The sequence below is a fragment of the Artemia sp. Qi Xiang Cuo genome, chromosome 9 (genome assembly GCF_049724085.1).
Source record: "Artemia sp. Qi Xiang Cuo chromosome 9, ASM4972408v1, whole genome shotgun sequence".
Taxonomy (NCBI): Eukaryota; Metazoa; Arthropoda; class Branchiopoda; order Anostraca; family Artemiidae; genus Artemia; species Artemia sp. Qi Xiang Cuo.
In genome coordinates, this window is record NC_142802.1 from 62,406,076 (window position 1) to 62,478,164 (window position 72,089).

General features: G+C 34.6%; 1 protein-coding gene across 1 annotated transcript; it reads right to left on the reverse strand.

Annotated features, from left to right (window-relative positions):
- Positions 1-26,712: 26,712 nt before the first annotated feature.
- On the reverse strand, positions 26,713-36,801 carry LOC148948912 (uncharacterized). The gene is made up of 2 exons (XM_089094827.1): positions 36,696-36,801; positions 26,713-27,801 (listed from the first exon to the last, which is right to left on the reverse strand). The coding sequence occupies exons 1-2, from the start codon at positions 36,714-36,716 to the stop codon at positions 26,893-26,895; spliced, it is 930 nt and encodes a 309-aa protein (XP_088950953.1). The 5' UTR covers positions 36,717-36,801; the 3' UTR covers positions 26,713-26,892.
- Positions 36,802-72,089: the final 35,288 nt, after the last annotated feature.

Here is a 72,089-nt window from a genome sequence, read left to right on the forward strand (position 1 = left end):
GTAGAAGCAGTAGCATTTGGAGGCAAGTATTTTCTTTTGGTTAGTGTAACATTCCCGACAACAAGCCCTGTTAGTTTCAACTTTACACACCAAACTGTTCCTAATATATTGCTGTTGCGGCCTTTTGAAAACCTTCTTACAGACGGCGTGTTGACATTCAGTTTACCTTTCCCCTAAAAAATCCTTGAAAATTTCACCTTCATTCCATTAGGCACTAGTATAGCAGTAGTAGTATTAAGGTATTGCCTTTTGGTCGCTTGAACATCCCTCTCATCAAGTTCTGAAAGTTTCAACTTAAGATAATTAACCAACGCTATAACATTCCCGATTTGTCCCTTTGATAACCTGTACGTTCAACAACTTTTTGAAATTTTCATCTTAATATTCTTAGCCTTAAAAGTAGTTGCAATAGGAGTAGTAGTAGTTGCAGTAGTAGTCAATGTAGCGGTGATCGTAGCATTAGTAGTAGCGTGCATATATTGCCTTTTGGTCAGTTGATCTTTCCCTTTAAGCATTCTCTGAAAGTTCCAACTTAATACCCAATTCAAGTCTTGAGATATGTGCTTGTGACAATGTACCTGCACATAGCGTCTTTTGATTTAGTTTGAATTTCCTCTTAATGTTATAAATGGAGTAATGTTTAGTAGCAGTAGTAGTGGTGGCAATCGTAGCAGTAGTGGTAGCACGCAATTATCGATTGTTTGATCATCTTCCTTAACATTTCCTGAAAGTTCCAAATTAATATACTCAGTCATTCCTGAGTTACGGCCTTTTGACAATCCGTATACACATAACGTGTTTTGATTTAGTTCAGCGCTCCCCTCAATATTCTCTTAACGGCTCACCTGAATGCCCTTCGTCTTTTTGGAAAGTGACGTTCAAACATGAATACCTTTGACAATGTACTTGCTAAAATATATATATATGTAAACAAATATATATGTACACTATACTATACACTATATGTTTACATATACTACATGTAAACAATGAACAAATTTCCTAACTTACAGCCCTTTCCCTGAGAACTGTGGGGAGGTTGGCATCGCCAAAGACATAATTACGGGACCTTTCAAGAATGCTGAACAAAATAGCCCTCTTAAATTTTGATCAAATATGTTTTGGGGAAGTAAGACTTTGAGGGGGTGGTTGCCCTCCATTCATTTTTGACTCTTAAAAAGGGCCCTAAAACTTCTGACTTCTAATCAAATGAGCCCCATCCAATCGAAAGTTTATATGACCACCCGTTCCATAAAAACCTTATGTGCCCCATAACTTCTATGGACATAACTTACAGCCATTGCCCCCGCGCTCTGTGGGGGTGTTGTCCACCCTGAAGGCATTGTTATGTGTTGTTTGGCCTATTGCGAACAAAATGGCTATTTTATCGAAAAAAAAATGGCTATTTAAAAATGGCTGTTAATATTGGGTAACTAGTACAACTTATAACCCTTGCCTAGAGTGCTGTTGGGAGTTGTCATCCCCCACACTGGACCTTTCAACTGCGCTGAACAAAGTGACTATATCAAAATTTTGATTCGGTATGTTAGGAGAAATGATGGACGTATGGGGAGGGGCTGGTTACTCTCCAATCACTTTTGACTATTAAAAAACACTCATTAAGACTATTATAAGCACACACAAAGCCAATCACTTTTGAGCAATGTGAGCAACACATTGTACTCACATTGTTCTTAACTTAGATTAAATTAAAAAAAAAATTCACAAAATAAGTTTTTCAAAGAAAAGTAAAGAACTCCATTAAACCAAAAATGAGCAAAAAATAAAATCAAATAATCTACCAAGCGTGAAACTACCACAAATCAGCATCGATAAATAAATGAAACCCAAAACGAACAGAAATTATAACAAATAACCGTGTCAAACTCAAAACAAGCAGAAATTAACATAAGTTGGGCGCAAAACCCCCATGCCTTCCCAAGGCCAGAACAAAATTTGCACTTTCCTGAAAAAAAATATAAATGTTTTTACTTTTATAACTTTAATAAATCAAATAATATTAACATTTTGATTACTAAATATCAGTATATGTATATTAAACTGACAATGACATTCATTTGTATTTTTTTTCAGTAAAGTGCAAATTATGTTCTGGCCTTGCGAAGGCATAGGGGTTTTGAGCCCTACTCATGTTAATTTCTGCTCGTTTTGAGTTTGACTCTGTTAGTTATTGTAATTTCTGTTCGTTTTGGGTTTAATTTATTTATCGATGCTGATTTGTTGTAGGTTCACGCTTGGTAGATTATTTGATTTTATTTTTGCTCATTTTTGGTTAGATGGAGTTCTTTACTTTTCTTTGAAAAACTTATTTTGCGGGAAAAGTTTTATTTAATTAATTTCTGTTCGTTTTATATTGACATAGTCTTTTCAGGGAAAAAGAAAATAATACTTTAAATATTTTCTTTTTTTAAGACTTCACAGATTGGCTTAGTATTTGCATCCTGGAGACAAATTTTCAGCAATTTTTAACAACATACACATACATCCTCTTAAAATTCTTGATACAAATATTAGTGTTTAATTTAGTATCATTCATCCTCTTGTTGACTTTAAATGCAAAACTTGACACCATTTGCAAAAAAATCTCTTTACTTTCTTTTATATCTTGGAGACACTTACAGTATTTTGATTTGGTTAAATTTTAAGAGCAGAAGTAGCCCCGAAAGTTTGAACATATCGTTCTTAGGATACTGCTGAGATGCCTTATTGGGAATTAGTATTAACACAGTGCATTTTGATTTAATCTTAAGGCGACATTTAGTTTTTAAACAAAATGGGCACATGGGAGGGTAGGCGTGGGAGGGGGACTAGTTGCCCTCCAATCATTTTCGACTATTACAAAGGGCATTAGTTCTTTCTATTTTCAATCGAATTAGCCCTTTTCGAAGTTTCTACGACAAATCCTTCGATACGAAGTGCCCTAGTCTAAACAAAAACAAAAAAATAATAATACATTGTACCCAGATCGATCTTTACTATAATTAAATAAAAAAAACAAGTTTTTTTGAACTGAAAGTAGGGACTGACGTTAAAACTTAAAACGAACAGAAATTATTCCGTATATGAAAGGGGCTGTCCCCTCCTCAACGCCTCGCTCTTTACGCTAAAGTTTTTTATTGTTTAAAAAAATAGAGTGGGAAAGTCAAATTTTAGAATAAAGAGCGAGGAGTTGAGGAGGGGAGAGCCCCTTTCATAAACGGAATAATTTCTGTTCGTTTCAAGTTTTAAGGTCGGTCCTTACTTTCAGTTAAAAAAACTTGTTTTTTTATTTAATATTTGAACATTTTTGAATAAATGTAGGTTTTGATTTTGGCTCACCGCACATGAATAATCAACACCAAATTTGCATGTTAATTTTACTTTTATTTGGTTAAATGGCTTTCTCGAACGTTGTTTAATTTTATTTACGTATGTTTATTCGTAATAAACATACGTAACTTACGGATCAACTTACGTAACGAATTTCTATATTCATATATTTTTAATACGTATATTGGGGGGTTCGCCCCCTAGTCAATACCTCGCGCTTTACTCTAAAGTTCGAATTTTGTATCAATTCTTTAAAAATGACCTCTTAATCACAAAGGCCGTTAATTATAAAAAATAGCTCTTATTAAAGTACTAAAAAATCTTTGGCTTAAAGAGCGAGTTATTGACTAGGGGGCGAACCCAATCTTATACGTAATATTTTTTGTTCATTTTAAGTTTTGATGTTGCTCCTTACTTTCAGTTTAAAAACTTGTTTTTTTTATATAATTTCTGATCTTTTTTTAAATAATGCTGGGAAATTCGGCACCCCCTTCATAGCGGTGTCCCTTCCCCCATGAAAACTTCCTCCATGTAAAGATACTCCCCAAAAACCCCTGACGCATCCCCGCCCCCCAATACCAGAAAAAAATCCCCCTGAAAATGTCTGTATACTTCCCAATAACCAATACTAGGAGTAGATACCTATATCGAACTCGTGCCTACCGCGCGTGGTTTTTGGTTTTCTCAGTGAAAATGAAAAAAAATGAATTTTTTTCAATTGGAAAAACATGAACTTTCTCATCGTTATGGTTGTTTTAATTGATGGGTGTGTGTGTTGATCGATTTATTGATGTTTTTCTCGGATGTCAACATCAAATTATGGATGTTTTATGGTTTTTGTCAGTGAGAATTTGAAAAACAGGAACTTTGTCACATTTATGTCTGTTTTTATGGATGGTTATGGATGATTTATGGTTTTTGTCAGTGAGAATGAAAAAACAGGAATTTTGTCACATTTATGTCTGTTTTTATGGTTTTTGTCAGTGAGAATTTGAAAAACAGGAACTTTCTCACATTTTTGTATGTTTTTATGGTTTTTGTCATTAATAATTTGAAAAAACAGGAACTTTCTCACTGAAAAAACCATAAACCACGTGGTGCTGTCACGAGTCAGGACACCTGTGCTGTCGACCTCAATTCTCCTATCGTGAATCAATAATTCCCCTTAGAAACAACAAATTAATTCCCCTTTCTTGATAGATCAATCAACCAATGACATCATCTGTCAGACTTTAAAAATTTTCGCCTAGAAACGATTCTCCAGGAATAGATCCAAGTCATTAATGTCTTTGCCTCGGAAACAGTTCTACTGGTCGAACTCCAAAAGATATTAATAAACATTGCCATGGAAACAATTCTCCAAGAAACATCTTAGCGATGAATTGTTTTAGCGCGGGAATCAGGTTTCTTATTAATTTGAAATGCCTCAGTGCAGAGATACCAAAAACAAAAGGAACACGCTGAATTTACGTTTAGGGATTATTTGGGCGAAACCGTTTTAGCCATTTTATGGAATTATTTCGGCGAAACAGTTAGAGACATTTTAAAAGATGATTTTAGAAGAGGTTTTGAGTGTGGTCGTTATAATACACAAGCTCCATTTGAACAGTGTTGTGAGGTCCTCTACCCAACCCCAAAGGTTTCCAATCCTCCTACCCCAACCCCGAAGGAAGCCCCCGGTCCTCAAAGGCCCCCCAAGCTCCCAAAGGGCCACCGGCGCCTCCAAAGGCCCACCCCTGTGCCCCAAAGGCCCCCCCGGCCCCCAAAGGTCCCACGGGCTCCCAAAGGACCAATCGGTCCTCAAGTGCCCCCCAGACCCCCAAAGGCCCTCCCTGTGCCCCAAAGGCCCTCCCCCAGCCCCCAAAGGCCCCCTGGGCCAGAGAAGCGCCGCCGGGATGCGCCGTGGGCCAGGAAAGCGCCGCAGGATGTGCCGCAGGGATGCGCCGCGGGTCAGGAAAGCGCCGCAGGGGATGCGCCGCAGGGAGGTACTGCAGGAAAGCGCCGCAGGATGCGCCGCAGGGATGCGTCGCAAAAAAAAGTAAACTAAAAAGTAAAAATTTCGAAATGTTATCCCCCAAACGCCCTCCTCAGACCCCCAAAGGCCCTCCCCTGGTCCTCAAAGGTCCCCCGGGCTCCCAAAGGGCCAACCGGACCCCCACAGGCCCTCCCCCGGCCCCCCAAGGTCCACCGGGCTCCCAGAGGACCAATCGGTCCGCAAGTGCCCCCCAGACCCCCAAAGGCACGCCCAGTGCCCCAAAGGCCCTCCCCCGGTCCCCAAAGGTCCCCCGGGCCAGAGAAGCGCTGCCGGGATGCACCGTGGGCCAGGAAAGTGCCGCAGGATGTGCCGCAGGGATGCGCCGCGGGTCAGGAAAGCGCCGCAGGGGATGCGCCGCAGGTTTTTTGTGTGTGTAAGGTTTTTGTGTGTATGTAAGTTTATGTGTGTATGTAAGTTTTTGTGTGTGTGTTAGTTTTTATGTGTGTGTAAGTTTTTATTTGTGTGTAAGTTTTTGTGTGTGTGTAAGTGTGTGTCTAATAATTTTTTGTGTGTGTGTTTTTTTTTGTGTGTGTTTAATTTTTTGTGTGTGTAAGTTTTTGTGTGTGTGTAAGTTTTTTTGTGCGTGTTTAAGTTTTTGTGTGTGTATGTAAGTTTTTTGTGTGTGTAAGGTTTTTGAGTGTATGTAAGTTTTTGTGTCTATGTAGTGTGTGTTTAAGTTATTGTGTGTGTAAGTTTTTGTGTGTGTGTAAGTTTTTTGTGCATGTGTAAGTTTTTGTGTTTGTGTTAGTTTTATGTTTGTTTGTTTGTTTTTTTTGTGTGTTAGTTTTTTGTGTGTATTTAAATTTTTTTTTGTATGTAATTTCTTTTGTGTGTTTTTTTTTTTGTTTGTGTGTTTTATTTTTTTTTTTAGTTAGTTTTTTTTTTGTGTGTGTAATTTTGTTTGTTTGTAAGTTTTTGTGTGTGTGTGTAATTTTTTTTGTGTGTGTTTAAGTTTTTGTGTGTGTGTAAGTTTTTGTGTGTGTGTAAGTTTTTGTGTGTGTGTAAGTTTTAGTGTGTGTGTGTTTGTTTTTGTGTGTGTGTATGTTTTTTTGTGTGTGTTTTTTTTTGTGTGTGTGTGTGTTAGTTTTTCTGTGTGTGTGTTAGTTTTTGTGTGTGTGTGTGTGTAAGTTTTTGTGTGTGTGTAAGTTTCTGTGTGTGTTTGTAAGTTTATGTGTGTGTCTGTGTGTGTGTGTCATTGTGTGTGTGTGTTATGTGTGTGTAGTTCTGGTGTGTGTAGTTTTTGTGTGTGTGTGTTTTGTGTGTGTAAGTTTTGTGTGTGTGTGTTTTTGTGTGTGTGTAGTTTTTGTGTGTGTAAGTTTTTGTGTGTGTGTGTTTTGTGTGTGTAAGTTTTTGTGTGTGTAAGTTTTTGTGTGTGTGTATTTTTTTGTGTGTGTGTAAGTTTTTTGTGTGTGTGTAAGATCTTGTGTGTGTGTAATATTGTGTGTGTGTGTAAGTTTTTGTGTGTATAAGTTTTTTTGTGTGTGTAATATTTTTTTTTTGTTTAATTTTGTTTTTGTGTTTATGTTTTTGTGTGTGTTTTAGTTTTTTTGTGTGTGTGTTTGTTTTTGTGTGTGTGTTAGTTTGTGTGTGTGTGTTATTTTGTTTGTGTGTGTCTTTAATATTTTTTGTGTGTGTGTAAGTTTTTGTGTGTGTGTTATTTTATGTGTGTGGGTTAGCTTTTGTGTGTGTTTACATTTTTGTGTGTGGGTTTAATTGTTTGTTTTTGTGTTATTGTTTGGGTGGGTGTGTAATTTTTTGTGTGTTTGTTTTTTTTTGTTTTTGTTTTTGTTTTTGTTTGTGTTTAAGTTTTATTTGTGTGTGTATTTTTTTTTTGTTTTTGTATTTTTTTTTTGTTTTTTATTTTTTTTTTTATTTTTATTTTTTGTTTTTTTTTTTAATTTTATTTGTTTGTGCACGTTTGTGTGTGTGTTTAAGTATGTGTGTGAGTGTAAGTTTTTGTGTGTGTGTAAGTTTTTGTGTGTATGTAAGTTTTTTTTTGTGTGTGTAAGTTTTTGTGTGTAAGCTTTTGTGTGTGTGTGAGTTTTTTTGTGTGTACCCATATCAATTCTATTTTCCTAAAATAATATAAAAATTTCCACTTCAATCCAGATTTTTCTCAAAAAGATGAAAGAATTTAAAATACTGTTCTAAATTTTTCATAGAAGATAGAAAAGTTCAAGTTCTCTTCTGAATTTTACCAAAGAACATAATTCAATTCTAATTTCTCCAGAGAAAATAAAAAGCTTCCACTTCAGTTTTAAGTTCACCAACACATGAAAAATTTAAAGTTCACTTCTAAATTTTTCCGTAGAAGATAGGAAAAGTTATACTATGATTCTGATTATTTTCCAGGAAGATAAAAAGTTTCACTTTAATTCTAAATTTTCTTAAATTCAATTCCGACCTTTCTCAAAGAGAAGAAAAAATTTAAACTTATGTTCCAAATTTTTCCCCGGAAGAAGAAAAGTTCAACTTCGATTCTGAATTTTCTCAATGAAAATGAAATAAGTTATTGATCAATTCTATTTTCCCAAAATAATATAAAAAGTTTCCACTTCAGTTCAGATTTTTCTCAAAGAGATGAAAAAATTTAAAACACTGTTCCAAATTTTTCATAGAACATAGAAAAGTTCAAGTTCTCTTCCGAATTTTACCAAAGAACACAATTCAGTTCTAATTTCTCCAGAGAAAATAAAAAGCTTCCACTTCAGTTTTAAGTTCACCAAGACGTGAAAAATTTAAAGTTCACTTCTAAATTTTTTCGTAGAAGATAGGAAAAGTTATACTATGATTCTGATTATTTTCCATGAAGATAAAAAGTTTCACTTTAATTCTAAATTTTCTTAAATTCAATTCCAACCTTTCTCAAAGAGATGAAAAAATTTAAAGTTCTGTTCCAAATATTTTTCTGGAAGAAGAAAAGTTCAATTTCGATTCTGAATTTTCTCAATGAAAATGAAATAAGTTATTGATCAATTCTATTTTCCTAAAATAATATAAAATTTACCACTTCAATTCAGATTTTTCTCAAAGAGATGAAAAAATTTAAAATATCGTTCCAAATTTTTCATAGAAGATAGTAAAAGTTATACTTTGATTGTGAATATTCTTCATGAAGATATGGAGCTCCACTTTAATTCTGAGTTTTCTCGAAGAAGTGCAAAATGTACAAGTTCTCTTCTGAATTTGTACGCGCGCGTACGTAGGCTAACCTAACCTAACTTAACCTAACCTAACTTTATCTAGCCTAACCTAACCTAATTTAATCTTTTTATCATGTTTAAGTTAGGTTAGGTTAGCTTATCATGAGCACTCATGATAAGTTTACCTAACCTAACCTAACTTAAACATGGAGAAATGTTTCTAATTATTTATTAATATTTATTTATACCTAACCTAACCTAACCTATTGTTTTTGGTGGTTAGATGAATGAACTGAATTTAAGCAAAATTAGAAATAAAGTGAAACTTTTTATCTTCATGGTAAATAATCACAATCATAGTATAGCCATTCCTATCTTCTATGGAAAAATTTAGAATTGAACTTTAAATTTTTTATGTCTTTGAGAAATTAAGAACTGAAATGGAAGCTTTTTCCTTTTCAATGGTAAATTTCAGAACTGAGCTAACTTTTTTTCTCTTCTCTAAAAAAATTAAGAAGAGAACTTGTACATTTTGCACTTCTTAGAGAAAACTCAGAATTAAAGTGGAGTTCCATATCTTCATGAAGAATATTCACAATCAAAGTATAACTTTTCCTATCTTCTATGAAAAATTTGGAACAATGTTTTAAATTTTTACATGGCTTTGAGAAAAATCTGAATTGAAGTGGAAATTTTTATAATATTTTAGGAAAATAGAATTGATCAATAACTTATGTCATTTTCATTGAGAAAATTCAGAATCGAAATTGAACTTTTCTTCTTCCGGAAAAATATTTGGAACAGAACTTTAAATTTTTTCATCTCTTTGAGAAAGGTCGGAATTGAATTTAGGAAAATTTAGAATTAAAGTGAAACTTTTTATCTTCATGAAAATAATCAAAATCATAGTATAACTTTTCTTATCTTCTATGGAAAAATTTAGAACTGAACTTTAAATTTTTTATGTCTTGGTGAACTTAAAACTGACGTGGAAGCTTTTTATTTTCTCTGGAGAAAATAGAATTGAATTATGTTCTTTGGTAAAATTCAGAAGAGAACTTGAACTTTTCTATCTTCTATGAAAAAATTTGGAACAGTATTTAAAAATTTTTCATCTGTTTGAGAAAAATCTGAACTGAAGTGGAAAATTTGTATATTATTTTGGGGAAATTGAATTGATAAATAACTTATTTCATTTTCATTGAGAAAATTCAGAATCCAAGTTGAACTTTTCTTCACTTCTTTGAGAAAACTTAAAATTGAAGTGAAACTTTTTATCTTCATAGAAAATAATCACAATCATAGTATAACTTTTCCTATCTTCTATGGAAAACTTTTTTTATCTTCATGGAGAATAATCTGTGGAAGCTTTTTATTTTCTCTGGAGAAATTAGAATTGAATTGTGTTCTTTGGTAAAATTCAGAAGAGAACTTGAACTTTTCTATCTTCTATGAAAATTTTAGAACAGTATTTCAAATTTTTTCATCTCTTTGAGAAAAATCTGAACTGAAGTGGAAACATTTTATATTATTTTGGGAAAATAGAATTGATCAATAACTTATTTCATTTTCATTGAGAAAATTCAGAATCGAAGTTGAACTTTTCTTCTTCCGGTAAATTATTTGGAACAGAGCTTTAAATTTTTTCATCTCTTAGAGAAAAGTCTTAATTTAATTTCAGAAAATTTAGAATTAAATTAAAACCTTTTATCCTCATAGAAAATAATTACAATTATAGTATAACTTTTCATATCTTCTAGGGAAAAATTTAGAAATTAACTTTAAATATTTCATGTCTTGGTGAAATTAATACTGAAGTGGAAGCTTTTTATTTTCTATGGAGAAATTAGAATTGAATTATGTTCTTTGGTGTAATTCAGAAGAGAACTTGAACTTTTCTATCTTCTATGAAAAATTTGGAACAGTATTTTATCAACTTGAAACTCGGTAGGATCCCAAATTAATTCAGTGACCGGAGTAATTGTGCAACCATTCTGTCATAACATTTCATACGGATTAAAAATGTTGTAATCTACTGACCTAGTTTCTGGACATTTATTTACACTTTACAAAAATAGATTTGTGCTGATTTCAATTTTGCGTAACCTTAATTGACAAGCAGAAGAGGGGCAGTAAACCCGTGGCAAGTGCCGTTGTACCTGCCGGGAGAGTCTCCCTTAAATTGCGGGGATAAGGTAACGGGGGCTGACGCTTCCCTTGTCTTTTGGGGTGATATTTTTTTTTGTTCAAGCCAATTATGTCTCCAAAAGTGTGCCCTAACTGTGAACGTTCTTTGGGGAAAGGCACGCTGTTGCAATGCACTAAGTGTTCCAATTTGTTTCATCCCTCTTGTTCAGGGATCACCGTTTCCGATAGAAAGAATACTCCTAACTGGATCTGTTCTATTTGCAAAGCCGCTACCGAATTTTCTAGTGACCCAATAGAGAGTGAGCACCCAAATTCTTCAATAAATATGCTGACGCCACTGAATGCCGTAACCCCTGCGTCTCAAGACCCTCTCTTGGCTGTTAGCCAGGAAGCACCTGTGATTAACGATTCGACTGATAATCATTGCCCAAATGAACAGGTAAAGCGGAATAATTTTGCCTGCGATGATTCTTCTGATTCATTCTGTGATTTTTCAAAAACCTTCGTAATTGCAGATGGGATTTCTCATGTAATTGTGAACTCTGCCCTGTTTTTTATTTGCGATGCATTTGCGAATGGTATTCCAGAAACGGAGCTTATTGAAACTGTGGCGAACTTTTACAGCCTTGAGGCTTTGGTGAATGCCAAAAATCTGCTTTGGAAATTTTCTGGAATTCCTATAAAGAGAGTAATGAGACGTGGCAACGCTGCGGAACTTGCTACAGCAAAAGATATTATGAAGATGGTCACGGATCTTGACCAGAAAGGTTTCAAATGGCCTGTATTAGTGCCTCGCTCATTCAGAGACTGCCCTTTATTAAAATCTGATTCCAATGTACGTTTGGATCGACTTGTTAGTGATTATGGCAGAAAGCTGGAGAAATCCATTACTTCTCTTGAAAGAATTGAACAAGACTTACAGTCCTCGCTGTCGAAGTGTTCAGCCAACTTGGGCTCCCCCTCCCCTCCCCTTTAAATTCACCTGATTGGCCTCCTCTCCCCATCAGCTCTGATTCAGTAGAGACTATTACTATCGCTAATCCGCCAGCCTCGTTACGTGACCCTGTTTCCAGGAAAAATGAATTGGACAAATTCGGCTCGGGCTGTATCAAGCAAATAAAAAAGACCAATGATTTGATTTTTATCACTGTGGCGGCTGAATCTGGGAAAAAGTTTTCTTGTGATCTAAAGGATTCCTTCCCTGATTGTCTTATCAATACTAGAAAGCCTAAGTTTTTCGGAATAATCCGTGGTGTGGATATTGAGTTCGACATTGAAGCTCTAGCAGCCACTTTGCCTGGGATTCTGGAGTTCAGGCGCCTTGGAATGTCAAGAACAATAAAGGTGTCGTTTGAGTCCGAAGCATTTTTAAAATATTATATCGTCCATGGGATTAAGTTCGGTTACGAGCTCTACAGAGTTGAGAAAGACAAGGTGCTTCCAAAACGATGTTTCGCATGTCAAAGTCCCTCTCACACCGAAAAAACTGTGATTCTTCTACTCTGAAGTGTGCTCGTTGCAGTGGAAATCATAGTTCAACGAAGAATACTCCATGTACTAACCCCATTTGTTGTGCAAATTGCAACTCAACTAACCACCCGTCTTACAGTTTCAGTTGCCCTGCTATGAAAAAGCTTTTTAAATGAATATTGGTTCTACGATTACGTCCTTTAATTCGAATGGAGTCATTGGCAAATTTGTAGTGCTGAATGAATTTGTTTCTGAAAATAGTTCAATACTATGTTTGCAAGAGCATCATTTGTTGGACCATTCTTTGAATATGTTAAGTTCCCTTTCAAGTCTACATGATATATTTACCGTTCCTGCGAGGCCTACCGGAGGCCGCCCTGCGGGTGGCATTGCTACATTTGTTCCTAAAGAATTTAGTGCTATTTTATCTTGTGCTGATGAGTCTTTTCTTGCCTGCAAACTTTTTGATTGTGTTTTGGTCAATTGCTATTTGCCTACTGACTATCATGTTGATTCGTCTTTTGAAGCCTTTACGTCAGCTTGCCATAGACTTAGTAGCTTTATTGCCCTATTAGATTCGAGTTTACGTATTTTTATTTTTGGTGATTTTAACTGTGATCTTGAGAGTGTAAATGAACGTAGCACAATTTTATTTTCATCTTTACCAAATTTTAATATTTGCCGTAAGACACTTGATTTTACTTATTCTCATTGGAGTGGGAGTACGAGTAATATTGACCATGTACTTTTTAATTTTTCCCCATCTATTATTGTAAAAGTTATCCCGGATTTCCCGATAAGTGATCATTTACCTATTCAGTTTTTGACATCGTTTTCTGTAATTCATGATTCTGTTTCTGCTTCTAATTTTATTCCAATTCGCCCTAAATATTTTGAGAGAATTATCTGGGATGAAAAACTGATTCCGGCTTACCAAGATAAAGTTGATTCTTTAGCTCGAAAAGTAGTTGTACCTGATATTCTGAAGTGTCATAAAGATAACATAGAGCTTGAGCTTAACTGCATATATCTTCAGTTATTACATTGCTTAAAATATGGTGCTAAAGAAACTTTTGGAGTTAAAAAGTGTAAACCCAATGTTGAAAAACCTTTTTGATCGTCAAATCCGTTTCTTGTACATGCTAATCATGAATCTAAATTAGCTTTTAGACATTGGAAAAATAGTGGAAAACCGCGTGATCTTCATCCGGCTTTTCTATGCATGAAAAAAAAGAAGGCAATTTTCCAGTCGGAGCTTCGTCGGCATAATAATATTTTGCTTATGGATGCTTCGTCTGAAGTTGATATGAATAAAAAGAAACTTTGGAAATCTCTACGTTCAACAAAGAGAGTTAATGAACCTTCTAAAAAGAATGGCCCTTCTCTTGTTGAGTGGGAAACTCATTTTGTAAACCTTTCGAAATCTTGTGATGATCCTGAACAACTTTCGCATGTTGATATAATTTTAAACAGTTCTTTTAATTCGCATGGCTTTTCTATTTCGTTTGATTCTTTGTTGGGTGCATGCCGTAATTTAAAGCCACAATCCTCTAATGACCATGATGGGATTTTTTCAAATCATGTGAAATTTGCTCCAACTTCTTTTCTTCTTCTTCTTTTGACTTTTTTTAATCTTATTCTCAAGTTTGGTAATGTTCCCCCGTCTTTTAGGATTGGGGTGGTAACTCCTATTCTAAAATCTGGTAAAAGAGATCTCCGTTCTTGTGATTCGTATAGGCCGATAACGAAGGGTTCTATGATTGGTAAACTTTTTGAATTATGTATAAAGGATCTTTTTGATTATTTGGATGTTGGTCTTAATCAAGTAGGGTTCAAAAAAGGAATGGGTTGCGACCATGCGCATGCAACGTTTGATACTATAATTAAGGAGTCAAGATCTACTGGCTCCCCACTTTATACACTATTAATTGATATAAAAGGAGCTTTTGACAATATTTCGCATGCTTCCGCTCTTTCAGCTCTTATTTCTGGTGGGATTCCCCTTTCTGTGGTTAGAGTTCTTAGATCTTGGTATTCGGGGCTTAGGATAAAAATTTTTGCACATACTTCTGATTCTCTTTCTAATCCAATTTCCGTGGGTCGGGGCGTGAGACAGGGTGGGGTTTTATCTCCTTATATTTTTAACGCATGTCTGGCGGAGTGTCTTCGTTCTTTATCTACAACCCTTATTTCTTGGGGACGGGATGTGTCTTTTTCTTGCATATGCTGATGATATTATCCTGTTGAGCCGTTCTAAAGCTAGTCTAATTAAGAATTTTAATTCCCTTTCTAGTCTGCTTAATGTTCGTGGCCTTTCTATTCGTATTAAAAAATGTCAATATTTTCCCGTTAATGTTAATGACCGAGCTGAATTAATTTGCGATAGAAATATATCATTTCCGGTTTCTGATGCTGTTGTTTATCTTGGGTTACCTAATTCTGCTTCAGCTCGTGAATCTAAGTCGATGCTAATTTTACATATTCAAGAAAAAATTAGAAAGGCGTTTGGTTCCATAATACGGCTACGTGGTGTTTATCGTCGTGAAATTCTAGGTTCTCTTTTAATGCAGTAGCCCTCCCGCATGTTCTTTATCCTTCCCTTCTTCTTCGAGATTTTAAAATTTGTGATTTTTCAGCAATTCGTGTTTGTTATTTTAAATATTGTAAGTTTTTACTTGGTTTTCCAATTTCCTTTAGTAATACTGAATTAGTTTCAAAATTTAAAATTAAAGAGCCGTTGGAAATAGCCAAGGTAAAAATAAATAATTTTTACCGTAAATCTGAAAATATACTTTATGTTCATAATCTCTTTCCTTTTTTTTTTCTATAGTTTAAAAAGTGCATGATTTCATTATTACTATTTGTTGCATTTGATTAAGTTTTCTTTTGGGCAACTTGTAAATTGTTGCTATGTTTGATGGTGTGTTATTTGGATTTTTGAAGATTTATTTAATTATCTTTTATACTCCTCGTTTTTGAGGGAAATAAATAAAATAAAATTTAAAATTTTTTCATCTCTTTGAGAAAAATCTGAACTGAAGTGGAAACTTTTTATATTATTTTGGGAAAATAGAATTGATCAATAACTTATTTCATTTTCATTGAGAAAATTCAGAATCGAAGTTGAACTTTTCTTCTTCCGGGAAAATATTTGGAACAGAACTTTAAATTTTTTCATCTCTATGTGAAAAGTCGGAACTGAATTTAAGAAAATTTAGAATTAAAGTGAAACTGTTCATCTTCATGGAAAATAATAACTATCATATTATAACTTTTCCTATCTTCTACGGAAAAATTTAGAACTGAACTCTAAATTTCTTATGTCTTGGTGAACTTAAAACTGACGTGGAAGCTTTTTATTTTATCTGGATAAATTAGAATTGAATTATGTTCTTTGGTAAAATTCAGAAGAGAACTTGAACTTTTCTATCTTGTAAGAAAAATTTGGAACAGTATTTTAAATTTTTTCATCTCTTTGAGAAAAATCTGAATTGAAGTGTAAAATTTTATATTATTTTATGAAAATAGAATTGATCAATAACTTATTTCATTTTCATTGAGAAAATTCAGAATCGAAGTTGAACTTTTCTTCTTCCGGGAAAATATTTGGAACAGAACTTTAAATTTTTTCATCTCTTTGAGAAAAGTCGGAATTGAATTTAAGAAAATTTAGAATTAAAGTGAAACTTTTTATCTTCAGGGAAAATAATCTGTGGACGATTTTTATTTTCTCTGGAGAAATTAGAATTGAAATGTATTCTTTAGTAAAATTCAGAAGAGAACTTGCATTTTTCTATCTTCTGAGGAAAATTTGGAACAGCATTTTAAATTTTTTCATCTCTTTGAGAAAATCTGAACTGAAGAGGAAACTTTTTATATTATTTTTGGAAAATAGAATTGATCAATAACTTATTTCATTTTCATTGAGAAAATTCAGAATCGAAGTTGAACTTTTCTTCTTCCGGGAAAATATTTGGAACAGAACTTTAAATTTTTTCATCTCTTTGAGAAAGGTCGGAATTGAATTTAAGAAAATTTAGAATTAAAGTGAAACTTTTTATCTTCATGGAAAATAATCAGAATCATAGTATAACTTTTCCTATCTTCTACGGAAAAATTTAGAAGTGAACTTTAAATTTTTCATGTGTTGGTGAACTTAAAACTGAAGTGGAAGCTTTTTATTTTCTCTGGAGAAATTAGAATTGAATTATGTTCTTTGGTAAAATTCAGAAGAGAACTTGAACTTTTCTATCTTCTATGAAAAATTTAGAACAGTATTTTAAATTATTTCATCTGTTTGAGAAAAATCTGGATTGAAAAGGAATTTTTTTTATTATTTTAGGAATATATAATTGATATGGGTAAATACACATAAACTCACAAACGCACAAAAGCTTACACACACACACACAAAAACTTACACACACAAAAAAAACTTACAAACAAACAAAAGCTTACACACACACAAAAACTTACACGCACACACAAACTTACACACACACAAAAAATAACACACACAAATAAACTTACACACACACACAAAAACATACACACACACAAAAACTTACACACACACAAAAACTTACACACACAAAAAAAACTTACACACACACAAAAACTTACACACACAAAAAAACTAACACACACAAAAAAACTTACACACTCAAAAAAAAACTTACACACACACAAAAACTTACACACAAAAAAAAAAACTTACACACACAAAAGCTTACACACACACAAAAACATATACACACACATAAACTTACACACACACACAAAAACTTAAAAACACACACAAAAAAACTAACACACACACAAAAAATAACACACACACAAAAACTAACACACACACACACAAAAACTTACACACACAAAAAACTTACACACACACAAAAACTTACACACACACACACAAAAACTTACACACACATAAACTTACACACACACAATGACTTACACACACACACACACACACACAAAAACAAACAAACACACACACAAACTTACACACACACAAAAATTTAAACACACACACAAAAACTTACACACACACACAAAAACTTACACACACACACACAAAAACTTACGCACACACAAAAACTTACACACACATAAAAACTTACACACACACACGAAAACTTACACACACATAAAAACTTACACGCACACAAAAACTTACACACACACAAAAACTTACAAACACACACAAAAACTTACACACACACACAAAACTACACACACACAAAAACTTACACACACACAAAAAAAACTTACACACATACAAAAACTTAAACACACACAAAACTTACACACACACAAAACTTACATACACACAAAAACTTACAAACAAACAAAAACCTTACACACCCAAAACAATTAAAAACAAAAAAAAAAATTACAAACACACACAAAATTACAAAATCACAAAAAAACTAACAAAAAAACAAAAACTTAAAAACAAAGTAACTTTAACACACACTATATACAAAAAAAAACTTACATACACACAAAAACCTTACACACACAAAAAACTTACATACACACACAAAAACTTACACAACCACAAAAAAAATTACACACAAACAAAAACTTACACACACAAAAACTTAAACACAAACAAAAACTTACACACACACTAAAACTTATTACACACACACTTACACACACACAAAAACTTACACACACATAAAAACTTACACACACACACAAAAACTTACACACACACAAAAACTTACATACACACATAAACTTACATACACACAAAAACCTTACACACACAAAAAACCTGCGGCGCATCCCCTGCGGCGCTTTCCTGACCCAAGCGCATCCCGGCGGCACATCCTGCAGCGCTTTCCTGGCCCACGGCGCATCCCGGCGGCGCTTCTCGGGCCCGGGGGACCTTTGGAGATCAGGGGACGGCCTTTGGGGCACAGGGAGAGCCTTTGGGGGTCTGGGGGGCACTTGAGGACCGATTGGTCCTTTGGGAGCCCGGTGGACCTTTGGGGGCCGGGGGAGGGCCTTGGGGGGTCCGGTGGGCCCTTGGAGAGCCCGGGGGACCTTTGAGGACCAGGGGAGGGCCTTTGGGGGTCTGAGGAGGGCGTTTGGGGGATAACATTTCGAAATTTTTACTTTCTAGTTTACTTTTTTTTTGCGGCGCATCCCTGCGGCACATCCTGCAGCGCTTTCCTGCGGTGCCTCCCTGCGGCGCATCCCCCGCGGCGCTTTCCTGACCCGCGGCGCATCCCTGCGGCACATCCTGCGGCGCTTTCCTGGTCCACGGCGCATCTCGGTGGCGCTTCTCTGGCCCGGGGGGCCTTTGGGGACCGGGGGAGGGCCTTTGGGGCACAGGGAGGACCTTTGGGGGTCTGGGGGGCACTTGAGGACCGATTGGTCCTTTGGGAGCCCGGTGGACCTTTGGGGACCGGGGGGGCCTTTGGGGCACAGGGGTGGGCCTTTGGGGGTGCCGGTGGCCCTTTGGGAGCTTGGGGGGCCTTTGAGGACCGGGGGCTTCCTTCGGGGTTGGGGTAGGAGGATTGGAACCCTTTGGGGTTGGGTAGAGGACCTCACAACACTGTTCAAATGGAACTTGTGTATTATAACGATCACACTCAAAACCTCCTCTAAAATCATCTTTTAAAATGTCTCTAACTATTTCGCTAAAATAATTCCATAAAATAGCTAAAACGGTTTCGCCCAAATAATCCCTAAACGTAAATTCAGCGTGTTCCTTTTGTTTTTGGCATCTCTGCGCTGAGGCATTTCAAATTAATAAGAAACCTAATTCCCGCGCTAAAACAATTCATCGATAAGATATTTCTTGGAGAATTGTTTCCATGGCAATGTTTATTAATATCTTTTGGATTTCGACCAGTAGAACTGTTTCCGAGGCAAAGACATTAATGACTTGGATCTATTCCTGGAGAATCGTTTCTAGGCGAAAATTTTTAAAGTCTCACAGATGATGTCATTGGTTGATTGATCTGTCAAGAAAGGGGAATTAATTTGTTGTTTCTAAGGGGAATTATTGATTCACGATAGGAGACTTGAGGTCGACAGCACAGGTGTCCTGACTCGTGACAGCACCACGTGGTTTATGGTTTTCTCAGTGAGAAAGTTCCTGTTTTTTCATTCTCACTGACAAAAACCATAAAAACATACAAAAATGTGAGAAAGTTCCTGTTTTTCAAATTCTCACTGACAAAAACCATAAAAACAGACATAAATGTGATAAAATTCCTGTTTTTCCATTCTCACTGACAAAAACCATAAATCATCCATAACCATCCATAAAAACAGACATAAATGTGACAAAGTTCCTGTTTTTCAAATTCTCACTGACAAAAACCATAAAACATCCATAATTTGATGTTGACATCCGAGAAAAACATCAAATAAATTGATCAACACACATAACCATCAGTGAAAACAACCATAAATGTGACAAAGTTCCTGTTTTTCCAAGTGAGAAAATTCCTGTTTTTTAATTCTCACTGACAAAACCATAAACCACGTGGTGTAGTCACGAGTTATATATAGGTATCTACTACTAGGCTATATGTTAACATTGGGTAAAGTTCATAACTTTCAACCCTCCCCCCAGAGACTTTTGGGGATTAAGTCATCCTAAAAGACATATTTATCATATTTTCGACCATGCTGAACATAATGGCTATCTCAAATTTTGATCGGGTGATGTTTGGGAAAAAATGAGAGTGGGAGGGAGCCTAGGTGTTCTCCATTTTTTTGTCACTTAAAAAAGGCACTAGAATTTTTAATTCCCGTTCTAATGAGTCCTCCCTCGATATTCTAGGACAACTGGGTCGATACGATCACCCCTGGAAAAAAAAAACAAAAACAACAACAACAAATAAACACGCATCCGTGATCTTTCTTCTGGCAAAAAATACAAAATTCCAAATTTTTGTTGAAAGGAGCTTGAAACCTCTGCAGTAGGGTTCTCCGCAGTGTTTCCACTTATCTTTTCAAACAATCTGTAGAATCTTGACAATTTTCGGGAGATGGCTCTCAGGATTCGGAAGAAAATCGGGAGATGGATCTCAGGATTTGGTAGAATTTTCAGTTTTTGTATTGAGTTTTTGGAGGTGTTCGAGTGATTTGCGTATGAAGTACCACATTCTAAACGCTTGGAGTGCAGATTTACTGGAGCCAGCTGCAATTCCGGAAAGAAAATTCGGCAATCAACGTGGTCAAACATGACAAAAGGAAGCAGCTAGAAGCTTGAAATCTATTTAATTTTGAAACTAAGTGCAGTTATATTTCATTCAGACTCTAAAGCTGTTAAATTAAGACATTTTCTTCATCGACCCTTACTTTTTCTGGCCCTTTCAGATTCCACATGACACCCCACTAAATTCAGGACTGGGAGAGAAAATCCTGATGAATTACGGACACTAGGCCTTTGACCATTGAGTCTGGGTTAAGTGGATAAATTTTTTTTTACCACCATCCCCAGAGGTATTCACAAATGATAAAGAGAAAACGCAAAGTCGTAGCTCATTAGTATTGATATAACAGAAAAAAAGTATAAGAAATAGCAAAACTTTCAGATACATATACTACATTACATTCATAATCTGTGTCTATTGCATGGCTTTTTAGCTGTGCTGGTTACTCAGCTGTGCTGGCATACGCTACTACTCCTTTCAACCTCATTCTGAGGGGCTGGTCAACCGTCAGTGTGTCTGCTGTAACTCCGTCTCGTTTCATTTCAAGTTTCGTCTGAATTGTGGAAGCCAAAGTGACTGTTACCAAATGATTCCCTCTGTCTGTCTTTACTTCTTGAGTAAGCTGAGCAGTCTTTCTGAAGCTACGTTCGAAAATGGCAAGGAAAACAAGTATTGCACAAACTTTGCTAAGTTTGGTTTCCACGGTGGTCCCTCGCACTCAAAGCCGATTTCCAGTAATCCACGGCTGTCAGAGTCACTGTTTTATCATCATTGGCACTATCGGAAAGTTCCCGCCATTCTTTGTCAAACGCACTTTTCAACTTTTTGTGCTCGTTTTCATCCTTTCAGCGCAATTTTATGTTTCGCAATATACCGACAGGCCTTTGCGGACCATATTCGTCACTTTCTGCTTACCTAATCTTACTTCAGTAAAGTTCTCATGTGGCATAATTTTTCATGAATGGGACTAAATTGTCAACCAAAATAAATCATAAATTTTTTTCAAAATGCAGCAATTGTTGTCTCTGTTTCTTGCGTTGGATCATTTGAAGCAAACCCCTTCGGTTCTACATAGCAACTGCAGACATATTCTAATTTTTGTCATATTTCTTTAAATTTGTAGTAATTCTTGATCCTTTTGAACCTAATGAATCAGCTGGACCCACATAGTGGTGGTTACACTTTTTTTGGTGCAAGCCAAAAACTGTGGTAAGTTTATGAATTGAAAAAAATTAGTTAATTACAAACCTTGAAGATGTTTAAATGATCAAAAACAGAAAACCAATGCAATCATTGTGGAATGGATAATGAACAATGTTCATACCTATGCCAATAAATTCAAATCGTGGTGCCTCAATTTTCCTGGGACGTTAGTTTTAATCCCTAAAAGACCACAGGCAACGGACAGGTAAAAACAAGAAAAAAAAGAATGACCAAAAAGTAAAATGTTAAGGGGATTAAGTTTTCTGGAGATTCGGTATCTTCTTTTTTTGTCGGGAGATTGATTAGAAATTCGGTAGATCTCCCGAAAAATCGGGAGAAGTGGAAACACTGGTTCTCCGATACGCTAAATCTGATGGTGTGATTTTCATTAATATTCTATAACTTTTAGGGGGTCTTTCCCCCTTTTTTCAAAAATGAGCCAAATTTTCTCAGGCGCGTAACTTTTTATGGTCAAGTCTAAATTTGATTAAAGTTATATATTCGAATTCAGCTTTAAAATCTGATTCTTTTGATGTATCTACTGATATCAAAATCCCGTTTTTTAGAGTTTCGGTTACTATTGAGCCGGGTCGCTCCTTACTTACAGTTCGTTACCACGAACTGTTTGAAAATGTCAAGCTTACAATCACTTTCGAAAATTAGAAAGGGCCCTAGCCCTTTTAATTCCCAATCAAATGAGCCCTTTTTGAGTTTCTACGACAACGCTTTCTATAAACACCTTATATGCCCCCAGGGCATAAGTTACAACTTTTGCCCTGAGGGCTGTGAGGGTGTCGTCATCCTCAAAGATCTAATTTCAAGAACCTTCAACTATATTAAACAAAACGGATATCTCAAAATTTTGATTGGATGTGTTTGGGGAAATGGTGGGTGTGAGAGGGGGGTCAGTTACCTTTCCATCCCTTTTGACTATGAAAAAGGGAACTAGCCCTTTCAATTTCCAATCAAATGAGCCCTTTTGAAGTTTCTACGACAAAAATTTCTATAAAAGCCTTATATGGCCCCAGGGCATAACTGAAAGTGAAGAGTGACATTAAAACGTAAAACAAACAGAAATTATTCCGTATATGAAAGGACTGTCCCCTCCTCAACGCCCCGCTCTTTACGCGAAATATTGCCCTTTTGTCACAACTCTACTTACTTAAAGTAATAAAAAACCTATAAATTGTTTTACAGGTTTTATTGGAGAATAAGTGGATATTTATAAATAAATTGGGTTTTCTTTTATTCCTGTTCTTCTGTTGTGTTGGACTGAAGATATTAAATAGAATACATATCAAGCTGGCGAGTGTTCTTGTTCTGATAGAGACCCATTCATAAGAGTGGCGCCCAATCGATTAGATAAACCCACGCTAGAGTAGATTCGCTCTGTGGTCAGTCGATCCTCCTAAAACCGCAGCAGCGAAAACATTCAGCCTCGTCAGCCAAACCTATTCTGCAACAGATGAAGTGGCCCCATCCTAATAAGTATGTTGAAGCTTGATGGTTTTCTTTATTTCTGTTCTGTAACTGTAGCTAAGTGAAAATTTTGAATTGAATGCATTTCAAACTGGCCTAGAATTCTGATTCTGAAAGCGAACACAATGTCAGAACTATTCATAAAAGAAGAAACTTTATTTAAAGTAACTTGCCCATTTTTAGCATTTAATTTATTATGATAGCTTGGAAAGACCCGTAAAATCTAGCAGTCCTTGCACTATAAGACCTTTTTGCGAATATAAATTAAAAAAAAACAATTAAAAGAAAAGTAAAGAGCAGATAGAAATTAAAATGATAGTTGACTTGAACTTCAAAATATCTGATATTACTTCGAACAAATTAATGAGACCTAATATGAACAAAATTGAAGTGACTCCTTCAGGCCAACTACAGAACAAACAGAAATTATCTCCTATAGAGTGGCTCTACTCCCAAATTTCCAAGAGGCTAGGGCTCCATAGTCCCAGCTGACCAGAAAATAGGTTTTTCGGCCGTATTTTCGTATGAACCAAAATATTTTCAAGGTCTATTTTTGTAGGATGGGTTCCATCGAGCCAAGGATTTAGAAATATAATTTCAACCCGTTGGGGAAAAAACTTGATTGGCCTTAGTTTTGGACAAGCTAACGCTTGATGTATTTTTATTTATTTATTTTTTTTCGTTGGGGTTCTTACGGCTAAAGGAATTTAAAACATTATTTTCAAGCACATTGGGAATTTTTGGGCCCTTTTTTTTTGGTGAGGGGGAGGAGTGATCCAAATAGATTCCCCTTAGCATAAGCACTTCCAGATACAAGTGTCAAGCCAATCAGAGAGAAAACGTTTCTCAGCCTATTTTCAGATCCTTTAAACACTCCTCTCCCAAGAAAAAGTAGAAGTTTCCTTGACCTAGGGAGTAATTCACAGAAGTTTCAAGCTGAGTGGACAAAAACAAACATTGGCCCTTTTCCCATCCCCCTATTAGGGTTGACCACTATTTTCCGTGCACTCAAGTTCTCCTGGACCATAGACTTGAGGGTACAAGCTTCAAGACGATTGGAAAAGAATTTGCCCTACTTTTGGCACCCCTAAGTCAAAAGTGTTCTTTAAATTAAAGTCTCCCAGTCTAGGAGCTTATAGAGGTAAATTTATACGGGTTTCAACCCCCCGTGTTTCTCCCGACAAAATTTAGAACTCCCCTGGCTCAGAAAACATTCCTTGAAAGTTGCAAGCAAATTGAACAAAGACGATAATTTTGGTCATTTTTAAGGCCTGCTTTTCGGGTGGATCAATATTTTTTCCATATTTTCTTTCGTGATTTGGGACTCTCTTGGTCCAAGGAGAAAAAGTGATAAACTACTAGCCTATCAAAAATACTTTTTTTTGCATGTTTCAAGGGGCGTGCAAAAAACTGAAATTGTTTTTCGTATAAGGGATCCTCTATATTGGTTTCAAACCGATCATTGAGAAAAACTGTTTGGGCCTGTTTTGGGCCCCATAGCCCAACTCTTATAAAAATTTGAGGTCTGAGGCATAATCACCTTCTTTCTACACAAATATATTCGTAAACAATGGAGACTTTCAGTGACTCGGACCATTGCCTATAGGGATGCTTGAGTTATGTTATCTGAAGAGCCATATTTGTTTGACTTTTGCCTATTCTGAGGAAAATGACTAACTCAACCAGTGTTTGATCCGATGCCAGGGTGGATGCAGAGTGCTGGTGAGCAAATATAGAACACGAGAGAAAGGGCTGAATTTCATTGTGACCCTTAAAAAGGGGGAACAGTTTCATTTTACCGTCCAATGAGCCCCCTCCCATGGTTCTACTTCCGCTCTTTCTCTTCGCTTCTTGTTTGAATTGGTTGGTTAAAAAAACATACATGCGAGATCCATCGCTCTTTACTAAGTATATGATACTGTGCTAACTTTATTTTTGTTTAGGCTGGTTCGTATGAGTGTGTTACGATAAAAACTTCTTATCACTAATTTTAGCAGCTTCTCGTTGTCTAGTTGATTTCAGATTTTGCGCGCAACACAACTCAAGCCTGGCAACACAATAGTATTAAAAACCAAAAAAAGTCAAAGTAGATGAAAAAAATAAACAAAACATTTAAAGAGAATGTTTGAGAGTTAGTTCAATCAAATTTATAAATACCTAAATATTGTAGTGTCCTTTCATTAAGATATTTCTAGTGGATTTATTTAGTATAACCAGAGAAAGGGAATCTGAAGACCCGACCTGAAAATATACTTTTTAAATTATAATGGCTAAAAAAATCTTTCCCTCATTCTTGGTTCGACCCCTATGATGTGATGCAGACACGCCAAAAGGATTTTATATATTCTTTGCATTTCCAACGGCCACATTGAGTCCCCCTCCCCGCCATGACACACTTCCATCACTATATCACTGTACCTATGGCCCTATTCCGCAGAGGTGCACTATTTGTGAGAACATCCGGGATTAAAAATCATCTAAAATAAAAAAAAATGTACCATAAAGTATATAAAAAAAGGTAAATATTTTAAAAGTAAAGCTTTTCTGTACTGATGGTCTTTTCGAATCTTTTTGCCTCTTATTACCCTTACACCCTTTCGCATGAAAGAAAATTAAACAACCCGTTTTATTCCTGTAATGTTGTACTTGAGGTTTTAAATATACAACTTTTTGACAAAAAATAACAAATCACAACTTGGGTTACTGTATGATAGAGTAAAAAAAGAAGCAAAATAATCCATAAAATAGACTCCATTATAAAAATAGTCCTTGAAGCTAAGCAAGCTCTTTCATTATATATAAAAAACTTCTGTTTACACAGCTGTAAGTTATTTAATTGCTCTGTTTATAAAATAGAATAAGTAGTTTTATAAGTTCAAACCAAGCCGGCTTTCTGTCTTGTTCATAAAAAAAGAAAAGAGAAAGAAAAGAAAAAAGAACTGACCTGCCTTTTAACAATAAAAGGAGCAATTGACTCAGAAATCATGAAATTTAACAATATTTTACACATTTGAACACAATAGAAGAGAGAATGACAATACAAAAAACCGTGTGAAACGGATTATGATTCTTCTTCAATCTCAAGTGTCTTTAGTGCATATATGCAAATCACTTTTGAAGCAACACATATAAAAAATGTTTATGAAATTGAATTCAATGACACTCTTATGATAATTATAAACTGATAAATCCTACATTTGTTATATTAATCTTGATGAACCCAAATAGCCTAAGTTATACTCAATCACAGAGATAGGGGGGAGGGGGTTCACGCCTGGCAAACATCCAGATTTTTAAACTTTCTCATATATCATTCACATTATCCAGTTTTGTTTTTTGAATTTTCTCTCTGCACTCCACCTATTAACCAGCCTTTTACCTCAGACTAGAGTCTCGCGGACCTGCGACGTTCAAAGTGGCGTAAAAAAATATTCAGCTATTTTTTGAATAGAAGGTTCATTACACTTAAATAGTAGAGTATCTTCTAAAAATACAGTGGAGCAAGATTTGGGGAAGGCTAACTCCCCCCCCCCCACAAACACACTAGATTATAACATTAATCAAGAGCGGAGAGATTTTATTTAATAAGAGTAAAAATAAAGGTTTCTTTAATCCCGGCCTAGAAATTATCAGATCCATCTCCTCGTCCTTTTCAATTTACAGTTGAAATATTTACTATGAAATATTACTAGGAATAGAACCTAAGAGAACACACGATAATATTGCCTTATTTATTTTATTAAACAAGTCACTTAAAACCATGCACAAATTAAACATAAACAAGACACTAAAGAAAAAATAAACAAACAGAAGACCGTATCTTAATGTTAGCTTTGACTAGAATAATGGACGCTTCGTCTTATAACTTCAACAGAATTTTAATCGGAATTATATTTTAGGCTTGAACATGTCTCTTCATGTGTAGTGCAAGGTGATCAGACCTTGAAAATGCTCGTTCGCAAAGCCTGCACTGAAACGGTCTATCTCCTGTATGTTTACGATAATGCCTGGTCAACTCATCTGACCGTGCAAATTTCCATCCACATCCTTTCCATGCACATTGATACGGTTTTTCACCCGTATGGGTTCTTAGATGAGCTTTTAAATGAGACGACTTGGTATATGTTTTATTACATCCGGCATGAGTACAAGTGTGTATAATAGTACGACGCTTTCCCCACGCACGGCGTCGTCTTTGCCTGCCCTGCACTGGCAGAGGCAGAGGCTGATTAAGCGGCACTTCTGATTTAATTTGGGTAAGAAGGGGTAAATGACAAGTATGAAGGGCTGCTGGTGCATACTTCGGGGAGGAAGGAGGAGTAAGGGTTCTGTATTGCTGTTGGTAATAGCTATGCTGTTGGCACTGTTCTTGATGGTAAAAAGTCTGGGAATAGTGCATATCAGGCTGGGGCTGATAATGGCTTGAAGCACTGTCAGGTGTATTTGGAGGTGACATTTGGTCTGTGTGCATTGTTCCATAATATTGATATGTCTGCACCCTTTCAAAATTGGATTTTATCATTTCTTGGTGATAAGCCATCGTAGCCTCTTCGGCGCACGAGTAGTTGTCATACCCATATTGTTGATAACCTGACTGATAAGTTTGCTCTGTCTTAATCTGCGGGTAGTAATTGGACGGAATAAATTCTTCAGGCTCTCGCAAAGGGTACACTGTCGAGTCGCCTGGATATGTTGTCGTTACCTCCACGGTGGGATGTTGGGGATTGACAGGTAATGGCACAGGGGTTGAATAAGATTGATGGCAGCCACCCTGCATTAACACCGTTTCAATATCGTACCACATCTGAAAAAAAAATAAAATCACCATTAATAGCGGCGGCTTTTTAGCATTGATTAAGGTGGTCCCAAATAAAGAAATAGATGTAAAGTCAAGTGAGATAAGCCATCGGACGCGCCATCAGATCATTAAAAATACCTCTTTAAAACAAATCCCATACATTTAAATTTGCTATTAAATAGAAGATTGTCTTGGAATTGACTGGTAAATTGCCTAAGAGATACATTTTACTTTTCTTTAACTTGTTTATTTGTAGATAACTTATTAATATACTTAAAGTTTGTAAGGCAAACTACGTTTTTTAACCGCAGGAGCTAAAGCCTTAGAAATTCTAATTTTTTCATAGTCAATACATTTGAAATTATTTCATTGCTAACCAGGGCCGTATCCAGGATTTTTTTTTGGGGGGGGGTTATAAAAAAACTAAAAAAGCACCAAAACTTTGTTTATATTCATTTTTGTTACGTTTTTTACTGGCCGGACAAACATTTCGGGTGGGAGGGGGCTGGGTTCTAACCCCCAATTCCCTGGATACGGCCTTGTTGATAACACACAGGCACAATTACATATACATTATTTGGGGAGGGTTCATTAAATCCCAAGAAAATGTGAAATTAGAGGAAAACATAGATAAATATGAAGGGGGAGCGAATCTAGAAATCTGAAAATTTTTGAGGGAGGTTGAGACCAAAGCCTCTCTCCGTATATAAGCCTGAGCAAGGATGATTGTACATATTTATAAGGGGAAAGGATCGGGCGATGTCGTTGTGACAACAAACAAAGCAGCCAAATCAAGAAAGCCAAACAAAGGTGAATATTATAGAAGCCATAAAAATGCACAGTTTCCAGCATACAGACCCGAAACCCCCCTCTCCTTCGAACCTGTATCTGTACAATATGGATAAAATCTTGTACAATATTGCATCCTAAACATATCAGTTACTATAGAAGATGCTTAACCTGCTGCAAAACACTGAAATCCATTAGGGTTATATTATTTTATAATAAGCGGATGCATATAATTTTGAACGTTATAACACAATCTGCTTTTTCTTTTCATTGAAAAGGAATTGAAAATTAGCGTTCAATTTTAGAGCGCAGGCGCGAATTTTCACATTCTGAAGCAAAGACTATTAGGTCAAGCAAAATAGTTATAAATTACAGTGCGGCCATAAATTATAGTCGTAAGGAGTTATAGTTTAAGCATGCGCAGAGAAATCAATTGCAAACCATTCTCTTATCAATAATAGACCACCGGGGAACTTAAATAGATCTGTAGAAGCTGTAAAATAGAAAACAATATGACAAAAAAAAACGTCTGCTTAGACATCCTACTCCTTATCAGTTGCTCATATCAAGTTGAATTGTCTTTATTGGATAGCGGGTTTATAGCCATTGGTAATCTAAGCCAATCGTAAATTAAGCTTTACTTGATCGTCGTGGCAAAAAAAAAATCATGTAAAGGTATTATTATTCTTCCGCTTTGTATTATCTTATACTGCCATGAATTTCAAAGTGAGACATTTGGTAACAAAGTAAGCTTACTGAATAGAAAAAAATGGCAACAGTAAATAAATTGGGTACTTATTTATTAGCTGGTACCCACGCGAGAAGTCAAGTTTGGTTAATGCTAATGAAATAAAACAGAATGTGATGAAAATATAATAGTTTAGAGACAAATTTGGGCTATAAATTTGCAAATTAGGGGTGTGTGTGGGGGGGGGGGGGTAAAGCATAGCATATATTAAATATGTAACCTAACCTAGGTACCTTTTCCCCCTAAACCCATAACAACAATAGCATAAATATTGTAAACGCAATGACAAACAACGCTTTACGATCCATTTCTCTATTGACAGATACCTGTTTGACTAACTTCCTTTAGCACACAAATCGCGTGGGTACCAGCTAATACATAAGTACCATAAATCGATATCTTGCAAGGGTGTATCCAGGATTTTCGTTCTGCGGGGAATTTTTCCTTTTTTTCTTTGAGGGGGGTACAACAATCTGCAAAAACGCATCAAAATTTGTTTATTTGCATATTTGTTATGTTTATACGAGCCAGGCAGAAGTTTCGGGCTTAGGGGGTCAAACCTGGAAACCCCGTGAATACAGGCTTGATATCTTGCATTAAGAAATTTATCAGGCTTGAAAAATAAAATAGAGCGTGGGGTTACACACTATCTCTGACCTATGTGTGTATAAAATTCTATTTCTGATCCTGCAACTTGTTTCATAATTGAGGTTCCAGTATTGATCCTTGTGCCTCGTGGTGCCAAAAGTTGCTTAGTACACAATTCCTAGTAATTAATTATAGCCCGATTACGTGCACAGTCATATATTTTGCAAGGGGGGGGGGCTATAATAACCGAAGATAGGCAAGTTATAAAGAAACTGTTCATATTCAGGTCAAGTAAGTCTAAAGACTTTATTAGGAAGGTCGGAGGAAATAGGTAAGGAGGAGAAATCGGTAAATAATCTTTATTGAAAGCACAAGATTTTCCAAATGAAGTTTCCCAAATGCCGTTTTTAGAATTTTGTCTGTATTGACAAGTTGCAATTTTTTTTTCTCACGATTGGTTTGACATACTAGAAATAAAATAATGACGTGATATATATTTCATTTTTATTAATTGGCATGAAATCCTATTCTTCTTTGAACATAAGTTGGTTAGTATTCCTTTAGAAAAGTTACCTTTATATTTTATTCAATTGTCTCCTAGACGTCACAGCGTAAAACTGTGGAGAGGGAGGGGCGATTTCGATCACGTTTAAGGTGAAAAAGAAAACCCAATAATTTTGGTTCCTGATTTGGTAAGCACACAGAAATAGGCTTTAATATTCTATATTTGTATTTTGGGGCTAAAGTCTAGGTTGAATAGGGCCCTTAAATATATTAGGGTTAATCTTTCTAGTATTAAACCCTACTGTAGCTCAGTGAATTGATGCTCTTCTTGACAACACGGACTCCATGGTTTGATCACAGCTACCGCAGGGTTGGGCGACAGGCTTACTACCTGTCCCTGTCAAAAAGACCCCAAAACTACAAGGCGATTCGACACCCTATGCACAAAACTGGCACGGGAGGATTTTTATGCTTTTCATATTTAATAACATACTAATATTTTACACATTTCCTATTTCTTAATTTATATTCTTCCAAAAAATTTGTGAGCCCAAAATTGTTGGGTTAGGGGGAGGCTATAAAGTGGGAAATTCAATACTTCTGGACGCTGGTTTAATAAACACACGGAAATATAAGTTCTAAATATTTTATATTTAATTTTTTTTTTAACATAGTACCTGGGCTCTAGGGTGCAGAAACGAAACAAGAACTCGAGAACTCGCCACTGTTTTACCTACTCAAATTTGTTTTACCGACTTTTTGAACACATTGGGAAAATACCCCATCCCCCTATGCGGGACACCCCTGGTTTCCATTGCTTGTTGTATTATTTACATTCCATTATTTCTCGATTTTTCTTTGTTATTTTTTTTCTATTACTATATTCTCTATTTTCTATTTTTAGTATTTTTACTCTCGAAATACTTTCTATTTTTACTCTGTTGGTACTCGATTTTTATTACCCTATTTTTACTTATTCTATTATTTACTCTATTTTTTCCTAGTTCTCATGACGATTTCACTACTGGCATTGCTTTTTTATCCTTTGCGAATTAAACAAAAAAATTTCCACTATGATGGCAAACTTCATAATGCCGCGGCGACGGAAAATTTTTGTTCCCAGAAAAAGATGCATTGTAATGTTTAATACCAACACGGTAATGTAGATTCCTCTGTCTCTATAAATTATGTGTTTACCGTTACTATAATCAAGCAAGTCTTCCTATTTCTGTATACCCAAAAGAAAATTAGCATATTTATTCAAATAGGCTGTAGAAATTTAAAAGGTGTTGGGTAAAATTTTGGGAACGTATAGATTACACCCCCTTAAACAAGCCAGTTATATAGATTGGTTCAATCTGTTCTCTCCAATGTTGTTTGGATCATCATATTTTTAATTGTCTATTTTTTTCCTAGATATTGAAATGAAATCAAGGCCGTATCCAGGGGAGGGGGGGGGGGGCTTTGAGCTTCCTGCCTCGAAGTTCTTGTCCGACGCGTAAAAAAAACTAACAAAAATACATATAAACAAATGTGTGATGCGTTTTTTTAAAGTTTTATGTATCTCCCCCCCCCCCCCAAAAAAAAAGAATAGAATTCTTAATTTTTCAATTCTTAATCTTTCCTATTGGTTCTATTCCCAGTAAGATTTCGTTTCTAAACTTCCATTTAATCAGCCTGTAAATTCTTAAATTTAAGCACATTTATTTTAGATATTTGTTTATAATTTTACTGTTTATTTCCAAAACAACTACTCCCTTTTAATCATTTGTTTTATATTATTTTGACTCACAACTTGCTATTTTCTTTTTTTGCAATTCTTGGTACCTGAACGGTTTAGGCCTGTGAAATCTAGTCCTACTGTATTTCTAAATTATTCGTCAAAGTGTGTTACTATAAGCTCAGTTTGTGTACAATTTATTTATCCCTCAAACGATTCCCTATATTAATGGATATTTTTTCCAATAAATAAACAAAACATTAAGTTTTAAATTTATGTTCAAATATTACATGCTTTGTATTTGAATTCCATATTACTTCTAAATATATTTCTATTCGTGATAGGAATCCTTAATTTAAACGGTACTATCCCATTTTATGGGCCTCTCTAAAAAGTCAAGTTTGGTTAATGCTAATGAAATAAAATAAAATAGGATGAATATGTAATAGTTAAGAAACAAGTTTGGGCTATATATTTGCACATTAGTGGTAGGGGGTGGGGCTAAAGCATTGCATATATTAAATATGTAACCTAACCTAGATACCTTTCCCCCCTAAACCCAAAAAAAACACAGTTTAATATCGTATACGCAATGAAAACCTTGCTATCATTGCCTGCTCTATAACAGTTAAGACGTCAAAAACAGGTTTTATCATTGTCAACTCTATAGTGATAGTGATTAACCCGAGAGACCCGTATAATGGTATAGTACCATTTAAACTAAGCTATGCATACTATAGACCTAACTAACTTTACAATATAATTTACTATACAAAACTAACTATAATTTAATTCACTATAATTTACTTTGCTATACTTTACTATACTATATAATTTAGTGAGTAACTTACTATATAGATGTTATAGCACCCTACCTATAGTCCTGGTTTGGCCTCATTAGAGTTGTGTAATATACGCTCCTATACACGCTAAAGCTATACTACAGGTATACTATATCTTCCGATTAAAGTTGTCATAAAAACAACATTTTTATAATTTCTTTAACTAGAAATTTATTGAACTTGAGTATTGATAGTTAGTTTTTGAGCAAATAAATTTTGAGAGATACAGCAAATTTTAAGCAGGTTGCAAAGTTCACTTTTTTTTCGTTTCCTTCCTCTATCAATCCTTATTTTTTTGTTAATTTTGGGATCATTTTTTCCTTTAAGATTCTTTATTCGGGATTTTAAAGCACCCTATCTATAGTCACGGCTTTGCCTCGTTAGCGTTGGGCAAAAGAATATTAAAAACTGACAAGGAAATTAAATTTAGCCGAAAATTCGTTCTGCCGATCTGTAAGCTTTGGTAGCGTGTTTTGAGCACAAACTTCTTAGAAACATTTTAGAAACTTTTTAGAAAACATTTTTAGAAAATGTTTCTAAAATGTGGTGCTTGGCCGCAAACACCTAAAAAATTCCATCGGAAAACATTCCCACGGTATAATCTCCCCGAAAACACCCCAGGAGTGATTCCCTCCTTTTTTAAAATCAGTTCGTTACCATGAACATTTTGATTCTACGCTATTTATTCTGCATGCATTTTGGAATATAGTAAGAACATTTCAGAATACCTTCTTTTGTTCATTCTTTTTATCTGTCTTAATTTCCCTTTGGCTGCTCAATTTTACATATGGGGAGAATTTGAAGTTTATAATTTTACAAATGAAGGGGGAATCGAAGGGGGGATTTCCGGGGGCAAAATTTTGCTGGGAGAATTTTTTGCGGGCAATTTTCCGGGAGAGGGAAAATTCCGAGGGAAGATTTTTGGTGTGGAAATACGCCGGACCCTCTAAAATTTATTTTATTTAATGGTGCTGCGTATTATTATCCAACACAATGACACTCCTAAGCGTCACACCGGTGATTTGAAGGTGCTTGATGAAATTGTAGCAAAATGAGTGATTTTTCTTAGGTGTTGTGGGTTCTGGAGACGAGAAAAGGTTTGAAAATCAATCTTAAGTAGAGATTAATCGTAAAATCACTATGGTAGTAGTAATTGTAGCATTACTTGGCGAGAATTCCACACTTCTGTGAAGTAACAATGCTAGGGCTTTTTAATTTTGTTTCATGGTTTGATTTAATTTTTAATTGTCAGTTACTTCTTTTATTTAGATTTTACTTTGCATTTCACTTAAAACAGCAGAAAGAAGAATCATATAATTATTGATGGAAGGAACATGAATTAATGCGGATAATACTTTTATGCTGGATATTTGCTTTTATGTTTTAGTGCTTGAGTATGCGTAGCTTATTTTTCTTGTGTTGGTTATATACTAGAAAAAAATAATAGTTCTACAAATATATTAGGACCAAGCTGCTCGGAGTCAGGAAATAAAACCAATTCTTTTGCAAACAGACACCTTTCCCATTTTCCATGGTTTTGGTGATAGACGCAGGAATAGGAGTTCTAAGTATTCAGGAGTTTTAAGGAGTCTTTAGTATTAGGTGTAATGATGGATAGGCTATATTGAAGAAAAGTAGTGAATTCCATTTAAACAGTGATATTCTATCAACGGTTCTATTATTTTAAGAATTATTTCACCTAAAATTTAAACCATTGTTTTTTAACTCGTCTTCTTTAACTCAGTGAATTGTATATTTTTTATGCCCTTTTTTCCCGTCATCGACGGGAAAAAAGATTTTCCCGTCATCGACGGGGAAAAACATTTTCCCGTTATGCCCATTTTTTTATCACTTTCAAATGTCCAATTACTACCAAAAGTTATTAGTATATACACTTCCGATGACAGTTTGTAATACATCAGCCCCCCCCCCTCGCGCCTTGTATACTTCCCCTTGTATAAATAAAATAATATAAACGGTCGCTTGGAGACAGCAGAAAGTATAAGACATATACAATTATAAAAGACATGATAGCACAGCGGTAAAGACTTTACATGAGGTCACGGTAACTTAGGTCCGAATCCTGGGTAAGATAGATTTCTGCCTTCAAGACTGTTTAGTCTTGAAGGAGATTGAAAGTCGAAAATGATTGAGGTAATTTCTTTTTAGTTGCTCTCAAAATAGACTAAAATGAAGATAATTTTTTTTTATCGAGAATATATGAAAATAATTGAAACTGAGGGGCGCAAAACGGATTGTGCTTTCCATAACTTGATCTTCTTAGCTCGTTTTCCTCAACTCATTGACTTTTTCATTCATGCATTTATAACTTACATCAATTTTTTTTCATATGCTATAGCTATATACAGTCCAATCTGTTTTGCGTTCTTCATTTCCACTTATATTCATAGATTCCCGAGAAAAAAAAATCACTTTCAACTTTTTAGTCCATTTTTAAAATGAGTTAATTTTTTTTGTACTTATGTATTATACCGCCAACACTCAAGAAGTGAATTTAGGTTAGTCCTAATGAGAAATACCAAAATGATGAAAATATAATATTTTAGACACAAATTTGGGCTATATAATTCCAATGTATTCTGTCTTCCACCACTTGTTTTCCACTGAGCGTAAGCTAATTGTTTCTTAATACAGACATAAAACCGGTTTGTTCTCGAGTTTTAGACAGTGTCGACTTGAGTGTTGGCGGTATAATACGCAAGTACCTTTTTATGTTTATTATTGAATCATCTCTTTTAATAGTGATTGGACTAGCTAATAAATTTTGTAGCCGGCTCCGGCTTTGTGTCTGGTGCTGGGCAGCTTGGTCTATTAGCTGTGTTGGGAAGGAAAGATAAGTGTTTGGGGCCTGAAGAAAAGGCAAAAAACTCTTTTAAATATTACTTTTTGTATTGATTGAAAGGCTGATACCATTGCAAAAACATGTTTAAAACGCTGCAAAAGTATCCAGTACAATATTCTTTTTCAATATTTTTTCAATATTCTTAATAGCATCCAGCTATATTCTTTTCGAAAAAAACAACAAAAAAAACGACGGATTCCATGAGAGCAAGACTTAGAGAAATCTATTTTTCATATTAGGCACTTTTCTTCTCTCTCTTGTTTAATTGTGAATGTAATTGCTGTATCATATTGATATTTTAATATTAATGACCTAACTCAGTAACTTCGCAAGATTACGAAGGCCCATTGCACTAAAGCTTTTCCGGTATTCCTGTACTAAACGCACTCTTTTATATAGTGCTAGTTTGGTTAATTCTAATGAAATAAAATAAAATGTTATGAATATTTAATAGTTTATAAACAAATTTGTGATACATATTTGCACATTTGGGGGTGGGGGGTAAAGCATAGCATATATTAAATACGTAACCTAACCTAGGTACCTTTTCTCCTCCCCCCCCTAAACCCCAAAAAACAACAGTTCGAACATAGTTCTTGCCTTTGTTTATATCCCACGAGCCAGCCTAAATCTGTTTTTCATCACGTGTCTCGGTCTATTTCGTGACTGGTTTGCATAGCAGTATATAAAAGAGTGCGTTTAGTACAGGAGTACCGCTTTTCCTTATTAGTGCTATCACTATCGAGTAGTTAGTGAACATGAAATAAGAAGAAGTTAAATCAGGAAAAAGTGCCATAGGTGGCCTGAACTGATCTTTATTCAGATAGTTGTCAAAGTTAAAATTACCTCCTGATAGTCTCCCATCATGATAAGCTAATTCCTTATTCACTCACAAGTCACGATCTGACTATATTACTTCTGATTTGACCTTACTAATGCTTCCAGATCAGAAGTCAACAGTCATCTGAAAGCAAAGTTAAAAAGATTTGCCGTGTATCAGCCACGGGTATCAGCGGAGACTACCCACTGACGTCATTTTAAAAATGATTCATAGATATCTGCTGGAACCTACTTTTTAGAATACTCCATACAAGGAAGTTATAAAGTGTACGATTTACACTGCTGGATATTACTACATGATGACTGTATGATTTATAACGAAGGTTAGATTTTACTTGCTCTCAACTTATTAAATGAAATCACTTCGTGGCCTTAACTTTAACAAGCGAGTTTTTTTTGTTCCTTTTTTGTATATTGAGAATACTTTTTCTTTATTTTTATTGCTTACCAATTCTTAAATCTTAGTCATATATCTTTACTCATATTCATTATCATCTTTACCACCATTATCTTTACCTTATTCATAATCATATTCATCATCATAATCATCAAAATTCTTTACTCATTGTCATGAATCATCTGTAAGTTTGCCATCAGAAGAACCATGGGAAATCGTCAAACAACGGCACCGCTGTCGTGCCAACTGTGCAGTTCAGCTGCACAGCATATTGCAGGGGAAAAAGAGACAAAAAAAAATCGTATCGAAACAAAAAGCTTGGCTCAGGAGCAAGATTAGCTAAAAATCGAGTTTGAATTTTATCGCTCGTACGATTTCCACATCACAGTCAAATTTTAGGTTTGAAGTCGCCTCACCAGCTTGATAAACATTAAATGGCAGGGTGCCTTAGCCCCCTCCCCCCCCCTCCCAAAAAAAAAAACACACACACTTTTTGCTTAGAGTAAAACATTTTCTTGCCTTAAATCTATGGCTCCCATAAATCAAACAGTTCATGGTAACAAACTTTAAGTAAGGAGCGACCCGGCTCAATAGTAACCGAAACTATAAAAAACGGAATATTGATACCAATAGATACACCAAAAGAATTGGATTTTTATGCTAATTCCAAATAGATAAGTTTCATTAAGCTTAGTCTTGCCCGTCAAAATTTACGAGCCTAAGAAACTGAACCTTGCTGTAGAGGTTCCAAGCTTTTATCTGCAAAAATGTGGTATTTTGTATTTTTTACCCGAAGAAAGATCACGGATGCGTGTTTATTTGTTCTTTTCTCCCCAGGGGTGATCGTATCGACCCAGTTGTCCTACAATATGACGAGAGGGCTCATTCGAACGGAAATTATAAGTTCTAGTCCCCTTTTTAAGTGATCCAAAGATTGGAGGGCAACTAGGCCCCCTCCGAGTGTCACTTTTTCCCAAAGTCACCCGATCAAACTTTGAGATAGCCATTTTGTTCAGCATATTCGAAAAAGTTAATAACTATGTCTTTGAGGATGACTCAATCCCCCACAGTCCCTGAAGGAAGGGCTGCAAGCTATGAACTTTGCCCATTGTTTACATATAGTATTGGTTATTGGGAAGTATACAGACGTTTTCAGGGGGGGATTTTTTCTGGTGTGGGGGGTCAGGGGGAGGGGGTTACATGGGAGGATCTTTCCATAGAGGAAGTTTGTATACTTTTTATGCTCTTTTCAGTGGTATAAATTAAGTTCAAGCATTCCGAGTGAATTCAAAATCATTTCATTTTATGGTGTGTCTCCTGTTTTCCTGACAAAAAAAAACGAGACAAATGCCAGGTCCGCACGTTAAAGCTCCATAGGATAATCCTTTTTCGTCATTCTGAACTGCAATAAGACCTGAAAAAAAGAGCCATACGCGACTTAGAGGCATATGTCGCTTTTTATCTTCGTAATGGTACAAGCTAAGACAATTCCGACTGTAGCATTCGATTCCTCGTGCTTAGTTTACCCATGGCAAATACGTTAGTCATTTTTGACCAAAATGGCATATGGTAAAGGTAAAGGTAAAGGATGCGGCACTAGACCCTTAAGATCCAAACCGGCGGTGCTGATCTCCGTTTCGTGGCCCTTCAGCCAGGAAGTGCAATGGGGGGCTGGGGGCCAGCCAACCTATGCTTTCGCAAACATATGTCGCACTTTTGATTATCACAGCCGACATCGGGACTTAAGGGCTGGACACACGTAGCTGATTTCGGGAACCGATTTCAGCAGCAGTGGAATAACGATAGCGGTAAGAAAAATTGGTTGAGAGAAAAGTTTATTGCGCGAGATTTTCAAAACAAAAAATCATGGACACAAATAGTCAACTGGAGTTTATTAATAGTTGCATAATTGATCTCAGTTTAATTCTCAGTTTAGTTCTCAGCTAAGTATCAGGGTCTTTCACCACAGACATCTCTGGCTGACTGTTTTTTGTATCCCTATTTTTTTGTGATGATCATGATGAAAATCGGCGCCAAAAACTAGAACATTTTTCAAGCTCAAATCGACGCTGATCATAGGCAGCGCGCTAGCGCTGCCTAAGTAAAGAACGATGTGGGCACAACATGTGGTTTTTTGGTTCTTTATACCCGGGCACTTCCGCACTTTATACCCGGGCAAATAAAATGGTCTGGAAAATTAAAAATATGTTCTGAAAGGGCTGAAGTGAAATCTTCATACTTAGAATCTTGCTTCATACTTTCGGCTTTAAAGCAAGATTCTAAGTATGAAGATTTCACTTCAGCCCTTTCAGAACATATTTTTAATTTTCCAGACCATTTTATTTTGTTCGAGAATGTCTGATTTCTAGGGATCGGGGTTTAAAGCAAAATTTTCGTGAAATTCTTGAAATAAAGAAAATCTTATTCAAGAATATTGCTTTGAATCGGGATACAGGTGAATATGGGCTGAACTCTATCTATGATAATTTATTAAAATCTGACAGAGTAAAGTTCAATTCACCCAATGTAGTTGACCTTTGTCCAAATGTTATATCATTGAACGCTAATGAACCGAATCCAAGAAGGTCAAAGAGAATAGCTTCCACCTTTGCTTTGAAAAGAATTAGAGATTCAAACAATATGTAGTGTTATTTGATTTAGTATATAAACTTTTGTTTTAAATTGTTTTATTTTAGTTTTACTACTGATGATGGTCACTGCATATGTGGCCGAAATATCTGGTATTTTTGTGAATTTCTATCACTGTTATCATCATCACTGTCTATTAAAAGGATTTTATCCCTATTTGAACTTTTATTTATCGTCATGGAAAGGCAGTGTGGTCTCCGAAATTATAAGGTTTTTATAGAAGGCGTTGTCATAGAAACTTCAAAAAAGTTTCATTTGATTGGAAATTCAAAGGGCTAGTGCCCTTTTTAATAGTTGAAAGTGATTGGACTGTAACTAACCTCCCTCTCAGGCCCACCTTTTCCCCAAACAAATCGAATCAAAATTTTGAGATGGCCATTTTGTTCAACGTAGTTTAAATTTCTGGAAATTATGTCTGTAAGGATGACAACCCCCTCACATCCCTCAGGATAAGGGTTGTCAGTTATGCTCTGGGTATATATAAAGTTTTTATAGAAAGTGTTGTCGTAGAAACTTCAAAAAGGGCTCATTCAATTAGAAATTGAAATGTCTTGTGCCCTTTTTAATAGTTGAAAGTAATTGGAAGGCAACTATCATCCCTTCCACGCCAACCATTTCCCCAAACACATCCAATCAAAATTTTGAAATAGCCATTTTGTTCCACGCAGTTAAAGTTCAGGAAATTATACATTTGAGAGGGACACTCCGCTCACAGTCTTCAGAGCAAGGGATATAAGTTATGCCCTGGGGGGCATATAAGTTTTTATTGAAATCTTTGTCGTAGAAACTTGAAAAAGGGCTCACTCGGTTGGAAATTCAAAGGTCTAGTGCCCTTTTTAATAGCCGAAAGTGATTTGAGGGCAATTAGCCCCCTCTCTCGCCCATCTTTTCCTCAAACACATCCAATCAAAATTTTTAGATAGCCATTTTGTTCAGTCTTGTGGATTTCCAGATAAAAATTATGTTTTTGAGGAGAAGACTTCCCCACAGCCCTCAGGGCAAGGGTTGTAAGTTATGCCCTGGGGGGCATATAAGGTTTTAACTGACCGCGTCGTCGTAGAAACTTCAAAAAGGGCTCATTCGATTGGAAATTCAGATGACTAGTGCCCATTTTTAATAGTCGAAAGTGATTGGAAGGCAACTAACACCCCTTCCACGCCCACCATTTCCCAAAACATATCCAATCAAAATTTTTAGATAGTCATTTTGTTCCACGCAGTTTAAAGTTCAGGAAATTAGGTCTTTAAGGATGACAACCCATCCCCCCACAACCCTCAGGGCAAGGGTTTTATGTTTTGCCCTGGGAGCATGTAAGGTTTTTATTGAAATTGATGTTGTAAAAACATCAATTTGCATCCCTGGGAGCATATAAGGTTTTTATTGAAATTGATGACAAACCCCCCAGAGTCCCAATGGCGAAGGCTGCAAGTTATGCCCTGGGGATACATAAGGTTTTTAATGATAGAGTTGTCGTAAAAACTTCAAAAGGGGCTCATTCAATTGTAAATTGAGAGGGCTAGTGCCCTTTTTAATAGTTGAAAGTGATTGGACGGTAACTAACCCTTCTCTCAAACTCACCATTCTCCCAAACACATCCAATCAAAATTTTCAGATAGCCATTTTGTTCAACGTAGTAGAAAGTTCTGGAAATTATGTCTGTAAGGATGACACCCCCCCAGCTCTCAAGGCGAGGGTTGTAAGTTACCCCTGGGGGCATATAAGGTTTTAATTGAAAGCGTTGTCGTAGAAACTTCAAAAGGGCTCATTTGATTGGAAATTGAAAGGGCTAGTGCCTTTTTTAATAGTTGGAAGTGACTAGAGAAAGACCAACTCTCCTCTCACGGCCACCATTTTCCCAGACACATCCAATCAAAATTTTGGAGATAACCATTTTGTCTAACGTAGTTGAAATCTCCGGAAATTAGATCTTAGAAGATGACAGCCACCCTCACAGCCCTTAGGGTAAGAGTTGTAATTTATGCCCTGGGGGCATATAAGGTGTTTATAGGAAGTGTTGTCGTAGAAACTCAAAAAGGGTTCATTCGATTGGAAATCGAAAGGCCTAGTGCCCTTTTTAATAGTCGAAAGTGATTGGAAGGCTTGACATTTTTATAGTAAAGATCGATGTGGGTATAATGTATTATTTTTTTGTCGTTGTTGTTGTTTAGACCAGGGCACTTTGTATCAAAGGAGTTGTCGTAAACTAATCCCCCTCCCATGCCCACCCTCCCATTTGACTTTATGTTTAAAAACTAAATGTTGCCATAAGATTAAATCAAAATGCACTGTGTTAATGCTAATGCCTAATAAGGCATCTCAGCAGTATCCCAAGAACGACTGAGGGTTTTATGTTCAAACTTTTGGGGCTGCTTCTGCTGTTATAATTTAACCAAATCAAAATGGCGTAAGTGTATCCAAGCTATCAAAGAAATTAAACAGATTTTTTAGCGGATGGTACCAAGTTTTCCATTTCACGTCAACTAGACGAGGTATGAAACTAAATTAAACACTTCTATTTGTGTCCAGATTTTTAAGAGGGTGTATATTGTTAAAAATTGCAGAAATTTTTTCTCCAGCATACAAAAAGCAGGCCAAACTATAAATTTTGAAAAAAACGAAAAGATTTAAAGTATTATTTTATTTTTCCCTGAAAGGACAATGTAAATGTAAAACGAACAGGAATTAATTAAAAATCTTTTCCATAAATTAAGTTTTCCAAAGAAAAGTAAAGAACTCAATTAAATCAAAGCTGAGCAAAAATAAAATCGAATAATCTACTAAGCGTGATACGACCACAAATCAGCAACGAAAAATAAATGAAACTCAAAACGAACAGAAATTACTGTAAATAACCGAGTCAAAGTCAAAACGAGCAGAAATTAACATAGGTAGGCCTCAAAACCCCTATGCCTTCCCAAGGACAGAACATAATTTACACTTTACTGAAAAAAATATAAATGTTTTTACTTTTATAACTTTAATAAATCAAATAATATTAAGATTTTGGTTACTAAATATCAGTATATGTATAGTACACTGACAATGCACATTCATTTTGGTATTTATGGTATTTTTGGTATTTTAAAACTGCTCGTTTTAAGTTTGAATCGGTTATTTATGGTAATTTCTGTTCTTTTTGGGTTTCATTTATTTATCGATGCTGATTTGTGGTAGTTTCACGCTTGGTAGATTATTTGGTTTTATTTTTGCTCATTTTTTGTTTAATGGAGTTCTTTACTTTTCTATGTAAAACTTATGTTGTGGAAAAGTTTTTTAATTAATTTCTTTTAAAATCGGCGCTGATTTGGATATCAGTTCCCGAAATCAGCTACGTGTGCCCAGCCCTTTAGTTGCTACGACCTTCTGTTGCTTAGCAACTGAAACATCAGTTTTATCCTAATTGAAACGTCAGCGCCATCCCTGAAAGCGAATCCATTCTATACTGAGAGCGAAATCATTTTATCCTGAGAACGAAATCATTATATCCTGAGAGCGAAATCATTTTATCCTGAGAGCGAAATCATTCTATCCTGAGAGCGAAATCATTCTATCTTGAGAGCGAAATCATTCTATCCCGCTTATTGTTTTCATTATCATCCACCGCCGAAGAAAAATTGAGCTGATGCAATTTTATTAACTAGACTATATGTTGCATTCGGAAAGGAGCATTAAAATATTTAAACGCGTTTTTTTCAGAATGATTTTTCAAACATCAAGAGAATTTCCCTTTCAGGTCGTGTTTTGTTGTTTTTATAACTCTGCAACCCACCCACCCCCTATAAATTTCAAGCGTCCATACAAGATGAAATATTTCCAAAGTGGATGTCTAAATTATATTTTAACCGATAAATCACTCAAACAAGAATCGTATTATCTTCTTAATCTTAGGCAGTGCAACCCCTTTTATAATTTTGACCAATTTGAAATTTTCCGTGTTCTTCTTGATTTTTTTATTTTTCATAACTATAAATGCAATAAGGTTACTTTTTTACAGCTTGTTAATATACAACTTCTTTTCATTTTTCTTTTCCAAGTGAAAACTCAGCATATTGCTGACAACAAAACGGCAAAATCCAAGAGGCATTATATAACACTTTTTATAAAGTTTTTTCTTGACACACCTAATGAAAGAAACATTCTAAATCGATAGGATTTTTTGTTTTTTTTATACTTCCTACTTCTTTTTGTTTTATTTTTTTTTTTTTTTATACTTATAAAAGATTCGTCTACTTTTTTATATTATTTACAAGCTGCTGTTTTAAGGGGCGAGGGAGCCCCTCAATTCAGAGAAATCTGGTGGTGGGGGGATGTACTTTTGAACTTACAGAGAACAGGTCGATTTTGTTATTCTTCCATTTTTTAACTGAAATGCCAAAAAAGTATTTTAAATTAAAATACATAATTAACTTTCTTCACAATGTAGAAGGGAGGCATACAAATGTAGGAGGGGCTCCTGAACCCCCCTCCAAACCAAAGGTCACAGGTCAAAGGGAACAGGCTCAAATCCTCAAAATAAACAAAAATAAAAAAGCCTTGGTTTCTATTGAAAACAACACGTTTTACAGTTTTTGATTCTTGTTACGTTATTAACCAAAAAAAAAAAAGTTTTTTTTAACTGAAACTAAGGAGCGAAATTAAAACTTAAAACGAACAGAAATTATTCCGTATATGAAAGGGGCTGTCCCCTTCTCAACGCCTCGCTCTTTACGCTAAAGGTAGACTATTTCTTACAATTCTATTTTTTAAAACAATAAAAAACTTTAGCGTAAAGAGCGAGGCGTTGAGGAGGGGACAGCCCCTTTCATTTATGGAATGATTTCTGTTCGTTTTAAGTTTTAATGTCGCTCCTTACTTTCAGTTTTAAAAAAAACTTGTTTTTTTTTAGCTAATTTCTGAACGTTTTTGAATTAATGCAGCTTTGATTTTGGCTCACCGTACATGAATAATTAAAAAAAAATTTGCATATTAATTTTCCTTTTTTTGGCTAATTGGCTTTCTCGAAATTTTTTCAGACGTAACTTACGAATTAACTTACGTAACGAATTTCTATATTCGTATGCTTGTATTACGTATATTAGGGAGTTCGCTTCCTAGTCAATACCTCGTTCTTTACGCTAAAGTTCGAATTTTGTTCGAATCACAAATCCCTGAATCACAAAGGCCGGTTAATTAGAATAGACAGCTCTTTTGAAAGTACAAAAAAAATTTTAGTGTATAGAGCGAGGTATTGACTAGGGGGCAAACCCCTCATATACGTAACAATTTCTGTTCGTTTTAAGTTTTAATGTTGCTTCTTACTTTCAGTTGAAAAAGAACTTGTTTTTTTATTTGATTTCTGATCGTTTCTTAAATAATGCTGGGAAATATGGCGCCCCCTTGATAGAAATGTCCCTTCCCCCAAGAAAATATCCTCCGTGAAAAGATCCTCCCCTGTAACCCCTACTCTGACCCCGACCCCCCACTAGAAAAAAATTTCTCCTGAAAACGGCTGTATATTCCCAATAACCAATACTATATGTGAACAATGGGCAAAGTTTATAACTTGCAGCCCTTCCCCTGGGAACAGTGGGGGATTAAGTCATCATCAAAGACATATTAATTAGATTTTAGATTATGATGAACAAAATGGCTATCTCAAAATTTTGATTGGGAGACTTTGGGAAAAAAAAGAGCGTGGGAGGGGGCCTAATTGCCCTCCATTTTTCGGTCACTTAAAAATGGCACTAGAACTTTTAATTTCCATTCAAATGAGCCCTCTTGCGATGTTCTAAGACTACTGGATCGATACGATGACCCCTGGGAAAATGAAAGAAAAATAAAAAAAAATAAAATAAAAAAATAAACCCGCATCTGTGATCTTTCTTCTGGCAAAAAATACAAAATTCCACATTTTTGCAGATAGGAGCTTGAAACCTCTATAGTAGGGTTTTCTGATACGCTGAATCTAACGATGTGATTTCCATTAAAGTTCTATGACTTTTAGGGGTTGTTTCCAATTTTAAAATTTTCTTAGGCGCGTAACTTTTGATGGCTAAGTCTAAACTTGATAAAACTCATATATTTGAAATCAGCATAAAAATCTGATTCTTCTGATGCATCTATTGGTATCAAAATTCCGTTTTTTAGAGTTTCGGTTACCATTGAGCCGGATCGCTCCTTACTTACAGTTCCTTACCACGAACTGTTTGATAACTATAAAAATAAAATGTTTAAGTGATGTTTGTTTTCAGCAAAGTGCAAATGATTCTCTGGCTTTTACACGGCTTAGAGGTGGTAATCCTACCCCTATTTTGTGATAATCTCTGTTTGAATTAAGTTTAACTGGATCATTTATTTTAATTTTTTTTGCTATTGATTTCTTTACTCACCTACAGCAGTATTTGTCATATTTATATTTGGTATGACTATTCAATTTAATTTATGTTGGTTTTGGGTTCCATTTTTTTATTGGTAGTAATTTTCTTTTGTTTTAATTTTAAGTCCTTATATGAGTTTATTTTCATATCCCCCCCCCCCCATCCGACTCTTTCGGAATTTCAATATTTCTGTATAACTTCCGATGCAACTTATGGTTTTTTGTAAAAATTGCCTAGTTTTTTTTTGTTTTTTTCGTATCCCGTCCCCCGAAATAAATTCCTCCGTACTTGCATAGTCTGGGTTAATTAAACTAAGCTGATAATCAGAAGCATACCAACCCTCAGATCTAACATTAAACAAAATATTAACTAGCAAGCAATGCGTCTGTAAGATGCTATTCTAGAGATTACGGACAGTGAGTGGTCATTGATGACGGATCTTAGGCTAATTTTTACAACATGTGCACGGATAATAGACACATACACCGGGACTAGTTCCTCCATGCCCCTCCAAAACACCAATGTTTATACGGTTTTACTGTATTTTCAAAATTGGGTACCCCTTAATACGGTACTGTCTCCTCTCGAGTTAATGCTTGTGCATGTACTGGGGGAGAACCAGGAGTAAATCTCCAGCATTTTTATTGGGGGTGGAGGGAAAGAGGGGTCCATATCCGGGTATTCAAGGGGCGTGGGATACATAATATTTTTTTCTAAAGTAAAAAAAAATCAAGGTTTATACGGTTTTATTGTATTTTCAAAATTGGGTACCCCTTAATACGGTACTGTCTCCTCTTGAGTCAGTGCTTCTCCAGTATTTTATTGGGGGGGGGGGAGTGTGGTGTAAGAGGGATCCATAGTCAGGAGGCATGGGATATATAATATTTTTTATCCATTTTATTCCCCCCTCCCCCAAACGACGCCCCTGGGGAGAACTGTCTTATTTAAGAGAGGTTTGGTTTTATTTCTGGTGGTGGTGAACACTTTGTTTTTTCCTCTTTTACTTTTGCTCTTAGGTTTGACCACAGCTATTCGGTCTGATGTGCCACTTTTTCTTAAAGTAGTTTTTCTGACCAATTTGACAAAAATTAACACTTTCGGTCGAATAGTTCTGTCCGCTTTCTTGTATCTTGTTTGGATCTGAAGAAAAATCAGGCTTCCTGTTTTCTCCAAAGTATCTGATATCTCCTTTTTTCAAATTCAGAAATAAATAGAGTTTTTCGCTTTTTGCACCAAATCCATAAAATATCGTACAAAAATGTTTTCTTGTGCAGACCGCTGTTCTTTAACAACAATCGAAAAAAAACTCAAAATTCATTATCAGCCTTCTGCTCTTCGGTAAAATTCAATTTTGAGCAAAATATCACTCTTTTGAATTAGCCCTGTTGGAAAATTCTCGGTGGTGTATTTGCTATGAGAACTTCAAGGAAAATTTTCATGCCATCATCCTAGGGACTAATCAATAAAGTTATTATTATTATTAATATTTATAACATTATCATTATTATTATTTAAGGAACATGTAATGTTCTCTTTCTTTGCTTATAGTGTTTGCAATGATCTAATTTCCTTTGCTTGTTAAAAAAAAAATCTCAAGAAGTGTTTGGCTTTTTTGACGGTTGTTTGTGTTTTTAGTTGTTTTTTTTTATGTAGGATTGATTAGAGTCTATTAAATTTAATTAATCTTATTCTTTATTCCATTCATAAATTTTTTTGTTTTTTTTTCTACTGAATAATGCCATAATCTACAAGTTCTCTTTTTTCTCTCTTTTTTTTCTCGCAGAAATAATGCTTAAGTGACTCGTATGTCTTCCTCTCCCCCCTCCCTTTTACAGGCTAAGCATCCATTATGGGGATTAGTACCATTTGTAAATTGTGTGTTTATTTCATCATGAATAAATCTTATCTCGTTCTTGGGTTTATTTACTAGAACAGGCAACTCCTAAGAACGGATAGGTGTCCCACAAGGGCTTACTGTTGATATTTTTTTTAGTGGTTAACTTTCCGTTATTTTGTTGTTTTTTGTAAAAAAAAGAATGACTAACCTTTATAATACATTTAGGATTTAAGTGCTTCCTTATATTTCATTTGTATTTATTTATTTACTATTTTTCTTTGTGATTTAGATCCTGACATAAAAAAGTTTACTGTGTTCAACAATCTCCGAACGTACCTAGAAAGAAAAGAAGAAGCTTTACTAAAAGCTTTACCATTATAAACAAAAGAAGGAATGGATGAGTACTGAGTTATCAACTATGGGTATTATGTAATTGATCGAATCAGACATAATATTTTGGCGAAATAAATATTTTAATTATAATATTTAAACTAATTAGATAGTTTAAAAAAAATTATGTTTGAAAAATTAAAATATTTATTTTATTTTATTTATTTGATTTTAAATAGTTATTGAACAATTGGCAGTTCTTCTATACATTAAATTGGTTTAGCGCCTAATTTTGAACGAATTTTTACTTAACAAAATAGATTATTGATAATATCAAAGAATCATAAGATAACAAACACCATATAACCGGCTATAGATGTTATGCAAATGACCGAATCGAACATGATATTTTAGTGAAACTAATGTTTTAACTATAATATTGGAACTGATAGATAATGGAAAAAATATTTACATATGAGAGATTAAAGTATTTATTTTGCTGTATTTATTTGATTTTAAATAATGATTCGACAACTGGAAGTTTTTCTATACATTTAATTGGTTTAGCGCCTAATTTTTAACGATTTTTGACTTAGTAAAACAGACTATTGGTAATATCAAAGAGTGATAAGATAACAAGCCCCATATTCACCAGTATAGATATTATGTAAATGACAGAATCAAATAAAACCATTTGATGAAATGATTTTTTTAATTATGCTGCTTAAATGAATTAGATAATGGTAAAATTAGTTATGTATGAATATTAGTATATTTATTTTACTGAAATATTTATTTGATTTTAAATATTATTGAAAAATTGGCGGTTCTTCTTTTCATTTAATTGGTTTAGCGTCCAATTTTAAGCGAATTTTGACTTAGCAAACTAGACTGTTGATAATATCACAGAGTTATTGGGTAACAAACACGAATATGCAAATTATGACAGCAAACATAAACCAAAGCGAAGATAATTCATGTTCTTCATAAGTGTCCATTCCACACATTTTGTTAAGAAACCTGATAGTGTAAAAACTGATTTGTGAATTTTTTTGCCAAAAAACCGCGTATCTTTACGAAGTTGATCCTTTATGGACTATTTCATTTAGGTGATATAGTTAACGCTTCTGATTTTTTGTTATTAATCTCTTAAGATTGTCTACATTCACATAAAAAAGCGATAAATTTGTTTAAAGATGAAGATTGTTAACACCTCGTCGAACAGTAGGCGGTCCAAAGAAAATTTGCATAGCAATTTCTTCGCGGCAATAATTGTCGCTATGACTTAATTGTTTAAATTAAAGTAGGCAAACAAAATTGCTTAACCATTCTCAAGCCAAAGGCAGACACAAAAATTGGTCTTATTTAATGGATTGTAATTATCCTTAAAGAATTTCAGGCCAGACGGTATAAAACGTTCAGTAGTTGATAAAGGTAGCTAATGATTTTAATATAAACTTTCAACTACATCATAAGAGCATGTTCCTCCTTGAATTATTATCCTTGGCTACTAAATTTTCATATCATAAATTTTCCTACCACAACAACCTGATAAAAAGGGACCCTTAACAAATGCTCTACAATCTACGTGTCATAATAGAGCATATAGTAATTATATCCCATTTTTGGAATGATTATTAGGCACACGCTTACCAATCAGTATGCAAAAAGTTTTAAGTGGCCATAGTTTTAAAATAGCAGATTTAATTCCTATCTTCATTGTAGTTTTATTTGTGATATTTAATGTGGATATAACATTATTTCAATGAGATTTCTTTTTGGCTTGCTTTTGCTCAATTAAAAATGGCTACAAGCTACTAACAAAAATATCTCAATTTTATCGTGTTTAAAGATTATTAAAGGAACTATTATTAAATACAAAAGCCGACAAAGCAGGGCTCATTATTATTATAAATATATTTTTTAAGAAGCCATATATCTTAAATCTAAATTTATTGTAACGAGAGACAAACATTTGAAGAGGTATGTTTCTTTCTTCTATATGACAGCAATAAGACAGGTTTTATCTGTTAAAACACTGCTCTAAGAGCCCCAACTAACAAAAATATAGTGGGCAAGGACTTTGCCAATTTTTACATGAAGATGCAAAAGAAGCTGCTTTTCAAAATCTACGGGGTATTTTTTACCTTTCGCGTCTTTTTTTATGAAAACAACAAAAACAGTATTTTCAAAATCTTGAGGGTGACCCCCCCCCCCAATTAGTACCCCTGCCAGCTCAACTGTTTCATCAAAACTTTTCAAATTTTATTAGCACTAATGGCTTTTTTAAATATTTCTCCTTAAGAATCCAGATCTTCTATCAGTGTTGCCAACGCTTTGAAATAAACTGTACCAGTTTTACGATTAAAATTGTACCGCAAGAAAGTAATTTGTATCATCGAAACAGCAGGTACAAAAATTTGCGATAATAAGAAAATTTTCAATAAACTAAGACTTGGAACAGGTATTTGAGTCGAAAAGGAGCAAGTAAAGCCTAAATGTATCGGAAAATCTAATTATACCAAAAAATTTCCAAATGTACTGCACTTTCCCAGGACCTCTAAATTGTACCAAAACAGTACAAATGTACCACGTTGGCAATGCTGTCTTCTATACAACTGGTCTTGTTACTAGTGTTTTTCTCCCATTATGGGGTGGCACTGGACAGGTTATGTCACATCTATAAAATTGGTGATTGTTTAATAAAAGGGATAAAATATACTTTTGAAATTTAACAGAAAAAAAGAAACAGAAGTTTGCTTTCAGATATGTTCAGCTCTCTTCTTTTGCTTTAACAGTGCTAAAAAGTGTTTTGTCTTGTTGGAGCATTCTTTCATCAAGCAATGTCTCGGCTCTTTACTTAGGCAGCGCTATTGCGCCCCCTATGACTGCAGCGGAGCTAAGTTTTGCAATCATATCATATCTTTCAGATTTAATAAAAAAAATAAGCGAGAGAAATAAAGAGAATTACCTGCTGAAAAGCAGCAGGAATAAATAAATAATTGAATTAAGTAAGAATCTAAAGTAAAGCTATTAATACTAAACAAAACTGTAATAACACAGGATGTAACGTTTACTATTCACGAATCTGGCTCTAAAATTCATACTTTTCTTCTACTCTACTTTTTCTCTACTTCTGTACTATTTTCTATTGTTTCTTCTATTGTAATTTTTTTCTTTTTTTTTACATTCTCTATTTTATTGTAGATTCTTTTTTGAAATACTTTTATTTTATGGGCTGACCTTGAACGTTAAAATATTCCCAAAAGCCTGCAGTATGCTGAAAACAGACAGATATGTTGAGCTGACCTTGGACATTATGACATTCCTAAAAGCTGGCGATATACTGGAAACAGAGTTCAAAGATTGAATTCTAATGTTTTGGACAATGGCGTCAATTCATGAAAATGTGGGTAAGGCAAAATGTGTTTTTCAAAACCCAGATGGAGGGGGGGGGGCTGTCAGTGTGCTTTTCAAGTGTTTTCACTGAAAATACCAAGAAGAGATTTTTAATTACAATACCCAAAAATGTATTTGTCAAAATATAAGGGACATGAAAAAATCTAGGGCTGCAAATGCCCTTCTTCTCCTTCAAATTGATATCACTATCCCTTTCCACTGCGTCTCCCGTTGTAAAGGAGAATAAGGCAGGAGTGGATCTAGGGCAAAACTTTTTTTTTTGGGGGGAGGGAATGTGACAAGGACGCCAATAATTAATAAAATTGAAATATTCATCTAAAAAAAAGAGTGAAAACAGAACAGAACAAGGAATGAGGGTGCCAGAAAAAACTGCCCCCCTCCTAGATCCGCCATTGGAATTGGGTTGCATGAAAAGTTACTTGATCTTATGCTCAATTTTTGTAACTGTCGTCTTTTTTTGTAGGGGGATACTTTTACTTCTTCCAATTTACCTTATCTTTAATTCTATTGCTGGTTTTTTATAATATCATTCATACCAGTAGAGATGCCTTATTGAGTCCCACGATGACCACGTGGTTTATGGTTTTCTCAGTGAGAATGAAATAAAAGGAATTTTCTCACTTGAAAAAACAGTAATTCATGGATGGATATGTGTGTTGGTTGATTTATTTGATGTTTTTCATGGATGTTTTATGGTTTTTGTCAGTGAGAATTTGAAAAACAGGAACTTTGTCACATTTATGGATGTCAACAGCAATTCATGTCTGTTTTATGGTTTTCTCAGTGAGAATGAAAAAACAGGAACTTTCTCACTTGGAAAACCATAAACCACGTGGTCCTGTCACGAGTAGCACCTGTGAACTTGATTTACATAATCGCTAGGGGAAATTATTGATTCACGAAGGGGAGAATTAAGAAACATTAAGGCTTCTTTAATCTTAGGTCTGAGGGATAAACGTTCTTTAGGTCAGAGAGAAAAATTAATATTCTATTTTTAAATAGGGCTTCCTTGATCTTTAGTGTCAGGAATTATAATTGACATCACTTGTTATCTTTGAATTATGAGGGAGTCTAAAGATATAGAAATTCTATTTTTAAATACGGCTTCACGGAGCTTTAAGTCGGAGAGATAAATTGATATTCTAACGAAACCCTAATAGTTTAGCTAGGAAAATTTATGAGATGAAGAGATTAACGTAGGAAAGGGTTTCCTAGAAATTTGAAATGCGTTAGTGCAGAGATGCCAAACAAAAGGAACACGCTGAAATTACTTTTAGGGGATTATTTGGGCGAAACGGTTTTAGACAGCTTATGGAATTATTTCGGCGAAACAGATAGAGACATTTTAAAAGATGATTTAAAAGATGATTTTAGAAGAGGTTTTGAGTGTGGTCGTTATAATACACAAGTTCCATTGAACAGTGTTGTGAGGTCCCCTACCACAACCCAAAGGGCCCCGATCGCCCTTACCCCGATCCAAAGGGTTCCAATCCCCAGACCCCAATCCAGAAGGCTCGTCCCCGGTACCCAAAGGCCCCCCCGGCGCCCAAAGGGCCCCCCGACCCTCAAAGGCCCCCCCCCGGCCTCCCCAAGGCACACCGAGCTCCCAAAAGACCACCAGGGTCCCAAAGGCCCTCCACCGGTCCCAAAATGTCCCTCCGGACCCCCAAAGGCCCTCCCTGTGCCCCAAAGGCCCTCCCTGTGCCCCAAAGGCCCTCCCTGTGCCCCAAAGGCCCTCCCCCGGCCCCCAAAGGTCCCCCGGGTCAGAGAAGCACTGCCGGGATGGGCCGTGGGCCAGGAAAGCGCCGCAGGATGTGCCGCAGGGATGCGCCGCAAAAAAAAGTAAACTAAAAGTAACCCGTTTGAAATGTTAGTCCCACCACGCCCTCCTCTGACTCCGCCAGGCCCGGCCCCGGTCCCCTAATGCCCCCGGTACCCCCAACGTACAAAACAGTCCTAAAGAGCCCCCGGATTCCCCCCAGGTCTTCCCACGGACCCCAAAGAGTCCCCGCTCCATTTGTTAAATACTTTTTTATGGTATTATTATATCTTTTCAGAACAAGTTCCAGAACCTATTTTCCAGATCCACTTTTCAGAACAACTTCAGAGCAAGTTACTTTCTTAATGTCCCTCCTAAACCCATTTTCTAACTTGAAGTACTTATCTTTTTCACCCACAACTATACTTTACAGATTTGGATACCTCAACACCAAGAAATATTTTTCAAAAGTCATTTCAGAGCAAGTTACTTTCTTAATGTCCCTCCTAAACCCATTTTCCAACTTGAAGGACTTATCTTTTTCTATCACAACAATACTTTACAGCTTTTTGGATACCTCAACACAAAGAAATACTTTTCAAAGACCATTTCAGAGCACGCTACTTTCTTAATGTCCCTCCTAAACCCATTTTCCAACTTGAAGTATTTATCTTTTTCAACCTCAACTATACTTTACAGCTTTTTGGATACCTCAACACCAAGAAATAATTTTCAAAGACTATTTCAGAGCAAGTTACTTTCTTAATGTCACTCCTAAATCCATTTTCCAACTTGAAGAACTTATCTTTTTCACTCACAACTATACTTTACAGCTTTTGGGATACCTCAACACAAAGAAATACTTTTCAAAGACCATTTCAGAGCAAGTTACTTTCTTAATGTCCATCCTAAACCCATTTTCCAACTTGAAGTACTTATCTTTTTCACCCCGAAACTATACTTTACACCTTTTTGGTTACCTCAACACCAAGAAATACTTTTCAAAGATCATTTCAGAGCAAGTTGCTTTCCTAATGTCCCTTCTAAACCCATTTTCCAACTTGAAGTACTTATCTTTTTCAACCGCAACTATACTTTAGGGCTTTTTGGATACCTCAACACCAAGAAATACTTTTCAAGGACCATCTCAGAGCAAGTTGCTTTCCTAATGTCCCTTCTAAACCCATTTTCCAACTTGAAGTACTTATCTTTTTCACCCACAACTATACTTTACAGCTTTTTGGATGCCTCAACACCAAGAAATACTTTTCAAGGACCATTTCAGAGCAAGTTACTTTCTTAATTTCCCTCCTAAACCCATTTTCCAACTTGAAGTACTTATCTTTTTCATCACAACTATACTTTACAGCTTTTTGGATACCTCAAAACCAAGAAATACTTTTCAAAGACCATTTAAGAGCAAGTTACTTTCTTAATGTCCCTCCTAAACCAATTTTCCAACTTGAAGTACTTATCTTTTTAACCCAAAACTATACCTTACAGCATTTTGGATGCCACAAAACCAAGAAATAATTTTCAAAGAACATTTAAGAGCAAGTTACTTTCTTAATTTCACTCCTAAACCCATTTTCTAACTTGAAGTACTTATCTTTTTCACCCACAACTATACTTTACAGCTTTTTGGTTACCTCAAAACCAAGAAATACTTTTCAAAGACCATTTCAGAGCAAGTTACTTTCTTAATGTCCCTCCTAAACCCAGTTTCCAACTTGAATTACTTATCTTTTTTCACCCACAACTATACTTTACAGCTTTTTGGATGCCTCAACACCAAGAAATACTTTTCAAAGACCATTTCAGAGCAAGTTACTTTCTTAATTTCACTCGTAAACCCATTTTCCAACTTGAAGTACTTATCTTTTTCATCACAACTATACCCTACAGCTTTTTGGTTACCTCAACACCAAGAAATACTTTTCAAAGACCATTTCAGAGAAAGTTACTTTCTTAATGTCCCACCTAAACCCATTTTACAACTTGAAGTACATATCTTTTTCACCCGAAACTATACTTTACAGCTTTTTGGATACCTCAACACCAAGAAATACTTTTCAAAGACCATTTCAGAGCAAGTTACTTTCTTAATTTCACTCCTAAACCCATTTTTAAACTTGAAGTACTTATCTTTTTCATCCACAACTATACTTTACAGCTTTTTGGATACCTCAACACCAAGAAATACTTTTCAAAGACCATTTCAGAGCAAGTTACTTTCTTAATGTTCCTTCTAAACCCATTTTGAAACTTGAAGTACTTATCTTTTTCACCCACAACTGTACTTTACAGCTTTTTGGTTACCTCAACACCAAGAAATACATTTCAAAGACCATTTCAGAGCAAGTTACTTTCTTAATGTCCCTCCTAAACCCATTTTCCAACTTGAAGTACTTATCTTTTTCACCCAAAACTATACTTTACAGCTTTTTGGATACCTCATCATCAAGAAACACTTTTCAAAGACCATTTCAGAGCAAGTTACTTTCTTAATATCCCTCCTAAATCAAGTTTGCGACTAGAAATACTTATAATTCTCGCCCTCAACTATCCTTTAAAGAATTTTGAATACCTCAAAGCCAAGAAATACTTTTCAAGGACCATTTCAGAGCAATTTAATTTCTTTATGTTCCTCCTAAACCCATTTTGAAACTTGAAGTACTAATCTTTTTCACCAAAACCAGACCATACAGATTTTTGTATACCTCAAAACAAATAAATACCTTTCAAAAACCATTCAGAGCAAGTTACTTTCTTAATGTCCTTCCTAAACCCATTTTCCGACTTGAAGTACTTATTTTTTTCATCCGCAACTGTAGTTTACAACATTTTGGATACCTCAACACTAAGAAATACTTTTCAAAGACCATTTCAGAGCAAGTTACTTTCTTAATGTCCCTCCTAAACCCATTTTGCAGCTTGAAGTACTTATCTTTTCACCCACTTTCTCAATGAAAAAGAAATTAGTTTTTAATCAATTCTTTTTTTTTTCCAAATAATATAAAAATTTTTCACTTCGGTTCAGATTTTTCTCAAGGGGCTGAAAAAATTTAAAATAATGTTCCAAATTTTCTCAACAAAGTGAAGAAAAGTTTTTGATCTCTTCTGAATTTTACCAAAGAACACGCTCCAATTCTAATTTCTCCAGAGAAAACAAAAATCTTCCACTTAAGTTCTTTATTTCACAATGACATAAAGAAATTTAAAGTTCAATTCTAAATTTTTCGGCGGAAGATAGAAAAAGTAATACCATACTTGTGAATATTTTCATGGAAGATAAAAAGTTCTAGTTCAATTTAAAATTTTCTCAACGAAGTGAAGAAAAGTTCAAGTTCTCTTGTGAACTTTACCAAAGAACATACTTCAATTCCAATTTCACCAGAGAAAATAAAAATCTTCAACTTAAGTTCTTTATTTCACAATGACATAAGGAAATTTAAAGTTCATTTCTAAATTTTTCGGTGGAAGATAGAAAATGTAATACCATACTTGTGAATATTTTCATGGAAGATGAAAAGTTCTAGTTCAATTTAAAATTTTCTCAAAGAAGTGAAGAAAAGTTCAAGTTCTCTTCTGAACTTTACCAAAGAACACAATTCAATTCTAATTTCTCCAGCGAAAATAAAAATCTTCCACTTCAGTTCTTTATTTCACATAGACATAAACAAATTTAAAGTTCAATTATAATTTTTGGTGGAAGATAGAAAAAGTAATACAATACTTGTGAATATTTTCCCGGAAGATAAAAAGTTCTAGTTCAATTTACAATTTCCTCAACGAAGTGAAGAAAAGTTCAAGTTCTCTTCTGAAATTTACTAAAGAACACAATTCAATTCTAATTTCTCCAGAGAAAACAAAAATCTTCCACTTAAGTTCTTTATTTCACAAAGACATAAAGAAATTTAAAGTTCAATTCTAAGTTTTTCGGTGGAAGATATAAAAAGTAATACTATACTTGTGAATATTTTACTGGAAGATAAAAAGTTCTAGTTCAATTTAAAATTTACTCAACGAAGTGAAGAAAAGTTCAAGTTCTCATCTGAATTTTACTAAAGAACACAATTCAATTCTAATTTCACCAGCGAAAATAAAAATCTTCCACTTCACCTCTTTATTTCACAAGGACATAAAGAAATTTAAAGTTCAATTCTAAATTTATCCGTGGAAGATAGAAAAAGTAATATCATACTTGTGAATATTTTCACGGAAGATAAAAAGTTCTAGTTCAATTAAAATTTTCTCGACATAGTGAAGAAAAGTTCAAGTTCTCTTCTGAACTTTACCAAAGATCACACTTCAATTCTAATTTCTCCAGAGAAAATAAAAATATTCCACTTCAGTTTTAAGTTCCCCGAAGAAATAAAGAAATTTAAAGTTCTATTCTAAATATTTAGATGGAAGATAGAAAAAGCAACACTATGATTGTGATTATTTTCCATGAAGATCAAAAGTTTCATTTTATTTAAATTTTTTCTTAAATTTGGTTTTGGTTTTTCTCTAAGAAATAAAAAATTTATAGTTCTGTTCCAAATTTTTCATAGAAGATTGAATAAGTTATACGTTGATTGTGAATATTCAACATGAAGATATGGAACTCCACTTTAATTCAGGGTTTTCTCAAAGAAGTGCAAAATGTTCAAGTTCTCTTCTGAATTTTCTTAAAGAAGAGAAAAAAGTTAACTCAATTCTGAATTTTACCCATGAAAATGAAAAAACCTTCCACTTCAGTTCAAAATTTCTCAAAGACATAAAAATTTAAATTTCAGTTCTAAATTTTTCTGTAGAAGATAGGAAAAGTTATACTATGATTGTGATTATTTTCCAGTGAAGATAAAAAGTTTCACTTTAATTCTAATTCTCTTAAATTCATTTCCGATTTTTTGCAGAGATGGAAAATTTTAAGTTCTGGTCCAAATTTTTCATAGAAGATAGAAAAAGTAATTCATTGATTTTGAATATTCGACATGAAGATAAGGTGCATCACTTTAATTCTGAGTTTTCTCGAAAAAGTGCAAAATGTTCAAGTTCTCTTCTAAATTTTCTTAAAGAAGTGAAAAAAGTTCGCTCAATTCTGAATTTTACCAATGAAAATGAAAAAGCTTCCTCTTCAGTTCTTAATTTCTCAAAGACATAAAAAATTCAAAGTTCTCTTCTAATTTTTCCAAGAAAATAAAAAGGTTCCACTCCACTTCTGGTTTTTTCTCAAAGAGATGAAAAATTTAAAGTTCTATTCTAATTTTAAATTAAATTTTATATCCTTTGTCTAATGGATTTACCCCTCAAATTTTTAAATTAGAAAATGAGTGACTCGTTCTATTATTAAAGGCAATCGTTGAAACTCGTTCATCTAACCTCCAAAACAATAGGTTAGGTTATGCATAAATAAATATTAATAAATAAATAGAAACATTTCTACATGTTTAAGTTAGATTAGGTTAGATTAACTTATCATGAGCACTCATGATAAGATAACCTAAACTTTTCTGGCAAGTATGGTTAGGATAGGCTAGATTAAGTTAGGTTAGATTAGGTTAAGTTAGGTTAGCCTACGTTCGCTTCACTTAGGTTAGGTGAGAGACAGGCAAAAAGTTAGGTGTATGATTAGGTTAGGTTAGATTAAGTTAGGTTAGATTAAGTTAGGTTAGGCTAGGTTAGCCTAAGTACGCGCGCGTACGTAGGCTAACCTAGCCTAACCTAACTTAATCTAACCTAACTTAATCTAACCTAACCTAATCATACACCTAACTTTTGCCTGACTCTCACCTAACCTAAGTGAAGCGTACGTCGGTTAACCTAACCTAACCTAATCTAACCTAACTTAATCTAGCCTATTCTAACCATACTTGCCAGAAAAGCTTAGGTTATCTTATCATGAGCGCTCATGATAAGTTAATCTAACCTAATCTAACTTAAACATGTAGAAATGTTTCTATTTATTTATTAATTTTTATTTATGCCTAACCTAACCTATTGTTTTGGAGGTTAGATGAACTAGTTTGAATGATTGCCTTCAATAATAGAACGAGTCACTCATTTTCTAATTTAAAAATTTGAGGGGTAAATCCATTAGACAAAGGAGATAAAATTTAATTTAAAATTAGAATAGAACTTTAAATTTTTCATCTCTTTGAGAAAACACCAGAAGTGAAGTGGAACCTTTTTATTTTCTTGGAAAAATTAGAAGAAAAATTTGAATTTTTTATGTCTTTGAGAAATTAAGAACTGAAATGGAAGATTTTTCATTTTTATTGGTAAAATTCAGAATTGAGTGAACTTTTTTCACTTCTTTAAGAAAATTCAGAAGAGAACTTTAACATTTTACACTTCTTCGAGAAAACTCAGAATTAAAGTGATGCACCTTATCTTCATGTCGAATATTCAAAATCAATGTATTACTTTTTCTATCTTCTATAAAAAATTTGGAACAGAAATTTAAATTTTTCATCTCTTTGCAAAACATCGGAACTGAATTTAAGAAAATTAGAATTAAAGTGAAACTTTTTATCTTCACTGGAAAATAATCACAATCATAGTATAACTTTTCCGATCTTCTACAGAAAAGTTTAGAACTGAAATTTAAATTTTTATGTCTTTGAGAAATTTTGAACTGAAGTGGAAGGTTTTTTCATTTTCATGGGTAAAATTCAGAATTGAGTTAACTTTTTTCTCTTCTTTAAGAAAATTCAGAAGAGAACTTGAACATTTTGCACTTCTTCGAGAAAACTCTGAATTAAAGTGGAGTTCCTTATCTTCATGTTGAATATTCACAATCAATGTATAACTTTTTCTATCTTCTATGAAAAATTTGGAACAGAACTTTAAATTTTCTATTTCTTTGAGAAAAATCAGAACCAAATTTAAGAAAAATTATAAATAAAGTGAAACTTTTGATCTTCATGGAAAATAATCACAATCATAGTATTACTTTTTCTATCTTTCATCTAAAAATTTAGAATAGAACTTTAAATTTCTTTATTTCTTCGGGGAACTTAAAACTGAAGTGGAATATTTTTATTTTCTCTGGAGAAATTAGAATTGAAGTGTGATCTTTGGTAAAGTTCAGAAGAGAACTTGAACTTTTCTTCACTATGTCGAGAAAATTTTAATTGAACTAGAACTTTTTATCTTCCGTGAAAATATTCACAAGTATGATATTACTTTTTCTATCTTCCACGGATAAATTTAGAATTGAACTTTAAATTTCTTTATGTCCTTGTGAAATAAAGAGGTGCAGTGGAAGATTTTTATTTTCTCTGGTGAAATTAGAATTGAATTGTGTTCTTTAGTAAAATTTAGATGAGAACTTGAACTTTTCTTCACTTCGTTGAGTAAATTTTAAATTGAACTAGAACTTTTTATCTTCCAGTAAAATATTCACAAGTATAGTATTACTTTTTATATCTTTCACCGAAAAACTTAGAATTGAACTTTAAATTTCTTTATGTCTTTGTGAAATAAAGAACTTAAGTGGAAGATTTTTGTTTTCTCTGGAGAAATTAGAATTGAATTGCGTTCTTTAGTAAAGTTCAGAAGTGAGCTTGACCTTTTCTCCACTTTTTTGAGTAAATTTTCAATTGAACTAGAACTTTTTATCTTACGGGAAAATATTCACAAGTATGGTATTACTTTTTCCATCCTCCACCAAAAATTAGAATTGAACTTTAAATTTTTTTATGTCTATTTGAAATAAGGAGCTGAAGTGGAAGATTTTTATTTTCTCTGGAGAAATTAGAATTGAATTGTGTTCTTTGGTAAAGTTCAGAAGAGAACTTGAACTTTTCTTCACTTCTTTGAGAAAATTTTAAATTGAACTAGAACTTTTTATCTTCCATGAAAATATTCACAAGTATGGTATTACATTTTCTATCTTCCACCGAAAAATTTAGAAATGAACTTTAAATTTCTTTATGTCATTGTGAAATATAGAACTTAAGTGGAAGATTTTTATTTTCTTTGGTGAAATTAGAATTGAATTGTGTTCTTTAGTAAAATTCAGAAGCGAACTTGAACTTTTCTTCACTTCGTTGAGAAAATTTTAAATTGAACTAGAACTTTTTGTCTTCCATGAAAATATTCACAAGTATGGTATTACTTTTTCTATCTTCCGCCGAAAAATTTAGAATTGAACTTTAAATTTCTTTATGTCATCGTAAAATAAATAAATTAAGTGTACTATTTTTGTTTTCTCTTTAGAAATTAGAATTTTATTGTGTTATTTAGTAAAATTCAGTAGAGAACTTGAACTTTTCTTCACTTCGTTGAGGAAATTGTAAATTGAACTAGAACTTTTTATCTTCCGGGAAAATATTCACAAGTATGGTATTACATTTTCTATCTTCCACCGAAAAATTTAGAAATGAACTTTAAATTTCTTTATGTCATTGTGAAATAAAGAACTTAAGTGGAAGATTTTTATTTTCTCTGGAGAAATTAGCATTGAAGTGTGTTCTTTGGTAAAGTTCAGATGAGAACTTGAACTTTTCTTCACTTCGTTGAGAAAATTTTAAATTGAACTACAACTTTTTATCTTCCATGAAAATATTCACAAGTATGGTATTACTTTTTCTATCTTCCACCGAAAAATTTAGAAATGAACTCTAAATTTCTTTATGTCTTTGTGAAATAAAGAACTGAATTGGAAGATTTTTGTTTTCTCTGGAGAAATTAGAATTGGAGCGTGTTCTTTGGTAAAATTCAGAAGAGATCAAAAACTTTTCTTCACTTTGTTGAGAAAATTTGGAACATTATTTTAAATTTTTTCATCCCCTTGAGAAAAATCTGAACCGAAGTGGAAAATTTTTATATTATTTGGAAAAAAAAAGAATTGATTAAAAACTGATTTCTTTTTCATTTAGAAAGTGGGAGAAAACGATAATTACTTTAAGTTGCAAAATCGGAGTAGAATATAGATTAATATAGTAAGGTACTCTGAATATTTTTTTTAATTGTATTTCTGAGTGTTTTGTAATTAAAAAAGATTTACACTAAAGTTGAATATGACAAATATAATTACTTCATTTTTGAAATTGGGTTTAGGAGGGAAATTAAGAAATTAACTTGCTCTGAATGGTTTTTGAAAAGTATTTTTTGGTGTTGAGGTAACCAGAAAGCTGAATTATCTGGTTATGTTGAAAAAGATAAGTACTTCAAGTTGGAAAACGGGTTTAGGAGGGACATTAAGAAAGTAACTTGCTCTGAAATGGTCTTTGAAAAGTATTTCTTGGTGTTGAGGTATCCAAAAAGCTGTAAAGTATAGTTGAGGGTGAAAAAGATAAGTACTTCAAGTTTCAAAATGGGTTTAGGAGGGACATTAAGAAATTACCTTGCTCTGAAATGGTCTTTGAAAAGTATTTCTTGGTGTTGAGGTACCCAAAAAGCTGTAAGGTAGAGTCTTGGGGGAAAAGATACTTACTTCAAGTTGTAAAATGGATTTAGGAGTGACATTAAGAAAGTAACTTGCTCTGAAATGGTCTTTGAAATGTATTTCTTGGTGTTGTGTTATACAAAAACGTGTAAAGTATTGGTGTGTGTGAAAAAGATAAGTACTTCAAGTTTCAAAATGGGTTAAGGAGGGACATGAAGAAAGTAACTTGCTCTGAAATGGTCTTTGAAAAGTATTTCTTGGTGTTGAGGTAACCAAAAAGCTGTAAAGCATAGTTGTGGTTGAAAAAGATAAGTACTTCAAGTTGCAAAATGGGTTTAGGAGGGATATTAAGAAAGTAAATTGCTCTGAAATGGTCTTTGAAAAGTATTTCTTAGTGTTGAGGTATCCAAAAAGCTGTAAAGTATAGTTTCGGGTGAAAAAGATAAGTACTTCAAGTTGCAAAATGGGTTTAGGTGGGACATTAAGAAAGTAACTTTCTCTGACATGGTCTTTGAAAAGTATTTCTTGGTGTTGAGGTAACCAAAAAGCTGTAGGGTATAGTTGTGATGAAAAAGATAAGTACTTCGAGTTGGAAAATGGGTTTAGGATGGACATTAAGAAAGTAACTTGCTCTGAAAAGGTCTTTGAAAAGTATTTCTTGGTGTTGAGGCATCCAAAAAGCTGTAAAGTATAGTTGTGGGTGAAAAAAGATAAGTAATTCAAGTTGGAAACTTGGTTTAGGAGGGACATTAAGAAAGTAACTTGCTCTGAAATGGTCTTTGAAAAGTATTTCTTGGTTTTGAGGTATCCAAAAAGCTGTAAAGTATAGATGTGGGTGAAAAAGATAAGTACTTCAAGTTAGAAAATGGGTTTAGGAGTGACATTAAGAAAGTAACTTGCTCTGAAATGGTCTTTGAAAAGTATTTCTTGGTGTTGAGGCATCCAAAAAGCTGTAAAGTATAGTTGTGGGTGAAAAAGATAAGTACTTCAAGTTGGAAAATGTGTTTAGGAGGCAAAATAAGAAAGTAACTTGCTCTTAATTTGTATTTGAAAATTATTTCTTTTTGTCGTTTTATCCAAAAAGTTGTAAGTTATAGTTGTGATGAAAAAGATAATTACTTCAAGTTGCAAAATGGGTTTCGGAGGGATACTAAGAAAGTAACTTTCTATGAAATGGTCTTTGAAAAGTATTTCTTAGTGTTGAGGCATCCAAAAAGCTGTAAAGTATAGTTGTGGGTGAAAAAGATAAGTACTTCAAGTTGGAAAATGGGTTTAGAAGGGACATTAGGAAAGCAACTTGCTCTGAGATGGTCCTTGAAAAGTATTTCTTGGTGTTGAGGTATCCAAAAAGCTGTAAAGTATAGTTGCGGGTGAAAAAGATAAGTACTTCAAGTTGGAAAATGGGTTTAGTAGGGACATTATGAAAGAAACTTGCTCTGAAATGATCTTTGAAAAGTATTTCTTGGTGTTGAGGTAACCAAAAAGGTGTAAAGTATAGTTTCGGGTGAAAAAGATAAGTACTTCAAGTTGGAAAATGGGTTTAGGATGGACATTAAGAAAGTAACTTGCTCTGAAATGGTCTTTGAAAAGTATTTCTTGGTTTTGCGGTATCCCAAAAGCTGTAAAGTATAGTTGTGAGTGAAAAAGATAAGTGCTTCAAGTTGGAAAATGGCTTTAGGAGTGACATTAAGAAAGTAACTTGCTCTGAAATGGTCTTTGAAAAGTATTTCTTGGTGTTGAGGTATCCAAAAAGCTGTAGAGTATAGTTGCGGTTGAAAAAGATAAGTACTTCAAGTTGGAAAATGGGTTTAGGAGGGACATTAAGAAAGTAACTTGCTCTGAAATGGTCTTTGAAATGTATTTCTTTGTGTTGAGGTATCCAAAAAGCTGTAAAGTATTGTTGTGATCGAAAAAGATAAGTACTTCAAGTTGCAAAATAGGTTAAGGAGGGACATTAAGAAAGTAACTTGCTCTGAAATGACTTTTGAAAAATATTTCTTGGTGTTGAGGTATCCAAATCTGTAAAGTATTGTTGTGGGTGAAAAAGATAAGTACTTCAAGTTAGAAAATGGGTGTAGGAGGGACATTAAGAAAGTAACTTGCTGTGAAGTTGTTCTGAAAAGTGGATCTGGAAAATAGGTTCTGGAACTTGTTTTGAAAAGATATAATAAAGCCATAAAAAAGTATGAAAAAAATGGAGAGGGGACTCTTTGGGGCCCGGGGGAGGACCTTTGGGGATCCGGAGGCCCTTGAGGGCCGGGTGGTCCTTTGGGTGCCCGGGGGACCTTTGAGGACCAGGGGAGGACCTTTGGGGGTCTGAGGAGGGCGTTTGGGGAATAACATTTCGAAATTTTTACTTTTTAGTTTACTTTTTTTTTGCGGCACATCCTGCGGCGCTTTCCTGGCCCACGGCACATCCCGGCAGTGCTTCTCTGGCCCGGGGGACCTTTGGGGGCCGGGGGAGGGTCGTTGGGGCACAGGGAGGGCCTGTGGGGGTCCGGAGGGACATTTGGGGACCGGTGGAGGGCCTTTGGGACCCCGGTGGTCTTTTGGGAGCTCGGTGTGCCTTTGGGGGGCCCGGGCTGGGCCTTTGAGGGTCTGGGGGCCCTTTGGGAGCCTGGGGGGCCTTTGGGGACCGGGGAAGGGCCTTCTGGATTGGGGTATGGGGATTGGAACCCATTGGATCGAGGTAGGGCGATCGGGGCCCTTTGGGTTGTGGTAGGGGACCTCACAACACTGTTCAATGGAACTTGTGTATTATAACGACCACACTCAAAACCTCTTCTAAAATCATCTTTTAAATCTTCTTTTAAAATGTCTCTATCTGTTTCGCCGAAATAATTCCATAAGCTGTCTAAAACCGTTTCGCCCAAATAATCCCCTAAAAGTAATTTCAGCGTGTTCCTTTTGTTTGGCATCTCTGCACTAACGCATTTCAAATTTCTAGGAAACCCTTTCCTACTTTAATCTCTTCATCTCATAAATTTTCCTAGCTAAACTATTAGGGTTTCGTTAGAATATCAATTTATCTCTCCGACTTAAAGCTCCGTGAAGCCGTATTTAAAAATAGAATTTCTATCTCTTTAGACTCCCGCATAATTCCAAGATAACAAGTGATGTCAATTATAATTCCTGACACTAAAGATCAATGAAGCCCTATTTAAAAATAGAATATTAATTTTTCTCTCTGACCTAAAGAACGTTTATCCCTCAGACCTAAGATTAAAGAAGCCTTAATGTTTCTTAATTCTCCCCTTCGTGAATCAATAATTTCCCCTAGCGATTATGTAAATCAAGTTCACAGGTGCTACTTGTGACAGGACCACGTGGTTTATGGTTTTCCAAGTGAGAAAGTTCCTGTTTTTTCATTCTCACTGAGAAAACCATAAAACAGACATGAATTGCTGTTGACATCCATAAATGTGACAATGTTCCTGTTTTTCAAATTCTCACTGACAAAAACCATTAAACATCCATGAATTGCTGTTGACATCCATAAATGTGACAAAGTTCCTGTTTTTCAAATTCTCACTGACAAAAACCATTAAACATCCATGAAAAACATCAAATAAATCGACCAACACACATATCCATCCATGAATTACTGTTTTTTCAAGTGAGAAAATTCCTGTTATTTCATTCTCACTGAGAAAACCATAAAACACGTGGTCATCGTGGGACTCAATAAGGCATCTCTACTCATACCAGAGGTATTAAATAAAAGTTGAGTTATAATAACCAGAATCAAAAATAAATATTCAGCAAGTTTTGAATTGTCAGAGATTTCTTGAACCAAACGTTCAAACTACAATTACTATTTCCTGCAAACGCGGATTGTACTCCATTCTGTAGTACCAGCTCCTTCAATTGGAGGAAAGCGGGGAATGCCCTTTTCCCCCTCCTAGTGATTTGCCCGTCCCCTCCTAGATTTTAAAAAATACATTTTGGGTTATTTTCAATGACAAATCTCTTTTTTTTTGGTATTTTCATTAAAAAACAGAAAAAAACGACAACTTTGTCCCTTTAGATGATGGAAAATACACCCCCCCCTCATCAAGACTTTTGTGATCTTAACCCACTGCGTAGTATGCCAGCGACCTTTAATTATTTTGACTGAGATATCCTGAATTTGCAATATTTTCATTTATTCAAGAAATGCATGAAATTCTATTATGATTGCTGTTGTTACTTTTTTTTACTCCCAAGTCTGTCTAATGTTTTTCTAAATTCTTTTTAATATCTACGAAAAATTAAGCGATTAAAACAGGTTTAACTTAAATAAAGCAGTGGCAAAGAATAAAAAACAATCAACACATTAATTAATAATGAAAAATCCAAATATTTCAATTACACATCTGGGAGCCTTTATCAACGAAAAAAAAAGTTAAATCATCTAAAGGAAAAGACAAATAAAGAACACAACAAGAGAAAAAAGACGAAGAATGTTTTTTTTTGTCTTTTTCTTTTCTTGATTCAACTAGTTTTTGTTCTTAATGTTTTCCGTTGATAAAGTTTTTTTATTTTTTTTATATAAATTAATGTGTTGATTTTTTTTTATTCTTTGTCACTGCTTTATTTAAGTTAAACCTGTTTTACTCGCTTAATTTTTCGTAAAAGTGGCCTGAGAAATTATTCTTTTTATAGTCTTTCAAATTTAAATCTTTCTAGTGTTTTCATCATGGGCGCCCATAAGCTGAACTTTAACAGGGGGGCTTACCTGGTCTAATCGGCACTTCCAATGCTTGATAATAGAAATCTCAAAACAAAAATATAAAATATAAGACAACATCATTCAGCCTGGGGGGGCTGCAGATCCCCTCTGCCTTAATTTTTCGCTTAATTTTTCGAAATGGAAAAGCAGTCTGGTCTGAGAAATTAATCTTTTTAGTCTTTTAACTTTAAGTGTTTTCATTATCACTATTCATGTTGTAAGTAATATCCTTTTATTAGTATTTACATGTAATATAAATTTTTTATTATCGTTGTTAATGTTATTATTTTTCGCAAAAAATCTCTGATTAACATGCAGTAAAGAGAGCTGCCATTTCCTTCAATTTCTGTTTACTTGCATTTTAAGCAATCTCATTCACTTGATTAGACAAACTCACGTTCTTATTCTGAAAAAAAAAAATTAGTAAGAAGAAGTTCCAAACTATTCTTTTAGTAAAAGAAAACGGTTCTCTGATGGATATTTACCACAGTGACTATTGACTTGCTACTGTTTATAATATCTGTACTGTTGCCCATTCAAGGCATACTGCTTATTTGTTTAAACACTCTTAAGCTTATATATTGGAAACAAATTTGTTATATTTTACGAAACAAATTTGGTACTGTTCTATTAACTGGACTCTTTTTATATCTCATACTCGAACGCGTTGAAAAACCCGTTTTTCAACGGAATGATACAAGACACAGCTGTAGAGAAATACAATGTATAGTGTGGTTTTAATTGCCTATACCAAGGCCGTATCCAGGGGGGGGGGTTACCCGGTTTGAACCCCCCCCCCCCGAAATTTTTGACCGAGTCGAAAATAAGTCGAAAATTAGTAAAACCTAGGTAAAAATCAGTAAAATTAGTCGAAAACTGAGTCAAAAATTAGTACCCCCCCCCCCCAAAAAAAAAGTCAAAAATTAGTAAACCCCCCCTGAACAAAAATCCTGGATACGGCCCTGGCCTATACGATATTTAAAGTGTTGTTTATTGGGGTTTAGTGGGGGGGTACCTAGGTTAGGTTACGTATTTAACATATGTTAAGCTTTGCCCCCCCCCCTAATGTGCAAATATATAGCCCAAATTTGTTTCTAAACTATTATATATTCATCCTGTTTTATTTTATTTCATTAGCATTAACCAAACTAGCACTATATAAAAGAGTCCGGTTAATAGAAGAGTACCAAAAATTTCTCTGAATAATATTTACCTCAGTGAGTTGCTATTCCCTATAATACGCGTTCTGTTGCCCATCCATGTCATGTCGTTTATTTGATTGAACATACTTAAGTTTATATTTGCCTCATTCTGTTAATAATAAATATCTTAGTAATTACCGACAATAGTGTATAGCCATTTGAATGCGACTGGGCGAGTACCGCGTACCGGCAATTAACAGATCTGTCGAGGATTTTGATTGAACAACCCGCCGACAGAGACACCCTTGGTTGTAGTGACAGAAAGCGTCACCAGGGAGTCAAAATAACTATAAATGCATGTGAATGAAACATTGGTCTCCATTCACAAGCCTGATTTTATTCGCATTCTTCTATAATAATAGTGGCGATTAGGGTCACAAATTTAGATAATTCATGACGTTTTTCGTTCATTTTAAATGTCAGAGAATGCTGAATTCCAAATCAGTTGCGTTATTTCAAAAATTGATACGTTACAAAAAGGGCCTTATGAAGGATTTGCTCATGGGGGGATACCTCTATTTTTAAAACCAATCTACACGCCGGAGAAGTATTTTTTAATTTTACAGCAGAACGGTTCACATGCTTTTTTAAGACCAATTTACGTGTTCGATTTTTTTTTTTGGGGGGGGGGGGTGAGTACAAACCCTCTGGTCAAATAATATAAATTTTAAAAGAGAGTTATAAAACTAAAGCACTGGATTTTTATAGTGTTATTAACAAACAATGGTTTGGGCGGCTTTGAATACCCCTTTCCTGGTTACACAATACAAACTTTACAATAAAGTGAGAAAGCTGAAGAATTAATTTTTTTTTATTATTAACAAACAATGGTTTTCCAAGGAAGGTTTTTTCTAGCTTTTAAGATATTATATAGAATAAATTTTGGTACAAAACTCTACATCATTCCAAGTTTTCAACTATTTCTGTATTATGAAAAAGAGATGTAACGAATTTTTCAGAATATACAGACTTTTCTTTATTTTGACACTTAAATTAAGATTTTAAAATATGAATTGGATCAAATAAATAAGCGTTATTCGTTTGTTAGGAAGGATCATAAATAACACTTTGCAAAAATATTACGTAACGTCTTTTGAATTACCACAAGCGAAATGCAAGTTTTGATAACTGTGACTAGAAGCTACTGACTTATCAATAAAATAGTCTTTTTGGTAGTGATGGGTTAATAAAGAAAAATATCACCAGCGCCACTTAGAAAAAAAAGAAGTACATAATAGTATGCTCCAAAAGAATTAACTTTATACTGATTCCAAACTCGCACGACATACTTGGCTTAAGAAAACCCTAAAGTATTTATAGAACTTCTGGAAAGATAAAACAGGTTTTTACATTGGAGGGGGGCTTTTTGATCCCGTCCCCCTTTCTCGTATTTCAAGATTTTACGATTTTGCCCATAATTACGTATAGCGTCCGTGTAGTTCGTTGATTTTTATGTTCATTTGAATCTGCCCCCCCCCCCTCTAAAAAATCAAAGAAAACACAATCTTGATGATTGTTATTTCATCTTTTAAACCCCTTGTCGCTATATTAGGACACAAATTATCAAAAAAGTTAAAGAGTTACGTAACAGGTGAAAAAAGGTTTTTAGCAAATAATCCTGATTTTTCAGTCCTCTGATCTTCCCTCATTTGAAATTCACAGGCCGGGTCACATCTGAAGGGATATTTGCAAACACCCCCCTGACGCACAGGTTTGTTGTGTGTCAAATTAACCGGAGAGTGTAACGCATCTTATCATATTGTCATCATTCTTTCGAAATTATAAGAAAATTCGTTGAAACTCACGTTCTCTAGAGACAAATTTTGGATTACTGTCCTGTAACTTATTTGTTTTTCGCAATCGTTATTAGTTTCTTCACTATAGGCAATCCGGAACCAAAATTTACTAACCTCTCAGATTTAAGTTGCATAATTTCCTTTTCCTTTTAAGTTGCATAATTTTTCTCAATACAATTGACAATTATGCCAGTTATTAATAGTTTCAATAAGGGCAAACATGGGGACCGTTATTTGAAAGCTTTAAAATGCTAAATGGTACTTATATAGAATGCGGTAGTTACGTGAGAAGTGAAGTTTCGTTAATGGTAATGAAATAAAACAAAATATGATGAAAATATAATAGTTTAGAAACAAATTTGGGCTATATATTTGCATATTAGGGGTGAGGGTAAAGCTAAGCATATATTAAATACGTAACCTAACCCAGGTACCTTTTTTTGGCCCTTCAACCCCCAAAACTAAGGTTTAAACATTTGTCAGGGAGTGAGCAATACCACACAAGGTAGCGAAAACCTGTTTTTCAAAAGCATCTTTGAGATTTTAATGCGGTCTTTCTCGCGTGACTACCGGATTCTAAATAAGTACCGGCTAAATATTTTGGTTCCCCCCTCGCATTTTGTGTTCTCGTCTTGAACGAGGTTATTGCCACAATCTTTCTGGAACGAGGTTATTACCACAATCGTACTACTACTTTTGGTTATCTTGCGTAGAAAATTTCTACCAACAGATTTTTTAAGACTTTTCCCGTATATAGCGTCTGTGTCATTCCCCAAGTTTGACTTTTTGTCAGAATTCTTTAAGAGAGACTTCTGAAACATAAGAGCCGTTGAATTTGAATGAAAAGTATTTTTAAAGAACTTTACGACTTTCAAACAGTTTGATGTAATGAACTGTAAGTAAGAAGCTATTAGGCTCAATAGTAACCGAAACTGTAAACAATTAATTTGTAACTGTAATGGATTTTTATGCTAATCCCAAATATATAGAATTCATTAAGTTTAATGTTACCCATCAATACTTAAGAGTCTGGGCGAACTCGCATGATTTTTGAAACAGGGGGAAACATTCCCACTTAATGAAAGTCTCACCATCAGATTCGGCGTATCATAGAATCCTATTTAGGAGTTTCAAGCTCTTACCTTCAAAAATTTGGAATTTTGCCTTTATTTTCCAGATGATTTTTTTTCCAGGGGTGATAGTATCGAACCAAGGGTTCTAGAAGATCGGAAGAGGGCTCGTTCCATTGGAAATTAAGTCTTAGTGCCCTTTTTAAGCAGCCAAAAAGATTTGCGGGCAACTACCCTTTTTCCCAAGCCCCTTTTTTGTCCAAAGTCATCCGATCGAAATTTTGAGATAGCCGTTTTGTCCAACATAGTTGAAAGGTCCACACATCGCGACCGCGCGATGGGTCCCGCAATCGACGACCCCCCCTCCCGCCGCCTGTGGCCCCTGGGAAAACAGATTTAAGTTATGAAATTTGCTCTTTGTTTACATATAGTAAATTTTATTGGGAGGCATACAGACATTTTTCTGGGGGGGGGGGGATTTCCTTCGGGGGAGG

Bases quoted from the DNA above. Each gene is read 5' to 3' on its own strand.
- LOC148948912 (XM_089094827.1), bottom strand. From the start codon at position 36,716: ATGATGGGAGACTATCAGGAG. The intron at 27,802-36,695 runs GTAATTTTAACT...TTTTTTTTTCAG, and splicing joins TGATGGGAGACTATCAGGAG to ATGTGGTACGATATTGAAAC.